The 72,089-nt window shown below is 39.3% G+C and overlaps 1 protein-coding gene across 1 annotated transcript; it reads right to left on the bottom strand.

Annotated features, from left to right (window-relative positions):
* Window positions 1–16,219: 16,219 nt before the first annotated feature.
* TEKT4 (tektin 4) lies at window positions 16,220–57,259 on the bottom strand. Its single transcript, XM_072600774.1, has 6 exons — window positions 56,434–57,259; window positions 38,131–38,201; window positions 33,929–34,072; window positions 28,078–28,300; window positions 24,380–24,534; window positions 16,220–16,575 (listed from the first exon to the last, which is right to left on the bottom strand). The coding sequence occupies exons 1-6, from the start codon at window positions 56,965–56,967 to the stop codon at window positions 16,359–16,361; spliced, it is 1,344 nt and encodes a 447-aa protein (XP_072456875.1). The 5' UTR covers window positions 56,968–57,259; the 3' UTR covers window positions 16,220–16,358.
* Window positions 57,260–72,089: the final 14,830 nt, after the last annotated feature.

Raw genomic sequence — 72,089 nt, 5'->3', positions numbered from 1 at the left:
TGTTTGTGTTTTCTCTGTAAAGGAAAATGACCTTTGGACTGGAAAATACAGAATAAAAATGACTACTTGGGAGCTGATACTGAAGACAAGTAAGGAAATAGTAATTGAGAACCCAGTTGCCCTTCATGAATTCACGTTTCCAGACTCAAATGAACTCCATCCTTGGATAATGAAAGAATTAGTGGGTGTACAATTTCTGAGTCACTGTTAGTGATATTTGAAAGATCATGGAGAATGGAAGAAGTACCATTGAACTGGAGCAGGGTAAACATACCCTAATCTTTATGAAAAAAGGAAAGAGAATAACATCTGCAGATTACAGGGCATCAAGTTTTGACACATCCTTGGCAAAAATCTAGAATTGATTAAAGATATTGTAAGTATTTATGAAACAAAACAGTCATCCAAAGAGACCACACAACTTCATCAAGAATAAATAGAATGTCAGAAATGTAAGTGCATAAAAAAGGTTTAGCACATGTGAGGCACTGTCATTTTATTTCTTCCCTTTATCTAGACATTTGGATTGCTGAAAAGGGAAGGAAATAAGAAAGAATATTGATTTCAGAAGTTTGAGAAGAAACGATTCATTAGATTAAAATGCTTGAAGAGAGTTGTGTACTGTTCTGAAGGAATTTACTCAGAGGTAAAAAACCTGAAAAGAGGTGGGAATATCTACGAAGTAATTTTCTTCTTCAGTGCATTTCCAGATAACTTGTTTTCAGATTGTGTCCAAGAATATATAACTACAGAATTGTAAGTCAAACAGCTGTCTGGGCATCATGGGAAAATTATAGAGGCAATTGCTGGGGTCATTTCACACAGGTGGATTTTTTTTGGAGCTTCACATCATAAAGTAAAGAAGAGCCACTAAACACAAGGAGGCATTAGTAGCTTTAGGTGACAGAGAAAGAAGCTGAGTACAGAAGGAGTTTGAAGGATGCAGAGATAGAAGAAAAAGAACATGAAGAGAGATTTACAGAAGACAGAATCCTGAATCTGAGACAAGCCAAGTCTGGCTGACAGGCTGGCTTTGAGGACATCAGGAAGCTGGTTGATTTGACAAAGGCATTATAAGTGCTAGAGAGAAGTAGCATCCTCTGTTATGTGAAGAGGTATCCAGGTTTATAGCCCTTTGGCACTATCTATCCCCTATGAGAGAGGAAACTGCTTGTGGCTGCCAGTGTTGCCCCTTGATTGTATTATTGTAGCCCCTAGAGTATAGACCTGATTAGCTTGGCATATTCTTAAATGAACTGATTTTCATTGAAAATGCAATGCTAGGAGCCAAAGCCAAGATGGCAGAGTAGAAAGATGAACCTGCTGTAGCTCTCCCTCAATAGTCCATTAAACACCTTTAAAATGACTCTAAACAAATTCTAGAGCAGCAGAAGCCACAAAACGACAAAGTGAAAGAGATTTCCAGTCCAAGACAGCCTGGAAGGCCTACAGGAAAGGTTTATCACACTGAGCTTAAAGCGGAGCGCAGCCCAGCCTTGGCCATGATGCATGGCGTGGAGAAGACTGGAGCAGGCTTCAGGGTGTGGAATTATTGGTAGCAACTGCTGTTCCCAGATTTCTAAACCCACAAATGCCAAAGACAGCTTCAAAGGTCAGTGAGAAAGCTCCTTCACCTGGGTGAGAGGGGAGTGAGGTCAGGCCCCAGCCCCAGATTTTTGGAGATCTCTACTTAAAGATCCTGGGGTAATTGAGCTGTCAATCTGGGTTTCAGTCCTTAGTGGCCGATCCTGAGGTGAGGAGGAGCACTGGTGTGGAGGAGCTGGTGGAGACCCTGAAGAGAGAACCCTACTCACAGATCCTGGGCAGGAAACAGTGCTTTTATTTGCTCCCAGACTAGAACACAGGCCAGAAGAGGAGTAAAATCCTCTCCCCTGATTGTGCCATCTTGGAGGACTGAGAACTTACAGGTCCCTAGAGTACACCATCCATTTGACAAAGGACTCAAAAGCCAAGTAATTGACTGGGAAAATGCCCAAAAAAGGGAAAAAATAAAAAATAAGACTATAGAAGGTTACTTTCTTGATGAATAGGTATTTTCTTCCATCCTTTCCTTACCTGAAAACCATGATCAAAAAAAGAGCTTAGACATCATCTTCCAAGAAATCATCAAGGAAAACCAAAATAGAAATGGAAACAATTCACCAATCACCTCCTGAAAGAGACTCCAAAAGGAAAACTCCTAGGAATAGTGTAATTAAATTCCAGAGTTTCCAGGTCAAGGAGAAAATATTACAAGCAGCCAGAAAGAAACAATTCAAATATTGTGGAAATACAATCAGTATAACACAGGATTTAACAGCTTCTACGTAAAGGGATCAAAAGTCTTGGAATATTATATTCCAGAGGTCAAAGGAGATAGGATTAAAACCAAGAACCACCTACCCAGCAAAACTGAGTATAATACTTCAGGGGAAAAAAAGGGAATTTCAATGAAGTGCAAGAATCAAGAGAAACATGAAAATGTAAACAGGAAAATGAAGCCCCAAGGAACTCATTAAAGCTGAACTGTTTACATTCCTATATTGAGAAATGTTATTTGTAACTCATAAGACCTTTTTCAGTATTAGGGTAGTTAGAGGGAATATACGTGTGTTTGTGTGTATACATATATATGTATACATACATATATATGTATATATATGTAGGCATGTATGGGTATGTGTGTATGTATATCTATATATACATGTGGAATATATATATATGTATATATATGTATACATACTTAGACAGAGGGCACATGGTGAACTGAATATGAAGGGAGAATACTTAAAAAAAATAAAATTTACTATTAAATGGAATGTATTAAGAGTAAGAGAAAAGGGGAGGTCTAATGTAGTAAATCATCTCACATACAAGAGGGAAGAAAGAGCTTCTACAATGGAGGTGAGGAGGGGGGAAGATGAAAGGAAATAATTGAGCCTTACTCTCATGGGATTTGGTTTAAGGAGGGAATAACACACACTCAGTTGGATATGGAAATCTATTTTACCCTGGAGGAAGGCAAGAAGGAAGGGGATAGGAGAGGGAAGATAATAGAAGGGAGAGCAAACTGGGGAAAGAGATAGGCAGAAGCAAACACTATTGTGAGAGGACAGGTCAAGGGAGAGAATGGAATAAATGATGGGCAGGATAGACCAGAGGGAAATGTGGTTAGTCTTTTACAACATAAATATTATGGAAGTGCTTTGCATTGTTGCACATGTATGACCTATATTGAATTGCTTGTTTTCTCTTAATGAGAGTGGGTGGGGAGACAGGGAGAGAATATGAATCTCAAAGCTTTAAGAATGAATGTTAAAAATAGTTTTGGCACGCAACTGGAAATTAAGCTATACAAGCGATGGAGTATATAAATCTATTTTGGAAAATAAGAGGGGAAGGAGGATGAAAGAAGGGTGAGTAATAGAAGGGAGGAAAGACTGGAGGAAGGGGTGGATGGGGTGCATGCTGTCCCGGGGTGGGGGTTGGGGAGAGATGGGGAAAAATTTTTGAATTCAAATTCTTGTGGAAGTGAATGTTAAGAACTGAAAAATAAATAAATTACTTATTGAAAAAGAAAATGTAGTGCTATATGTGTATATAATATTATATATATATATATTCCAAAATAGTAACACATTTTTCAGAGTACTGTCATTGAATGACCATTTATCCCTTTATGTTTACTTTTTATGGGTAACTGATTCTTGGTTGTATTCCTAGCTCCTCTGCCTTCTGGAATATCATGTTCTCTGACCTCCAATCCTTTAATGTTGCAGCTGCCAGGTCCTGTGTAATCCTGATTGTGACTTCATAATATTTGAATTGTTTCTTTCCTGGCAACTTGTAATATTTTTTCCTTGACCTGATAGTTCTGAAATTTGGCTTTGGTTTTCCTTGGAATTGTTGTTTTTAGATCTCTTTTCTGAGATGATCAGTGGATTCTTTAGATGCCTATTTTGTTCTCTGGTTCTAAGACACCAGGGCAGTTTTCCTTGATAATTTCTTGAAAGATGCTGTCCAGGTCCTCCTTTTGATTATGGCTTTTAGGCAGTCCAATGATCTGATATTATCTCTTCTGTACCTATTTTCCAGGTCAGTTGTTTTTCCTAAGAGTTATTTTACATTTTCTTCTATTTCTTCATTCTTTGAATTTGTTTGATTGATTCTTGGTGTCTCATAGAGTCATTAGCTTCCACTTCATCAATTATAACTTCAAAGTGTTGTTTTCCTCAATTAGTTTTTGTACTTTCTTTTCCATTTGGCTAATTCTACTTTTTAAGCTGTTTTCCAAGCTGTTGACTCTCTTGCATCATTCTTGTTTCCTTTCCCATTTTTTTCTTCTACCTCTCTTATAGGATTTTTTAAGCTTCTTTTTGAAGTCTTCCATGAGTTCTTTCTGGATTTGAGACTACTTTCTGTATTTCTCTGGGGTTTTGCTCACATGTGTTTTGATATTGTTGTCCTCTTCTAAGTTTGTGTCTTGGTCTTCTTTGTCACCCTTTCTATGATCAGATAATTTTTTGATTGTTTTTTTTACTCATTTTTTTCCTTTCTTTTAAATTTGAGCTCTGCTCCCAGTGGGAAAGGTGCTTGCTCTGTCTCCAGTTTTGGTGCTAGTGGCTAAAGACCCTGGATGTTTACCTAGTACTGTGCTGATACTGCCCTGAGGCTCCCAGGAGAAGCCTTGTTTGTACCTGGTGCTGTGATGAGGGAGGGGGGGTAAAGGGTGACTGGTACTGTTGGAGGCTGTAGGAGTCTAGAAGCTTACCTGGTTCTGAGCTTGGGTCCTACTGCTTGTGCCTGTTGTGTGCTGAGGCTGGTGGGGTGTTTCTGTGTTTTGTTTAGATCTACACTGAAGCACATGGAGGTCTGACCACTGGAGGATGCCTGTTTGCCTAGGAGCTGCACTGAAGCATTTTAGGTTCTGGTCTACTTTTTGTCATGCTGGAGGATTCCTGGTTGGCCTGGGCTATGCTAAAGCACGTAGGAGCTCCTAAGGTCAGTGTTTGCCTGTTCCACCACACTGAGGCTCAGGATCTTTCACAGCTTGCTGAGGTAGGGCTTGTTGTTTGCTGGGATGCTTCCTGTCCTGAAATGTATTCCTCTTTTACCTGAGTGAGATGGACCTTTCTTGCCAATCTTCTTGGGCTAAAAGATTGTTTCACCCTGTCTTTTTGCTGGTTGTGTTGTTCCAGGATTTGTTTTGGGGTGCCATTTTATGGTTGTTTGGAAGTGAATATGGGAAAATTACAGTGATTTACTGCTTATCATCTTGGCTCCCAGAACTAGAAAGGTTTCAGAATCCTGTCAAAGGTACAGTAAAAGAGCATGACACTGCTTCAAAGACCCAATTGAAACTCAGAATGAGCTTTTCCTAGGAGGAGATTTTTGAGAACAGGAAGGGGAGAAGAAAACAGAGAACTGGTTTTACCTAGCAGGTGCCACATGGTGTGGATTGTTTCCTACAGAGATTATGGACCTGCCAATGCTTCAGGGATTCCAGCTGTGAGTTGCCCTGAGCATATGGTTTTCCTTACTCATATGTTTCCCTATTAAGTTTCTGCGAACATATGTTCACTCCTTCTCTACACTGCTCCTCCCTACAATGGACAATGCATAGTTACCCAAAACTGTGGGCAACTGACTTTATTGAAGGAGTGTTGCTTTTTGATCTTACTTTTTTTTTTTTACCTTTTATTGAGTAAATGTTATGACCTGAGTATATTAGTTTTTACCTTCTAATGAATAAATATCATCATTCCTTTTGTCTTATAATTTAGTATGACTTTAATGTTTCAAATCAATAATGTCATTGTGACTGATTTTGTGAAAATACGAAACACGATATTGGGGGTTCAATGGTAAGTAGTAGGAGTATATCCTCTACAAGAAGATTTTCTGGTGGACTCTGAGAATTTTAATTATATTAGGGTATGACAGCTATGATCACCACCACCAAACCATGGTAGCCTATTCCTCTCCCTGTGACGTGCCAGTAAGAGTAAAGGGAGCCATCCTAGAGAAAAAGAGGAGGGATACTGGTACCAATTGATATCGGGTCTCTGGACTACACAGAAATAAAATAAATGGACATCAACTAAGAAAATAAACTGTGATATAGGAAAATAATTTGCACTAAATATAATGAATAAAAAGAATCTGTGAAGGATAGGAATAGATTTTGCAATAAAATTGATGTAAGGAACTACCAGATGAGGAAGCTCTTTCTGCCAAGTATATATATATATATATATATATATATATATATATATATATATATATATATATATATATGCACACACACATATGTATACATAATGTTTGTGTTGACTCCCTATATAAACCCAAGTGCTACTTCCAAACTGACAAACTATCAAAGGATATGAACAAATAATTTTCCCCATTTTGAAAGATGTACAAATTCTCCAATTAAGTGGTTTGAAGATATAAAAAGTTTTTAAAATAAGAATTTCAAACTACATGAGATTATTTGAAAACAAGCTCCAAATCCACTTTCTCCCCCAAATAAGTGCAAATTAAAGTGATTCTGAGGCTTATCTCACATCCTGAAAATTGCCAAAAGTTGCTGGAAAATAGAAAGTCAATGTTGGAGTGGCTTTCAGAAGACAGGCAAATTAAAGCCTTGCTAGTAGAGATTTAAATGGTTCCAACTCTTCTGGATCTCAGTGTGGAATTATGTAAGAAAACTGTCTAAACTGCTCATACTTTGGAGCCAGTGATTCCACTACTGGACATTTACCCCAAAGAGCTCGATGGTAGAAATAAACCTAATCTATTTTCATAAAATACACAGTGTCAACTGAAAATAATGTGGGTACCCATAGATTGGTAAATGGGTAGGAAAATAAGTATCTATGGTATGTGAATGAAGTAGAATATTACTATACAGTAAGAAATAAGGAACAATGAAGGACTCAGAGAAACATGGGAAGATTCATATGAACTGATGCAGAGTGTAATTAGCTAAGCCAAAAGACTAATTTACACAATGACTACAGGTTGATTGTGATTGTGTTTGTCCTTTGTTCTCAAAGAGGACCATGACATCCAGATGATGACATGACTTGTAGTTGACTTTGATTTGAGGGAGAAGAGAAGAGGAGAGGGAAGGGGAGGGGAGGAGAGGAGAGGAGAGGAGTTGCTACTCATTCATAGGTTGTATTTGTCCTTTATTTTCAAAGAGGACCATGACATCAAGAAGATGACATGACTTGCAGGTGACTTGGATTTGAGGGAGAAGAGGAGAGGGAAGGGGAGGGGAGGAGAAGAGAGGAGAGGAGAGGAGTTGCTACTCACTTATAGGTTGTATTTGTCCTTCATTCTCAAAGAGGACCATGACATCAAGAAGATGACATGACTTGCAGGTGACTTGGATTTGAGTGAGGGAGGGCTGTGCAAGGTCACTAACCTCACTTTCTTCACTTGAGCCATCTGGGTCCAGTGGCCTGATATTCATCCTGAGGACTGGAGATGGTACAGGATGCAATGGGAGACCCCAGCCCTTTCAGGTTAAGGTATTATCACATTCTCACTTTGAGTGAAATTCTCTCATTCAATGAATAGTTTTCTTTAAGTATTTACTCAAGGAATAACCCCTTTAATAAAAAATAGATCAAACTGAGTGGGGAAGACCGCCAGGGTTCCTGGCTAAAATAAAAACAATTGCTATTTAGTAATTACATTCATTCTGTGCTAGGTGGATGGGGACTGGTTGTCCAGTTCATGAGCTCCAGAGTGAATTGGGTTTAATTCTTGACCTTTGAACAAGAAATGTAGCCAGTAAACCAAAAAGAAAAAAGGCAGCTTTTGACCATGGAGTGTACCTTCCCCTGACTAGAACACCAGGAAAAATGAGAGGAGAGGAGAGGAGAGGAGAGGAGAGGTGAGGAAAGGAGAGGAGGGAAGGGCATATATTTACTTTTTTGCATGTTTTGTTTCATTGATTTTATTACAATGAAAGATTAAATTTGAGTTGTGGGAAGTGGTGACATTGGAAGTGTTTTTATGGGAGATGTATCTCTAGAAGTGGTTATGCTATAAAAATAAAAGCTGTCAATATATAACATCTTTAAAAACAAAGATGGCAAGTCACATACACCTTAGTCCTTTATGGACATGGTTGCTAAACTAGAAGATGAGGAGAATGTTGAAGTTCAGCCTTAATTAAATCTTAGCAAAGCATTTTAAAAAATATCTCTTGAGAAAAAGATTGAGAGACAAACTATACAATAGTATGATTAAATGCATTCAGAATGTGTACTCGTTAATGTTCTTTGTAAACTTGGAAGCAGATGTCCTCTGGGAGTGGCCCAGCACCAACTCTTAGTCCTCTGTGATATAAGGTTTTGTTTTCTGTTTATTGTTTTGTTGTTATTGCCATAACTTGGATAAAGAAAGATGGTACACTTAGCAAATTCCCACATGACACAAAATTTAAATGAATAGCTGACATGAAAGTGGCAATCAGGACCCAGAAGTATCCTAACATGCTAATACATTAGCCCAGATCTGCCAAGATGAAGATAATGAATTATTAACAATATCTACTAGCAAATCAAATAAAATTAATGTTAATAAATAGTTGTAGTCACATTAATGAATTATTAATAAATTGTCAGCAAATGATCCATATAAGTAAATAAATGGCATATATTTTGCTTTAAGGTTTGAGAAATACTTTAAATATATTATCTCAGATGACCTTCACAAGAGCCCTGTGGAGCAGGTGCTATAATTAGCACCATTTTCTAGGTGAGGAAACTAAGGTTGAGAGAAATTGTGACTTGCCCAAAGTTATACAATGTCTAAGCCTAGATTCAAGCTTGGGTCTTTCTGACTTGAAGTCCAACACTATTCTCTATGTCACTTAAATGGCAACCAGATATGATAACAGCAATATCCTAACACACACACCCCAGCAAGTTAGTCTAGTTCTCTCCCCCTTCTTTGAAAATTATTGAGATATTCTTCAACTTGGTTGCCATGAAGAGCACCAAGGAACTCAAATGCTTAGCTGGTAGATCATGACAGGAGCTTATCACCTCTGATGGGATAATCTTTGAGCCTATGTTTCTGCTATGCCCAATTAAATCTCTTTTTGTTCAGTGTTGAAGGACCTACAAATGTCATTTTCTTCCAACATTGAACCTAAACTACCAGTGGACTGGCCTGAGTCTAGTCCAACCCAGAACACTAGTGGTTCAAAAAAATCTATAGATACAAGATGGGGGAGGCATGGTTGGACCATGGTTTGTCTGAAAGAGATCTGAGTGCTTTAGTGGATGACTACAGACTTATATTGAGCTCATAGTGTAATATGGAAGCCCTGCAAAAACTAATATGATCTTGGACTGTATTAAGCAAGGCATAACCTTCAGCAGTGAAGAGGCAATAATCCCACTGAAATCTGCTCTGCTCAGACAATAGCTGGAGTTTGGGGATCATACATTAGAAAATACATTAAGTCAGAGTTTGGGGACCATATATTAGAAAATACATTGTTAAGCCAGAGAAGGAAACGCCACATGAGGATAAGTAGAAGGAATTAGTGATATCTACTTACCTGGGGAGGTACAAGGGAACTTAATAGTTATCTTCAAATATTTAAATGACTGTCCTATGGAGAAGGGATAAGATTTGTTCTATAGACCACAGAAGTTAGAACTAGATGCAATAGATAGGACCTGAAGCAAATTTAGGTTTATGGTCAGGAAAAAGAAATTGATTAGATATTAATTAGACTGTATGACAGTTAAATAGGGTGTCTTGAGAGTCTTTGCCTTGAGCCAGCTGAGTGCTTCAGTGGAGAGAAGTCTGAACCTGAAAATGGGAAGATTTGATTTCAGATATAGTCCCAGATACTTACTATTTGTGTGACCTTAAGCAAGTCCCTTAATTACTCTCTGCCTCAGTTTCCTCATCTATAAAATGGAGGTTATCGTAATAAACCTAGTTACTAATATTGTTGTGCAGATCAAATGAGAAATTTATAATGCATTTTATGAACATTAAATCACGATGTAAGCTCTAGCTGTTACTATTGTTAGCTATGGGGTCTTCTTTACTGAAAGTCTTTAAGAAGACACTAGATGATGACTGGTCCAGGATATTGTAACAAGAAACCATGTTTTGGGAGGAGGTTGAGGCTTAAGATATCTTGAGGTCCCTTCCAGCTCTGGGATTCTGTGATTTAGATTTCTGTCATGCTGGTCCAAACCATAGTCATTCCCAGCTTCTTTATTATTCCTTCTCCTCCCTTTTCTTCTCTAATTATTGTTTCTTCATATGCCCAGCCACTAGATGAGGGCTGTGTTGCTTCTATAAACCCACAGAAAAGCTGCCTACTTGCAGGTCAGCGAATGGAGCTGAGTGGTTCCTAGTGCCCAGCTCAACGGTAAGAAGCTTTGAGTGATTCTAGTAAGGACCAGCAATCTTTGCACTACACAGTAGTACCTGTCACTAAATTAAGTATACTATGTTTCTAGTGATTTTCTGCCCTATACAACACCCTCTTCTCTCTAGGTACCTCACTTTTTCAAGCCACCCAATTGCCAACATTAGAGTATTTCCAAATCTCCAAACTTTTTTCCCTTTGCCTAACCTTTGTCCAATTTAATCCCCTTAGCATCTTGTTCTTTGAACCCTTCCTAATATGAGAAACTGATGCCAAGGTGTCAATGGCTAAAAATAGTTGAAACTGTTGCCCAACCAGAGAGCTCATTTTAATTTTTGACAGACTTTAATACTCTACAGAGGCTCACCAAATATCAGAGTTAAGGTAGAGCCAAAATGGCAGAATAGAAAGATGCACATACTCCAGCTCTTCCCCCACAGCCCATAAAATACCTGTAAAAAAATGACTCTCAACAAATTCTAGAGCAACAGAAGCCAAATAATGACAGAAGTAAAGAGATTTCCAGCCCAAGGTAACCTGGAAGCCCGACAGGAAAGTTCTATTGCACTGGATGCAGAGTGGAGCGCAGCCCAGCCATGGCCGCAGGGCACTGGGAGGAACAGGACCAGAACAGGCCTTGGGGACAGAATCTCCAGCAGCAGCAGTGGTTCTAAGATCCCTCAACCCACAAATGCCAAAGACAGCTTCAAAGGTCAGTGAGAGGGCTTTTCCGACTAGACTAGAAGGGAGGAGGGTCCACCCCTAGCCCCATTTCCAGACAGCAGCTGTGGCAGCAGAGACAGCAGCAGCAGCATGAATGGTCATTCAATGAAATAGAGCAGTTTCAAGCATTCTTGATGAAAAGATCAGAGCTGAAAAGAAAATTTGACTTTCAAACACAAGAATCAGGAGAAGTATGAAAAGGTAAACAGGAAAGAGAAATCATAAGGGACTTACTAAAGTTGAGCTGTTTATATTCCTACATGGAAAGATAATATTTGTAAGTCCTGAAACTTTTCTCAGTATTTGGGTAGTTGGAGGGATTACACATACACACATGTGTATATATCTATATCTATATGTATATATGCATATTTATACACATACATACATACATATATATGAGCACAGGGTGAGTTGAATAGGAAGGGAACATATCTAGAAAAATAAAATTAAAGGGTAAGAGAGGAATATATTGGGAGGAGAAAGGGAGAAATGGAATGGGGCAAATTATTTCTCATAAAAAAAGCAAGAAAAATCTTTTTCAATGGAGGGGAGAAGGGGAGAGGTGAGAGGGAAAAAGTGAAGCTTACTCTCATCACATTTAGCTCAAGGAAGTAATAACATGCACACTCAATTTGGTATGAAAACCTATCTTATACTACAGGCAAGTAGGGGAGAAGGGGATAAGCAGGGTGGAGGGATGATGGAAGGGAGGGCAAATGGGAGGAGGGAGCAATTAGAGAAGGACAAGGTCCAAAGAGAGAATAGAAGAAATGGGAGATAAGATAGGATGGAGGGAAATATAGTTAGTCTTACCTAATACGACTGTTATGGAAGTCATTTGCAAAACTACACCTATATAGCCTATATTGAATTGCTTGACTTCTCAGTGGGGAAGGGTGGGGAGGGAGGGAGGAAGAGAAGTTGGAACTCAAAGTTTTAGGAACAAATGTTGAGAACTGTTTTTTCATACAACTGGGAAATAAAAAAATACAGGTAATGGAGTATAGAAATTTATGCCCTAGAAGACAAGAGAGAAGATGGGGATAAAGGAATGGAGGGATGTTAGAAGGGAGGGCAGATTGGTGGAAGGGGCAATCAGAATGCATGGCATTTTGGGGTGGGGGAGGGAGAGATGGGGAGAAAATGTGGAACTCAAAATTTTGTGGAAATGAATGTTGAAAACTAAAAATAAATAAGCATTAAAGAAAAAAATATCAGAGCTAGAAGGTACCTTGGAAGATCGTTTCATCTTGTTTACTCATTTAAAGTAGGAAAAAAACTGAAGGAGGTCTGAGAGAGGGGAAGGTCCTCAAGGTTTTAGGAAGCTGGAGGTAGAGATAGAACCAGAATCCAAGTCTTTCTGATTTCTACCTTGTCACAGCAATCACAGGAGTTACTCATGCTGGAAACTGCAAGTCATCTGATAGGCTCAGGAGGCCCATATTTTTACAATGAGGGTCCCTCAACCTCTCTCAAATACATTCACACACACGCAAAGACTTACCTATATCTGAGCTAAGTCGTAAAGGAAACGTTATGGGTAGGAAGGACTCCCCTAAGGGATAACTGGACATTTGTCGGGGTGTTTGGGGTTAACCTCCACTTCTAGGATGAGAGAGAGTGGAGAGAAAACACCCAATGAGACTAGGCAACACTATCCATTTTCTTAGTAGTCTAAAATCAGATGAATTTGATGGCTGACTTTGAGAAGGACATCCCACTCTAGATACATTCTCCCCAAAGCCAGGTGTCCTCTCTTTGGGCTGCCTGGCATTGTATGATGGAAAAATAAACAAATAACAAACAAGACAAAACTCTGGTCAAAAGATCAAGGAAAGAGGAAAACAAGCATTTTTTAAGTTCCTCCTATTTGTCAGGCACTGTGTTAAGCACTTTAAAAATAATTTGATCCTAGAAACAACCTTGGGAGGTAGGTGCTATTATTATCCTCATTTTATGGTTGAGGAAACTGAGGCAAGCAGTGAAGTGATTTGCCTAGAGTGACTTAGGTAGTAAGAGTCTAAGGCTAGATTTGAACTCAGATCTTCCTGACTCCAGGCCTAGGGCTCTATCCATGGACCCACCTAGCTGCCTGAGTACTCAAGATACTTGTATGACGCTGGAATGTTAAATCACTCCATCTCTCTGAACCTCAATTTCCTCATGCATAAAATATGACTAAAACTTCCTCTTCTTCAGTTCCTCATGTTACGGTTTTTGGGAAAATAAAAGCTTCAAAAACTTGAAACATGGTAGGTGTAGCCCCCCTGCAGCCACTGTGGGAGAAGGGGAAATCAGATTCATTGTCTCCACGCTTCTGTAATTATTTTCTGGAAATATTTTCTTCGGTCTCAAGCATCCTTTCCTGTCTATCTAATTGGAACCCAATGAATCAGAATGCCTGGTGTTATCAGCTGAGCCCTGAGCCTCTTAACACAGCTCAGAAATATTTGAGTGGAAAATGATTTATAATTAAGGAAATCTTAATCACTTATTCTAAGTACAAATTGTAATTAGGTTTGTAATTTCTCTTTTGTTTTGGTTAGTTAGCTTGGGGGCGATGGGAATGGGAACAGGACCCATACCATTTCTTGCATGAATACAAAAATATCACCAGTAGAGTGGAGGGAGATTTCTTTCTGCAATGCTATTACATCACAAGAAAGGGAAGACCAGTGTGACCTGTGGCACGGTGGACAAAAGATCTTGCTCATCTTTGGTGCCATCTTGGGAAGGAGAAAGGTCTAACCTGGTAACTTATTTCATCTTCCTTTTTGAATTATGTGGGCTCACGCAGCGCCTGAGCTCTTTAGCTTTGATCTTGTATCAGAGAGTATTTCCTGCCCTGAGCAGGACTGGCTGAATATGCTTGACTGATGTCAATTATTGAAGAGCAAAGGTTTGGGCTTTTAATTTTTCAGCTCGGAATGGTTAGCAGCCAAGGCTGGCATGCTCTGGGGATAATGGGCTTCAGAGTGAAATTAGCTGTGACGAAGGACAATGCTCCCCCTAATGTAGTTCCCTGCATCATTTCAATTAAAGTACAGTAATTTCAGACTTAGTTTTAATAAAGCAACCAACTCTCAGCTCTCTGTGTTAATGGGAGAGCATAGATAAAGGGAATCTGTGGATCAGCTAGCTTTAAATGCCATCTGTACTACATTGTCCGAGCAACTGAACAGACCAGATGGATCTGAGACTGGTTAAAACAGTCAGGCTAAATGTGCGGTGCTGCACTTGTAGTCATAGATCTCAGTCTTCTTCTCCTTATGAAATGAAAGCATCTCAAGGTTGGGGAGGGAGTTCAGAGTTCATCTCATCCAACCTCCATTTGTATCCCTTTACTGCACCAACTAGCATCCCCTCCGATCTTTGCTAGCTGTCCTGTAGGTGGCCAAGAACTTTCTGGTCATGGAGCAGAGGGATGGAGTAGCAGAGAAGAGTATGGGTCTTATTGTCAAGAAGGTCTGGTTTTAATTCCTGCATCAAACATATTAGCGATGTGACCCAGACTGGGCAAAACGCTTAACCTTTCAATGTTTCCTTGGTGGAGGAAATTTACTTACTGAGAATTCTTTATGCTAATAAAACTATAGGTCCTTATCTTGCACTACCAAAAACACACCCCAAATCTATAAGAAAAGGATCAAAGTGCCTGGCACATGGTAGGTGCTTAATAAATATTGATTAAAAGGGTGCTTGTATAACTTGGACAATTCAGTTTTTTCCCCCATATCATGGGTTTCAAAGGAAGCCTTTATATAGGAGTGAGTATCATCATTCTATAGTGGTCCCAGGGTGGGTGCAGGTATGGGAGGGCAAAAAAGTTCTCATATATCTCCCACAGAAGGGTATTCAAAGCAGCTTTCTTCAAAGAAACGTAACTGTGTGCCTATGGTGCCAGCCCCAACTGTTTTTACTTTAAAGTAACACATCTTCAATATAGAACCCCTTCACAGTCTCCAGCCCTACCATAACCCTGGTCTTACAACTGCCATACTCTGTTTCCATGTTTGGGGGAGGGGAAAGTATGGGGGAAGAGGAAAAGGAAATGGAAGGGAGAAATAAGAGGATGGAGGAATATGATGCCAAGAAAAGGTCTTTGCAGGGAGAAATGATAATAGCAAGGGGCCTTTGAAGGATGTAATATGCTGCTGGGAAGGAATCTCTGTAGGATGGAGTATGATGCTACAGGAGTTATTGATGTGGGTAAATGGGGTGGTCAGGAAAGTGTGTGGAAGAGGGCGGTTGAGAGGGTGCTCGGGTGATATCTGAGCATGATATAAATGGAAATAGACTTGGATGTAGTATTAAGAGATCCGAGTCCACATCGTGGCCCTCTCTTCCCCTGTGTAACCTTGATTCAGTTTTCCAGTGAGTAAAAATAAGGAATTGGGCAAAGGTCCTGCAACATTCTTTGATTCTATAACCTGCTCCCCGGTGACTTTTAAGAAAAGCTTATTGACTGGTTAATTAGGGGGATTAGACTTAAGAAACATGGACAGATGCTCTGTAGTGTCTTGAAAACCAACCTGTTATGAGGAAAAGGATACTATATACTTGACTTTGATTCATGGCTTTGCTACTTAGAGCCTGTTTGACTTTGGGCAAGAATTTTCCCTTTTCTAGGCTTTAGTTTCTTAAACTGTGAAACCAGTTGATTGGATTAGGTGCTTTTAAGTACCTTTCTGCTTATTCCCAATATCCTATACCTATGATTTACTTAATTTGTGTTATCATATAGTAATAACGATGAACCTTTTGTTTCTTCCCGAAGCCCCATAACCTATGACTAATTTAATTTGTGTCCATCGTTTCATAATGATGACCCTTTCTGCTTTTTCCCAGAGTCCTGTAATTTATGATTTACTTAGTGTGTGTCCATCATAAAATGATGAAGATGATGATAACCAGCATTTACATGGTAGTTAAAGGTTTGTTTCATCTTCATAGCAACACTGGGAGGTAAATTCTTTTATTATCCCTATTTTACAGATGAGTAAACTGAGGCAGGGTAAGTGACTTATCCAGGGTCATTGAGTCTAAGGTTAGCTTTAATATACCAGGAGGAAGATATGCATAAGTAAAAGCACTTTATTTAGCATAGCTAGAATTTTCTATTACACTATGGGACTAGTCTTTTTTTATTAAGACTAACAAGTGTCTATGAGCCTTCCTTCGGAATAAGATGGTCTCGGAAAGAGGGGTTTAGACCCTATTGGTAGCCTGCCAGTTTGAGGACAGTGGGGTAACGTGAGCGAGGTGCCATACACTTCTGTTTGTCGATGCACAGACTATTAGACTTGATAGAAATTTCCTTTTCCAGGTTCATCCGAGTATCCTCCAGATTCCTCAGGGCCTGTTCTGATTCTAGCAGCTTCTGTTTCAGGGCCTGGATGGAATTGTTTAGTTCTTCAACCTCACTGGTCAGCCTAAATCACAAAGATATATGGGAATAGAAAACAGAAGAATTATAATGAGTCCTTTCACCAGAACCACTGATGAGTGCAGCAGGGGAAAAAATATTCTTGGATGCTATCATCCTCTGGTTCAATAAATTCAAACTGAATAGGATAGCAAAGATAATCAGGTACATGCATGTGTCCCCATTTTACAGATGAGGATACTGAGGTCAAGGGAAGGAGTTTCAATGATTTGGTCACAGTCACCATAGGCAGTAAGTAGCAGAACCAGGGTTAGAGCCCAAGCCCTCAGAAGTCCAGTCTAGTGCTGTTTCCATTATACCATTCTGCTTGTCCAAGTAGAATGGTGGCAGCAATGAGCTTTGAAACCCAACCTCTGGTTGTGGTGTCTCTTTTAATGGCCTTGGGTGACTACGTAGGAAGGTGTAGAGTAGAAAATGGTTGGCTATGTGGGTGTCATCCATTCCATTAGACATATCTATTCTCATCAAATATATAGTTTTCTTCTTTTAATAAAAGGCTACTTAACTAAATTCAACATTTTTTGGTTGAATTCCATCAAAATAGAATATATGTGTGTGCGTGTGTGTGTGTGTGTGTGTGTGTGTGTGTGTGTGTGTGTGTACAGAAGTAGCCTGGCAAGAAGAAAATAATCCGGGACCAGGAATCAGGGAAACTGAATTCAGTAGTGTGCTGGAGGAAGTTCTTATAGCTTCACTAGAGCTGATTGTTAAATACTCAGTGTGAGAAGTAAACATTTCAGAAATTGGTAAATGCTACGCACATCAGGGCTTGCTTTGTTGTTTGGCTGATCATTTAGACTTTGAAAAAGTGACAGAGAAAATGTTAACAATGCAAATTAAATTTAAAAGTGCGTGGGGTGTATTCCACTCCTACCCCCAATCCCTACCCCAGAGCTGATTGTTAAACATTTACTAGGCTGTCTCTACAACTGATTTGTGTGACTAAGTCTCTTTCCCTTTCTGGGCTTGTTTGGTTGTCTGTAAAATGAACATGAAAGAACCCTGCTCTTTTGGAAGTTCTAAATGAGATAATGTATGCAAATGAACTTTGAAAACTATCAGTGCCAAAGGTTCAGCTAACACAAATAATGATACAATCTTAGACTAAGATCTCCTCTGAAGCCTCCTTATGGTAGAGAGATGATCCTGGATTCCCAGAGACTGGAAGAGATGGCGATACCATAGTAGGAGCTACCCAACTTTTTGTTGAATCATTTCAGTCCTGTCTAAGAACCCACTGGGGTTTCCTTGACAGATACTGGAATAGTTTGTCATTTCCTTCTTCAGCTCATTTTACAAATGAGGAAAATGCAGCACATAGGGTTAAGTGACTTGCCCAGGGTCACACTGCTGCTAAGTGTCTGAAGCCTGATTTGAACTTAGGAGGATGAGTCCAGACCTAGCATTCTATCCAGGACATCCTAACTGCCCCACTTATATGTCTTTAATAATCCATGAAAATCCAAGTGATATTAAATGTTGCTTTAACATTTAAAATTTTTTGGCCCTAGGAATTAATGAACCTGTCTGCTGAGTCATAGAAGATATCTGTTCTGTCAGTGGGTAAAGAACCTACACTGACAAGATCATGAATCTTTTAAAGCATCAAAGTCAGGATGATGCTATGTGATGGAATGGGGAGCCTTAATCACTGGTTCTGATCAGAGTGTAGCCTACTTGATCAGTCACTCAATGTGATAGGTGAGTGAGGCCAATCTGTCTCTGAAGAGATGATAGGAAGGCCTTAGGCAGAAAACATCTAATTTGACTTCTTAGTTTGGGTTTATGGACAGCAGAGGGGGAAGAGTGCAGGATAAGTTACAATATGCTGGACAAAATTGGGTGCAGTCTATCCATTTGTCCTATCTGGACATGCCTCAGGCATTGTCAGTACTGTGCAGGCTATTGACTTGCCCCATGGCAAGCTAAGGTCCTATTATGTGTCAGGCACAATGCTAGGTGCTGGTGATGCAAGTAAAGGTAAAAAGCACAGTTCCTCCCCTCAAGGATATCACAGGGGAATGGGGGTGAGGAGAGAGAATAATATGCAAATCAGGTACAAACAAGATATAGACAGATTGCTTGTCTATTAAATGGAGGCACAGCGAATGGAGTGCCAGGTCTGGAGTCAGGAAAACCTGAGTTCAAATTTAACCTCAGGTACTCACTGTGTGACCCTGGGCAAGTCACTTAAATTTGTTTGCCTCAGTTTCCTCATCTGTATAATGAGCGGGAGAAGGAAATGGTAAAATACCTCCGTATCTCTGCCAAGAAAACCCCAAATGGGGTCATGAAGAAAGTTGGGCATGGCTGAGATGACTCAATAGCAAAAATGACAATAATAACACTATGGGTTATTCATGACAAACCTCATGAGTTTGTCATGAATAAAATGTTTGATAAATTTGAACATACTATAGAAATATTGGCAATTAACTAGACCAGGGGTGAGGAACCTACAGCCTCAAGGCCACATGTGATCCTCTAGGTCCTCAAATGCAACCCTTTGACTGAATCCAAACTTCACAGAACAAATTCCTTCAATAAAAAGATTTGTTCACTCAAAAGGCTGCACCCAAAGACCTGGAGGGCCACATGTGGCCTCAAAGCCACGGGTTCCCCACCCCAGATCCTCGATATAGCAACCACATTATCTGGGTTCTATCCAGATAAGTAAATAAAATCATATCAGCTGGAAATATATGGAAGGAATTGCGAGATGGGTGTACACTGGTTCTTTGGACTGGGTATTAGCATCTAGATTTGGATTCACATCTGTGTAGACGCTCTTTCAATTCCAGTGGGTCAGATAACCTTTCATCTTTGACACACTTGAGGACCTATAGGGAATCCCAATATAGAGACATCATTTACATGAGTCTGGCTCAAAATTATGTTGGTTCCATGATCAGTGTAGACACACTCTATGGTCCTCGAGATTGTATCCCTCCTCTGAATGAACAGTAGAATTAGTTACATATTCCCAGATGTGTATTTTTAAATAGCTTCAAAAGGCCTTGATGCTTCTAAGGTATTATGAGATAATAAAATGGTTCTAGAAAAGTACTCTCTAAACCAACTTCATAGGAACTAGCTTCATGAAAAATCACTGAAGTCCCAAAAGTTTGATGCATTTTATTGATATTTGAAGCCCATGAATGGGAAAATTTCTAGCATAGTGATACTCATTTTCAATATTTGAAGAGATATCATGTACATATTAGTATATATATGTGTATGTATAAACATACATAGGCAAATATAAATGAGGAAACTAGCTGTGCCTTGAGTCAGGAAGCTGGTGTTGGTCATTTCAGTCATGTCTGACTGTGACCCCATTTGGGGATTTTCTTGGCAGAGGTACTGGAGTGGTTGGCCATTTCCTTCTCTGACTCATTTTACACACAGGGAACTAAGGCAAATAAAGTTGAGTTATTTGTCCAGGGTCACACACCTAGTAAGTGTCTAAGGCTAGATTTGAAGTCATGAAGATGAGTCTTCCTGATTTCAAGTCCAGTGTTCTAGTCACTGGACCGTCTCACTGCCCCAGAGTCAGAAAGACCCAAGTTCAAATCCAGCCTCAGACACTTAGTAGCTGTGTGACCCTGGGCAATTCACTTAACCTCTGTTTGCCTTAAAATACAAGAAAAGAAAATAGCAAACCACTCCAGAGTCTTTGCCGAGAAAACTTCATGGACTGTACTGGAATGTGAGAATCCAGGGGGCCATGAAGAGTCAGACAAGACTGAACAACGGCAGAGAAATATGCATGGAAGCAAATAAGTTAATCTGTTAAAAGTGCTTTGCAAACCTTGACGCATTCTCTAAATGTTGGCCGTTGTTGTTATTACAAAAGCCTGTCATCATTGAGAGGGAACCAAGCTCAGTCGGAAAGACCCAGGTTCCAGTGCTGCTTCAGACACACTGGCTCGGAGACTCTGGGCAGTTCATCTAAACTTTGAATGTCCTCGGTGACTTGCTAAGATCTGAAGCTGTACTAGTCCTTTACCTCAAAGAAAGAGGAAACAAACTCACATATACAAAAAAGAAATATTTGTAACAGCTCTTTCTGGAGCATCAGAAACCAAACTGGAAACTAAGGGGGTGCCCATTAATTGGAAAATAGCTAAACGAAGTGTGGTATATGAATATCATGGAATGGGTAGCTTCTGCAAAACTCATTTTATATGACCAAAGTTACTTTCTAAGAATAATCAGCACTGTGGTATAGTGGATCAGGCAATGGTCTTGGAATTGAAAGACCTGGATTCAAATCCTGTCGGTTACTAATGATAGGACTTGAGACAGCCTATTTCTAGGGTCTTCATTTTCCTTATCTGTAAAATGAGAATAATAGTGCTCGCATTGCCCATCTCATAGAGCTATTGTAAGCCTTATGAGTGTGTTTGTCCTTCGTTGCCAAAGAAGACCATGCCATCAGAGAAATGATGGCATGACTTGCACTTAACTTTGTTTTGAGTGAGGGAGGGCTGTGCAGGTCACCAGCCTCACTTCTCCTCCAGAGCCATCTGAATCCAGTGAGCAGATATTCATCAGGATGACTGGAGATGACCCAGGATGAGGCAGTTGGGATTAAGTGACTTGCCCAAGGTCACTCAGCTAGTGAGTGTCGTGTCTGAGGTGAGATTTGAACTCAGGTCCTCCTGATTCCTGCACTGGTGCTCTATCCACTGCACCACCTAACTGCCACTTAAAGTGCTATGTAAAGACAGATTATGATAGTTATTTTTATTAAAAATATTATTCACCATCCACTTTGTGCACAGGTAACCGTTACTACACGTGAAGACTGGGTCTACACAGCACACAGTGAACATTGAGGAGACAGGAGATATTTCCAGAGCACTGAGTGATAGGCCAGTAAATCTGGGTTCAAATCTCTGTCCTAAACTCAGAATGATGGAATATGAGAGATGGAAGGGATGTTGGAGGTAATTTGGTCTGTTACCTTGCAAATTGAAGAAACCAAAATCCAGAGGGAAGAAATAACTTGACCAGCAGCAGTGGCAGACCTGGACTTGATGCTAAATCTTTTGCTACCAAATCCAGTTCCTTTTTCATCACACAACTACAGTCTCACTCTATGACCTCAACCAAGTCACTTTTCTCTGAGCCTCAGTTTCTTTCTCTGCCTCTTTCTTGCATACAAGGTTCAGTAAGTATGTATTTAGTGGATCCTTGTCTGCGCTGAATTCCTCATCATTCAAGTCCTTTTAGAAGTCAAGCCTTTCTACCTCCCTCAGAGGACTGACCTAGTGCCCCTGCCTTCACTCCTCAGGAAATCTCATTGACATTTCTAACCAGACCCTCTACGCTTTAGGACTGTGATCTTCAGCTCTAGTTTTGTTGTTGTTTGTATTTGTTACTTATTTTTAACATTTTAAAAAAAAATTTTGAGTTTTGAATTCTCTCCCTCCTTCCAGCCCCTTCCCCACTCATTGAGAAGGCAAATAATGTGAAATCAATTATACATGTGAAATCATGAAAAACACATTTCCATGTTAGCTATGTTACCAAAAATAAAGTGAAAAAAATAGGCCTCAATCTGCACTCAGAATTTATCAATTTGCTCTCTCTAGGCGGATAGAATTTTTCATCACGAGTCCTTTTGTCTTGAATCATTGTTGATCAGACACAGCTAATTATTATTTCAATATTATTGTTATTGTAATCACGATTTCTTCCTGGTTCTGTTCTCTTAATTTGCCTAAGTTCATAGAAAATTTCCCAGATTTTTCCAAAACCCTCCTGCTCCACAATTCTTACAGCATAATGGTATTCCCTTACAATCGCATACCACAACTTGTTTATTCATTCCCCTGTTGATGGGCATCCCCTTAATTTCAAATTCTTTGCCACCACAAAAAGAGATGCTATAAATATTTTTGTATATTTTTAGATTTATACTTTTGGATATATAGTGCATGCATGGGTATGTATGTATGTGTATCTATGTATCTATATCTATCTCCATATATGTATGTGTATCTATCTATATACACATATATGTATGTATGTGCATATATATATACATATATGTGTGTATATAAATGTATATATATTCTTTTCCTTCTCTTTCATCTCTTTGAGACATCAGACTAGTAAGTAGATCTGTAGATGTGCTAGGTCAAAGGGTATGTGTAGTTTTATAGTCCTTTGCACATAGTTCAAATTGTGATTGAATGATTGAACTAGTTCACAACTCAACATCCTCTCCAGCATTTTTAATTTTCTTTTTCTATCATGCTAGCCAATCTGATAGGTGTGAGATGGTATCTCAGAGCTGTTTTAATTTGCATTTTCCTTAATCAATAGTGATTTAGATTCAGGTCTAGTTTGAAAGAGACTCTGCTGGAAGTTTCCTTGTGGGATACATTAAAGGAGGAAATCATCCTTACGTTGGAATGAGTGCTCTCATGGAGCTAATAGATTTTCTTGTATTCTTTGAATAGCAAACATCAGTGTTCCGCCATAGTTGGATGTTGTACATGAAGATCCCTTGTACAGAATGGTAGGGTGGGGAAGTGCCCAGACAGAGCTAGAATCTGGGTTACGTTGATCTTTTCATGGAGCTCTGCATTACTTACCCCATGCTACCCCTAATTTTACATATATGGAAACCGATGTCAAGAAAGGAGGAACAACCTATCCTTGATCATTTGGCAAGGAAATGGCAAAGTTTGGGCTTCCCTTTTCTCTGGTCACTTTCTGTTTCAACCAGGACAGTTTATTTTTTCCCCCAATAAAATTGTGTAATGATAACAGCAACCTATTTTATTGATACAGAGCTATATACTTGCCAAAGCATATTCATCTCACGATCTCCCTTAACATAGGCTATTTTCCCTATTTAAACAGTTGAGGAGAGCAGCATAAGATGTGTGTTCTAGTCCTGCCTCTGACACATACTGGCTGCCTTTATGACCCTGAACAAATCACTCTACCACTCAATTCCCCCATGCAACCCTTTATGACTATAAATTAGCCAATTTGTATGAGTAGAGGAAATTTTCTCACTGAGAGTTCTCTAGACCAATGAAATCTGAGTCCCAGATGCACACTAAGGTTTAAAAAAAACACTTATACTCCACAATATTCCTACAAAGTAGGCAGTATGAAGATTTTTTAAAGAATCATAATTTTATAGATGAAGAAAACGAGATTTGGAGAGAAGAAAGGTAGCATTAGATTTTGGATATGAGCCCAAATCAGCTGACTCCAAGTTCCTTGTTTTTTCTTGTAACCACACTGTTTCTTGGAGAGCAAGCACCATGTAGAGTTGCATGACTATGCCATCCCCAATCCCTAAACCTTTATGTGGATGACTTCAGGGCCAAGGTAAGAAACTTCAGCTATTCTCCAATCTCTCCTGAAGGAACCTTAGGAAAAATACTCCAGCTCAGAGAATATGAACTCTAAATATAGAATTATGGGACTAGAAATCTTGTCTGTGTCCATTCAATATGTTGGGTATAAGAAGAATTAAAGGGAAATTAGATTATAATGCCTCTTGAAGTGTAGGATATTATGTGTATGGGCACAGAGCATATTAAATTATTTAATTTCCTTTTTAATATCTTAATTAAATATTTTTGCTAATGGACCAATGCATCTCTAGAATGACCTAGGAATAAAATAATAAAATAGATAGAGATTCAAGCTGGAATCTGAATTATTCCAAAGCAACTCCAATGATCTTCTGATTAGCTAAAGAAATGCTATATATGTATTAAAACATAAACTATGTGAAACAAAGCCTTTGTCATTACCTGAATTGTGCTGCATCCCTGCAGAGATCCACATTGGGTCTGTGAGATCGTTGATAAAGCCTTGTCTGAGCAACTTTCAGCGGGGCTTCCATGTCTTTGATGGCTTGTTTGAGGGATTTAATGTTGTTTTCCTGGTCAGTAATTTCTCTGAGTATCTATGGAAGAAGCAAAGTGTTTACACATGAAATTGAGCATCTATGGTTATCTCCACCTGTATGGATAGCCAGGAAGCTTAGGGAAAAGGCAGAAGGGTAAAAAGACTTGGTCTGTGCCTTCTGCAAGTGCCCAAGATAGCAAAGCTGAACAAGACCATCAGATGGTAGAGAACCAGGGATATATGCATATACCTAAACCCAGAGACCCAAGTCTGCAATGGCATTTCTTTCTTTCCTGCACAAGATTGGGAGATATGACTCTCTAAAGCATCTACTCTGAGTTCTATCTTTCAACACGTTCTCTGTGCTTGACCAGAATGAACCCTCTAACTTTCCAACTCAGACATTTGAATGGCCCATCACACAAATTTAGGGCCCAGGATTTTTCCCCCTTCTACTCTGTTTCCTCTTTGTAGGATTAAACATTATATTGCTTTTGATTGTATGGGTCTATTATTTTAATGACAAAAGTAGATTTGACCCTCAAGGCCAGGAGAAGCTTGGAGGCAGTGCTGATAGGCCAAATTAGTGACTTGGTCCCAGAGCTCCATGAGCCAAAATAACCAGGGAAATGAGGAAAGAGGTCACAAAGTATATGTAGGACTGAGTTTGGAGACTGCAGGATGTTTTCTATGTTCTGTACCTCCCCTTTACTAGTGGAACCCTAGCCCGAATTTGTTTTATGAAAAACATGACAAGTCATGGCCGAATTAGAAGTGATCAAAGCTCTCATGAGCTGCTTGAGTCAAAATGGCTAAGTTTCCTTTTCCCTTACTACCCTGAAAGGACTCTGCTAGGGTATCGGGGAGGTTATGGAAAGAAAAAGTATAACAGAATCATGTATCTGAGCTTCTTAGACATCAATGAGTCTAACTGTCATTTTAGAGATGAGGAAAACCAAGGCACAGCAAATGTAATTGGGGGACTGCTCTTACTCAACTGAAAAGAAGTGTGAGAGAGTAGGAGGGGCCTAGGACCCAAGTTCTGGCTGTATCACTCATTAGCATGGCACATACCATCGTTCTTCAAGCCTCACTTTGCCCATCTGTAAAATGAAGGTGATCTAAGATGAGCTACAAGGGACTTCAGAGGCCTCTTTGTCCAGAAATTTTCACTTCACTGATGACGAAATTGAGCCATAAGAAGTGCGCAAAGCTAAGACCAAAAAGGGAAACAACTAAGAGATTTATTTCAGTTTATTGTAAAGGGAAACTTCCCAGGTGAATAGTGATGAATGCCACCTCCCTGGAGGCCTTCCAGCAGAAGACAGAAGGTTGCATGTCCAGGATGTTGTACAGGGCATTCCTGCCCTAGCAAAAGTGGGACCAGATGCCTCTGAGCAAAACATAGGCGTTGATTACATTCATTCCCATCAAAACTCTCTTAGAATGTGACCTTCCTACAATGAGTCACTCCCACTTTGTAACTGTAGCAAATTATCCCAAATGTCAAATTATTTTGAAGAAGCTGAGTGGGATCTGCTTTTAGAACAACCAGTTTGGGGCTTGCTGGGGAAGTGAGAACTTGGGGGGGCGGGACACGTCCCCACTGTTCAACTTTTATATCTGTAAGTCCTGGCAGAGGAGAGCTGTGGCTGCTGGTCTCCAGGGACTAGTGGCTAACTGCCTGTCTGGGTTTGGAGTAAGGAACATTAGGGTGATTCATGTACTTCTCCTAAAAGGAGCCTGCGGGTTCAGACTAAGCTATGTTTCTGAGTTGGAGGGGCCATAGAACTGACTTGGGAGGGAACTACAAACGGGTCTTCCTGGGTGCAGGCCTAACCCTCAGCTCTTGTTCCTGGCTAAAAAGAAAAAGTTCACAGAACTAGGATCAGTGATGGGAAGGCATAGAAAGAGTTATGGTCTTAGACACAGAAGATCTGCATGAGAGGGCCAGCTTGGTTACCTCCCAACTACAGGACTATGGATGAAACATTTCATCTCTGTGAATGCCTTGGTTTTGTAAAACGTGGATTTTGAGCCAAATGAGCTAGTTCTTCTAGCTCAGACATTACATGGTTCAACATAATAGGGAAGTAGTTTTTGGCTCAATTCAAGGAAAAGTTTCCTAGCAATCAGAGCTATCTGACAGTGGAACAAGCTATTTTAGGCTATAATCAGTGGTTACTGGAAAGCTCTAAGCAGGGACTAAATGATAACCCATCAGGGTTACACAGAAGGAATTTCTGCACTGGGTAAATGGACCAGATGACCTGTAAGGCTCTATCTAGCTCTAAAGGGAAGTTCTGTGTGACTGAACATGTCTCATATATCCACTTCTTTCCCTCCTTTTACATTTGCCACTGCTCTGGTATGGAACCTCATAATGCCTAGACTATCATAAAAACCTGCTGTTTTCTTCCCTACCACAAGTTTCTCTCCACACCAATCCATGCTCCACTCAGCCATCAAACTGATCCTCCTAAAGTGGAGATACGATTACGGTCATTTAGTCCTTTTTCAGTCACGTCCCCATTTAGAGTTTTCTTGGCAAATGTACCGGAGTGGTTTGCCATTTCCTTCTGCAGCCCATTTTGAAGATGAGGAACTGAGGCAAACAGGGTTAAGTGATTTCCCCAGGGTCACACAACTGGTAAATGTCTTGAACTCAGGAGGATGAGTTTTCCTGGCATTAGGCCCATTGCTCTATCCACTGAGTCACCTACCTATTTATTCTGTACTCTATTTAATAAATCCAGTGCCTCCCTATCACCTCCGAGATCAAAAATAAACTGCTTGGAGTTCAAAGTCCTTCATTATCTGCCTCATTCCCTTCTTTCCTGGCTCCTTACAGCATACTCCCTTTACTTACTCTGTGAATCAATGACACTGGCTTCTTTCATGTTCCTCACATAAGATAATCCATCTCCTGACTCCAGGCTATCCTCCAGGCCTGGAATATTCTCCCTCCTTATTTCTGCTTTCTGACTTGCCTGGCTTCCTTCACATCTCAGCACACTTTATGCAAGAAGCTTTTCCTGATTCACTTTAACCTAGTGCTTTTCCTCTGCCATTTATCTCTAATTTATCAGAGAAGAAGGCTAAAGATAGTATTGTGGAGCCCTTAGAGCTTGGTCAGACATTGAAGATGCCCAAGTCATCCACAGCCTTCCAGACTATAGCCAGTTATCCTGACTTTTTTCAGGCCCTTGGTCTTGAATGACTCTGGAAGAGAGAATGAGGCTGATGGCTTTGTACAACTCTGCTTCACTTAAATCCAATTCACTCACTAGTCAAGACTTCAACCCATGATGTCCTCTTCAAAAGCAAAGGAGAAACAGCCAACAGCATCTCTAATTTCTCCTGTGTGAAGCTTATTTGAATGTAGCTGATTGAGTGTTGTCTCCCTCATCAGACCTGTAAACTCCTTGAGAGCAAGAACTATATTTTTCCTTTCTTAAAATCCCCAGTACTTAGCATCATGCCTGACTTATGGTAGGTGCTTTTAAAGTGCTTGCTGATTGACTAACTGGACTTTGAAAGCATGGCTCTGGTACTCCAGAGAGCTCTGAGGCAGGGAGAGATGAGATAGGGAGGAACTCACTTTATTCAGATGGTCCTGCAGCTTACGTTTCGCATTCTCCATCTCCTCGGAGCACTTGGAAAAGGCCACGTTTACCGTATCACACTGTAGACGGAGATCCTCAGCAGTGTCACTCAGGATATTGTCAATCAGGGCTCTCAGGTTGGTAGATGCAATCTTCTCCTGATCTGCCCGGTAGATGGTGTCATGGCTGAACTTGCCCCATGTTTCTGGAGTAGTGGCACTAAAGGAGTGAGAGAATGGTAAAGAAGTCAGTATTTCCTGCCCCTAGGATTTGAGGAGATGTGCCTCACTGAAGACCCTTTGACTAAAAACAACAACAAAAAACACAAACACAAAAAAATACAACTTGTGGCTACAGTGTAGCCAGAGAAGATCCTAGAGTCTGCCTAAGGTACACAACACAGATTAGGCCTTTTAATGGACCCACTGTGCTTATGTAGCTGAGGAAGAAAGGTTTCGGGAAGAATACTTACTTTTCCCTTTCTATAGCCCTGGGTGGGTTTGGCTACCAGTTGTGATCCCCAGGACCAGAAGCTAACATCTGGCTTCAGTCTCTTGATTTTGGCTTAGACTTCACTGCCTTAGATTTCTGTCACTTTGGTTTACAAGACCTTTGAAGGCAGTATCATTCTTTCTTCTTTTGTGGAAGAAGAGTACTTACCATTATATCTATTGGGTTCTCAACAGAAAAATCAAGTTTCCTTAATCAGAATGAATTTGACACCCCTCCTAAACCTCATTTAGTCTTCTGCTTAGGCCTAACCGTTAACCAAGACCAAAGCTCCCAATCCCCTTCCACGAAATATTCTTTCTCGCTACTCCCCAGATAGGGTCAATTTAATTTTTTCAGAGGCAGATGTCAAAAACTTATCAACCTCTATATTAGGGGTTCTGAACCTTTTTGTCAAATGGACCCCTTTAGCAATCTGGTAAAACCTATGGACAACTGAGAATAATGTTTTATTTAATTAAGGACAAATTAACTTTCAGTTAGAGGGAAAATAAGGATGTAAATGTTGCTTTCATCCAAGTGCTCAGCCCCCCATCATCTCTCCAAATTCAGTGAACTCCTGCCCTATCTAATGCCTGATGAAGTTCAGAACACCAGGTTCACAGTTTCTTCTGCCCCATCCTTTCTATATAAAAACATGCATTGAGGGATAGGCAGCCTCGGAGACTCTTTGGGACCCCTGCTAGCTAGATGAGTATTGAAGAGTCCTACACAGTCAGCAAGACCTGAGTTTGAGTTCACCTACAGACACTTACTGGATATATGTCTCTGGGCAAGTCACTTGACCTTTCTCTGCCTCAGTTCCCTCAGGAGTAAAATAATGGGGTTGGAAATAATGACCTCTACAATCTTATCTATCTCTAAATCTATGACCCTATGAATCTGCCTCCTCCCCTCCACCCCATTTCACTTTTATCCAAAAGACTGGCTTAACTTCTGGTTTAACAGTATCCCTTGAACATTTGTCACCTTTAGCAATTCAATCAAGGGAGAGAGGAAAAACACACACTACAGACAATTTATTTTTTTCACTTACCCCAAGACCTCTGGGGTGACTTAGAGAAGGCCTCACATAAACCAGCTTCTCTCTGGGATAAACTAGGGTGATGGAAGTAAGAAGCCCATGTAGTAGTGGTGGTTTGCCACCTGTTGGTCACTGGAAGAAATTACACAGCATGCCAACCCAAAAGGATGGGAATACACTAGAGAGTGGGAGAGTAGATTCTCTTGGGAGTCACTAAACAATATCATCTGTGAATCATGGGAGTTCATCCAAGGAGACCAAGGGCAAGAGTGACAGCTAAGTAGCAATGACCCAGGAAGGCATCAGGAGACCTTTGTTCTAGACATTTGCCAGCTAGAGAGACAGGGCAAGTTACGTTCTTTCTCCAACCTAATTTCCTTCCCTTATAGTCAGTCATTTAATCAAGTAGCACTTATTAAACATCTACTATATGCCAGGCCCTGTGCTAAATGCTGGAAACACAAAGGAAGGCAGAAGATAGTTCCTGCACTCATGGAAATCACAGCCTAAGAAGGGAGAGAAAAACATGTAAACAGTTATGCATAAGCAAGATCTATCCAGGATAAATTAGAGATAAAGGAGGATTGGGAAAGGCTGCTCAGGAGAGATGGGATTTTAGAGGAGACTTGAATGGAAGCTAGGAGGCCGGGGTGAGGAAGGAGAGCATTCCAGGCATGGGGAATGAAATGTCCAGAGCTGGGAAATATAATGTCTTATGTTAGGAAGCCAGTGGCCCTGGAGAGCAGAGTATAATGATAGGGAACAAGGTATAAGAAGATGGAAAGGTAGGAAAGGGTCAGGTTGTAGAAGGCTTTGGATTCAATTCAACAAACATTTATAAAGCCCAGACTATTTTTAGGTGTCTTTCAAGGTTGTGGAGATACAAATATGCAAATAGCCCGTATTTTCAAGAGGCTTAGAAATGAGGGGGGTGGATTTTTTTAAGTTCCTTCTCAGCATCTCTCAGAAACCTCTCTGAGTTCAACCTTTATTAGCTGTTAAGAGCCTGGCAAAAACCTCTATCTCAAAAAAACTCAATTTGTTCATCTGTAAGAAATTCTTGTGGTCCATACCTCCCAAAGTTTTTGAGAAGAAAGAAATTTGTAAACCTTTGTGCTCCACGGAAATGTGAGTTTTGATGATGATGGTCTATAATGGGTGAAAATATCCCTTTTGCGGGCCTTTCTTTGAAGTCCCTGGGTTGTTACCAAGTTGATTTCTCTCTGCCCAATCCACACTCTACCTATTCAATAGATACTCACTGACATCCCATTTAAAGAGACTCTTGTGCTTGGCACCAGAGGGTTGAGGGTAAGATAAAGTACAAAAGTGGAGAGGAGCCGGGATCTCTTTCTTCAGGGATCTCATGAATTCTAGTAGGAGCTAAGGCACAGACTTGCATAACTACAATAAAATTGCCTTGTACAGTACAATTAAGATTAGTACAATTTTAAGAAGCTAAGTACAATTCTAAAAATAATAGACATGAAGACATGAGATCTTTTGGTTTTAGTCTTTTATATCCCCATACCTACCTTGTTGTCATACCTGTGGTGGGCCCTTAACAAAAAGATTGTTGAATTGAGTTACAGCATAAGACACAGGGAAAAAATGCCAAAGGAGAAGTTACCAAAAAAAAACATGGCCAAAGAATTCGCAATTAGGAGAGGGTACTTTTGGCTGTGGAGATCTGGGAAAGTTTTCTGGAGGAGGCAGCACCTCAGCTGGGCCTTGAAAGAAGGGTTGGCCTTAGAGAATGGGAAATTGAGGCAATGCTCATCAGTTGGGGAATGGCTGAACAAGTCGTGGTACATGAAAAAATGATGAACAGGCAGATTTCAGAAAAACCTGGAAAGACTTACATGAACTGATGCTGATTGAAGAGAATAGAACCAAGAGAACATTATACAGTATTGTGTGATGATCAACTATGATAGATTTAGCTTTTCTCAGCAACACAATGATCCAAGACAATTCCAAAAGACTCATGATGGAAAATGCTATCTGCATCCAGAGAAAGAACTATGGAGTCTGAATGCAGATCGAAGTATACTATATTCACTTTTTTTAACTTTTTGTTTTTTTGTTTTCCCCTTTTGTTCTGTTTCTTTTTTCACGACGTGACTAATATGGAAATATGTTTAATATGATCACACATGTATAATCTATATCAGATTACTTGCCTTCTTGGGGAAGGAAGGTGAGAGGGAGAAAAATTTAGAACTTAATCTTATAAAAATGAATGTTAAAAACTATCTTTACATAGGATAGGGAAATAATACTATTTATAAAAAATAAAAGGTTGGCCTTCAATAGATTGAGATGTGAAAGGAAGTATATTCCAGACCCAGGGGAAAACATGAGCAAGGGCACTTGGGGAGGAAAGCATGTGATGTGAACCATGAACTAGTGAATGAATTTGGCTAGAAGTAGAAGGAAGTAGCGTGTGATGATTCTGGGAAGCTAAACTTGGGGCCAGAATGTTGAGGACCTTGGATCCAGACTTGAGAGCTTAGCCTTTTTTTTTTTTTTTTGGTAAATTTCTCTTATATTTCAAGTAAAATAAAACCTTTAGCAGCATTAATTTTTACAAGATTTCGATTTCCAAAGTTCTCCCCTTCTGAGAATGGTAGGCAGTGTGATAGTTTATACATAGGCAATCATGTAAAAATAATTTCCATATTAGCCATAGTTGTGAGAGAAGAAACAGATTTAAAAACACCTAAGAAAGGCTAAAATAAGTGGGAAAAAAGCATGCTTCAGTCTGCATTCAGAGTCCACCAGTTCTTTACCTGGATATGGATAGCATTTTCCTTCATGAGTCCTTTGTATTGGTCTTGGATCACTGCGTTGCTGGGAAGAACTGAATTGAGGTCCTCCACTAGTATCGTTTTGTTCTCTATTTCTTCCTGTCATTTGCTTAATTTCTCCTTCAAGAATTTGGATGCTATACCACTTAGTGCATATATGTTTAGTATTGTTATCTCTTCCCTGTCTGTTATCTTTCAGCAAGATTTAGTTTCCTTCCTTATCCCTTGTAATTATATCTATTTTTGCTTGCAATCTGTTTGAGATGAGGATTGTTACCCCTGTTTGTTTGTTTTTACTTCAGCTGAAGCATAATAGATTCTGCTCCAGTCCCTCACCTTTATTTTGTGTGCATCTCTTTGCTTCAAATGTGTTTCTTGTGAAAAACATACTATAGAATTCTGGTTTTTGATCTACTCTGCTATCTGCTTCCATTTTATGGGAGAATTCATCCCATTTACATGAACAGTTATGATTACTGTGTCTTTCCCTCCATCCTATTCTTCCTCCTGTTTGTTCTTTCCTTAAACTCTACCCCTCCTCACCAATGTTTTGCTTCTGTCCACCACCTCCCCTCATCTGCTCTCTTCATCTTTTGTCAGTCCCCATCTCTGCCCCCCTTCTTGAGTTCCTCCCCACCCCCACGTTCCCTTGTCAGGTAAGATAGTTTTCTATATTCGACTGATTATGTGTATCATTTCCTCTTTGAGCCAATACTCATGAGAGTTAAGTTTCAAGTGATGCTCACTGCCCACCCTCCCATTTTCCTCTCCATTGTAATAGGTCTTTAGCAACTCTTTATGTGCCAGGATTTGTTCTGGATTATTCAGCTTTTGGGTTATTTGGAGGTGAGCATGGGAAAGCTGCAGCAATTAACTGCTTACTCCACCATCTTGGCTACCAGAAGTCTGAAAGCTTAACCATTATATAGTAGACACATAGTAAGTCCTTCATAAATGCTTTTTTCATTTACTTGAGGTTTGTGAATATGTATTGAGAGGAGTATTGTGATAAAAGCTGTGGTTTAGGAAGATTACTTTGACCATGGAATGATGTGATAGGAGGGAATGAAGACATGGAAATCAGATAAGAGGCATTTAAGAAATGGTATGGAGAAAGAAGATGAGTCCTTTGATTGGGTGGATGGTGGAGGGATAGTGAGGTTAGACAGAGGATGCATACTTACTCCTACTTTGTCACATATTCAATATGGATTAATCCTTCCATTTAAAACCAATGTTAATGTAAATTTCCAGAACATCAGGTGTGCTCACATTCAAACATAAGCTTAAGAATTCATTCCAGAGCTGAATGGAATTAAATGATAGGTTATACTAGGAATTTTCCCACTCTACTGGCCTAAATAAGAAATGTAGTCATCTAGGCTATTTCTCCCTTCTTTCCCAACTGGTACCACTGTGCCTGATCTATTAGCATTCACAGTAAATGATGGTCCTGAGACCTGTCCAGAAAATGATCTATCATACAAGCAAAGGGGTCCTGACCTGTCTTCAAACTTGGATGAGTGAGGGTGGAACTGAATGTTGGTGCTTCGGTTGTTGTAATGGGCACACATCTCATCGATATTGTAGGTCTCAACCTTATCTGACCAATTCATTTCACAGATTTCCTTGTGGTCTCTGTTCAGCCTAAAAGGAAAGATGGAGGAACATTGGTGGAAAGAAATTCAAATTTACCAAAATTTAAATTTATTACATGGAAGCTGAGTGGAAGATACTGAAAGAGCCCCAAAGATCCCCATCCTCGATTGCTCAAGAGAACAATAAATGGAATGCTGAACTTGACGTGTTGAACTCATGTCCAGGTTCGAGACTTGGCTCTGGAAATGACTAGCTGTGGGACCTTGAGTAACTTTCTTTTTCTCTTTTGTCATCAATTTCTACATTTATAAGATAATGAGGTTGGACTTGATATTCTTGCAAGAACCTTCCTGCTCAGACATTTCATATTCTGATACAAAGATCTCTTATAGGTCTCTTGTTTTGCCATTTTATGAATCTCAGAATGGCAGACAGAGGGCAAAGGAGAGTCCATAAGTGTTAGTACTTTACCATCCCAAGATATCCTGTGGCTTATGGATGATAGAAAACCAGAGCCCAAAGTGTCCCACCTAGCATCTGGATAACCAAATATTAGCTGCAACTGCTAATGTCTCAATGTGCAGCCTTGGGTGAGTTGCCTCACTTATCTGGGCCTCTTTCTGATTCTACATAAATAGGTTGTTACGTAAATGAGTTGGTAGCAGTGGTCAAGAAAATGATTGAACTCCAAATCAGTTAATTGGATACCTAGTATAGCTACATCTCGTATGGCTTCCTTACTGCATAACTTTCTGAATCCCTGCTGCCTGAAGCAAATATGCACCACCCACTACTCCAACTTCTAAACCCAGAGAAGACTAAAGTTTGGGTTCAGTGACATCCTATTCTCACCATCCTGGGCACTTCCATCTCCACAGTCTTCACATTCTCTATTTCTCCTTTATACCATTCAAACTTGGTTTTAGACATTTCATTTACTCATAGGTGACAGAGATCAGGGCAGTGTAAAGTTATAGGATAGCATAAGACCAATGAGCTGTAAGTCAGGAGTACTAAATATACAACATTAAATAAGACATTTTATTTGGGAACCTTAGTTTCCCCATCTGTATTTCTGTGGCTTACTTCACAGGGTGCTAGGGCTATAGAGTTGCATGGTGTTACAGTGGAAATGGATCTGGGAGACATCCTAGTCCAAAACAGCTCATTGTATGGATGAGAAAATGGAGGGCCCCCCTCCCCCAATTGAGGCATGTGGAATCGATCCAATGACATACTGAAATTATTTTCATACTCAAACCTCTTAGGTGTGATGTTATACATTTAAGTAGAATGGAGGGTTGGGTACCAACCAACAAGTTGGAAGGGTCCCCTTTTAAATACACAGGCATCTCTCCTACCACTTCCAATCTTTGATTCCTTCCCAGTTATATCATACAAATGTATGATGATTCTGCCTGAGTGTAAGGGCTTCCAGGCTTCGACCTTCTAGCCCTTAGGAAATGTACCTTCCTGGAAAGAAAGGGCAACGAAAATTCTAAAGTGTCTTGGTGTCATTTGGGCAGTGTGGGTTTTGACTTTACCTGAATTTATCATTTTTATTGTTGTTATCTCCAGGGTAGATATTCCCCCAAATAAATTAATGTACTCCTTCAATATAGAGAACCAGCACCATTTTCTGTAGCTAAATTGTTCACTACCTAGTGGCTGACCTTCTTAGTAATGAATTTCTCTGTACTTAGCCAGGATGGTCTTTGGAGAATGGGCACACAGCCTGTTATTGACTCCTACTTAAAACCTTTCTTCCCCGGTAGGAGATTGCACTATGGTGACAGGACCTTTGTGAGCCCAGGGCTATCACCATACCTGACAATGGAGGCTTTGACTGAAGATACACAATACATTAGAAAATCATTGAGGGCCAGAGTTGAAGTGCTAACCATGGGCCAAAGGCAAAATGAAGAATTCTTTCACCTGGGTCAAAATGAGTTGAGAGGGTAGCAGTGATACAGAAGCCATAGTGTCCCATGGACAGAGAAGACAGATCCTCTTTTCCTTTCCTCTGTCAACCTGTACCAGCTCATTACCCCATCCCATCACCCAGAGCTCATTGCCCCTCATGGTTTTTGGAACTAGAAGAGACCTTAAATGACACCTAATCAAAGAATCACAGAATTTGGGAGATGAAAAGGATCAACATTCGTCTATTCCAATCCTTCATTTTACATATGAGGAAACTCAGGTTTACAGAGATTAAGTGACTTTCTCAATGTCATAAAGGTTACAGTAAGTAACAGAGGTGAAATTTGAGCCAAGGTCTTCTAGATTGTAATTTCAGCGCTATACTATGAGACTTATAACCCTGTTGGAAGGCCATATGACTCAAAGCATAAGCAAAATGATCTCTGGGCCAACTCGGAAAGGAAGGATATCTTCTAGGAGAGGAAGTCGTCCTTCCCCCAAATGCCAGACCTTGACAGTTTTGCCCTAGTTACAGTTCTGAACCATGAATTCTGGAATCTTAGAGTTAGATAAAGAGACCCAATGAGGTCATCCGTTCTAGTATTCCAGTTCTGGGTATGGCAATAAATAATTATGTCCCTTTGGGAAGAATATGGTGTATAGAAAAAGAATTGGACTTGTCTAGGAATTTGGATATAGCTCTCCTATTTACTAGCTATGTGACTGTCAATTGTCAATCTCCCTGAGTCTGATTCCTCATTTATAAATATCAATAATGATATATGTATTATCTACTTGACAGGTACTGAAAAATGTCCTGTAACTTGAAAGGACTAATGTGAATTATTAACATTAATGTAATTATTCTTTCATCAGTGAATACACAGTTGAGCTCCATTCACTGGGTGTAGCCAAGCAAAAGCTGTATGGAGGCCACTTGTCTGGGACAGTATAAAAGAGATTCCTACTTAGATTTATGAGTTGGGACTAGATGACCTCTGGGGGGCGGGGGGGGGGGTCCTTCCAGCTTTGAGATCCAAGGATTCTATGAAAACATTGGTTATGTGAACCTGAAAATTCCAGAGGGAAGTCTATTTCCTATTGACCACCAGGTGTCAGGATAAACCAAGAAATGAAAAGAACATGGGCTTTCATATCTTTGTAGGACATACTGGGTTTGCTTCAAATTTCAGTGAGTGTGCATATAATGCACACATGGACATGCGTATATATGCATGGCAACATGTAGATCAGTATAATACGCACTATGTGACCACATGTGTGTTGTATATTTCATGTGATTTGCATATAAATGTGATATACGTGTGTGTGTGATACATAGGTGATTCTGTAGGTCCATGGACACTTGGGAGAAAACCATATCGGAAAGGGAAAAGCATCGGGTTTGAAATTAGTGCTGGCTGTGTTGCCAGTTACTAGCACTAAGACCTTCTTTTCTCTAGTTTTTTCATCTGTAAGATGGAAACAATAATTTGCCTAATAGGAACATTGAATTTAAATTTGAAATAGATGCTAGAAATCTAGTTAAATCATCTCGTTTTATAGATAAGGAGACAAACCTAGAGAAGATAAATGATTTTCCCAAGGTTAAATGGTAGGAAGAAGCAGTCAGGATTTGAACTCAGGTCCTCAGACAAGGTTATTATAAAATACTGGACTCAAAACTCGAACATTCTATGACTATTACAGTAGGGAGGGTAGTGATGATACACTAAGACCACCATGCCTTTTGTTCAGTCTGGCACTGTAACCACCCCAACTCTGAATTTCCTATGTGTATTCTCTAAATCATCAAAAAAGCCAAGGGAATAGTCTTTTACACCCATTCACTGATAAACAACCAGCTCCCTGTCCCCCAGATGTATAAACAACAACATTGTACATTTAATTGTACATTAAACATTTTCTCCATAACTTTCTTAAGTCTAGATATTCAACCAAACAATAAATCACTCCCTGATTTGTACCTATTTCTTAGGGGTAAAGGCATGCACTGAAAATTTAACAATCGGCTCTTGTATCTGATATCAGCTGGCTGCAACACAACACATCCTGTGTCTATTCTTTCTTTTGAAGAAAGACTAATAAAACTCTAAGTGACTCAAGGCTGCTTCTAAGGGACTGGTCAGCAACACAAGGATGTTGGAAAGATGATGCCTTACCTTATCTGATTAACAGTTTGCATTAGAGTCCTTTTCAAAAGTTCTTGAATATTTCGGATGAGTTCAGCTTCCTGAGTTTAAACAACAGCAAGAAAAGAAATGAAAACAATTAAGCATCGTACGGCAATCCTGCTTGATCCCAGGATTCTTGTTTTTATAAAGTGCAAGATTTAGATCAGACCTTAGAGGTTATCGGGGCAGCTAGGTGGCAGAATGGATACAGCATTGAGCTTTGAATCAGGAAGACTCATCTTCATGAGTTCAAATTCAGCCTTAGACACTTCCAAGCTGTGTGACCCTGGGCAAGTCACTTACCCCTATTTTCCTCAGTTTCTCCATCTGCAAAATGAGCAAGATAAGGAAATGGCAAACCTCTTCAGCATCTCTGCCAGGAAAACCCCAAATGGGGTCATGTAGAATTGGGCATGACTGATGTCCCACAAATAACTATGACCTAATCCAATCCTTTTATTTTACGCACTAGAGAGTCAAGGACTTGCCAAAGATCACACATGGAGTAAATGTAAATGGCAGAGCCAAGACTCAGAACCAGGTTCTCTGACCCCAAATCCACTGATCCTTCCACCATTCTCACTCATCACTTAGGAAAGAGGGAGGAAGGAAAGAAGGGCAAACATATATGACAGCATCCTGTGAAGTATTCCATTCCCTGCATTAGATATCATTTCCCTCCCTTTCCATAGAACGATGCCAAGAAAATCACTTCTAAGATTTGAATTTGAATATGTTGAGGCTATTGTGTGTGTGTTCATCCTTCAGTGCTGAAGAAGACCATGTCGTCAGAGAAATAATGACATGACTTGCACTTGACTTTGTTTTGACTGAGGGAGGGTTGAGATTATTAAACCATACTTAAAATGCAAAGCAATTCAATAGGTACTGATCAGCAGATTGAGCCATAAATGATCAGTTTGTTAAACATGCCAGGGGAAAAATGGAGGCTTTAAATAAGCTCATTCTGGCATTATATGAAGATCAATTGTCATTACTATTATGTTTATGATGCTATTATGTTGTACAACAGTGTCACTCATCCCTGCTCCTCTATTTAGTACTCTGATTTGTATTGTAAAAAGAGGAGAGAATCCACCCTACTAGGAATCCACATTGGTTGCTGTATGATTGTACAGTGATGTGACTCCAGAACTTGGAATCAAAATATTTGAGTTCAAGCTCCAGTGTTTCAGTTAAATTCCTGTGTGACCTTGGGCTGATCCTTTCCTTTGAGTCTCAGTTTCTCAACTGTAGAATAGGGATAATAATGTTTGCCCCACAGGAAATGAATTCTTAAACAAACTTACAAAAGAGAAAAGAAATAATTCTGGTTACATGGAATTGGAAAGCTTCTGTACAAACAAAATGAACATATCGAGTGTAATCACACATATATAGTCATATATATGTGTGTATGTGTATACACACATACATATAATATATAAATATACATATGTGTATATGTACAGACACAAATACAAGCATACATATATGTGTGCACACATGTACATATAGACACATGTCTATACATATATACATGTATGTGCATATGTATATTATGTATATACATATATATAGGAATTGCTCACCCTGGGAAAAATGCTTTGAATCAAATATCTCTGATAAGGGTTTAGTATCCAAGATATGTAGTTGTTGTTCAATCAGTTTGAGTCTTCACGACCCAATTTGGAGTTTTCTTGGCAGAAATACCAGAATGGCTTGTCATTTCCTTCTCCAGTTCATTTTACAAATGAAGAAACTGAGGCCCAGAGGCACACAGCTAGTAAGTGTCTGAGGCTAGATCTGAACTCATGAAGAGAGGTCATCCTGACTCCAGTCCCAGCACTTTATCCACTATGCCACCCAGCTGCCCAAGAGTTATAGGCAACAAACAAAATTATATAAAGTCAAAACACCAAAACAGAAGTAGTCAAAGGATATTAACAGACAGTTCTCAAAAGAAATGCAAACTATTAATAGCCATATGAGGGAACCCTCTCAATCACTAATCAGAGAAATACAAATTGGAACAACCCTGAAGTTTGCTTTATAAACTGCAAATTGGCTAAGGTTACAAAAGATAGAAATGGTCAGGGTTGGAGGGTTGTAGAAATACAGGCACAGTAGCTTATTTTTATTGAAGGTCAAAATTAGTAGAACATTCTAGAGAGTAATTTGGAACTATAAAAATAAAAGGTCAAATACTATGCTTTGATCCAGAGATTATACTGCTATGCATGGACTCGAAGGAAGTCATTCACAAAAACAAAGACTCTCCATCCACCACTTTTTGTGCTAGTAATTAATGTGAATCACAGTAGTTGCCTATCACTGAGCAAACAATGAGAATAACAAACTACAGAGCTATCTAAAATGAATGTTGAGAAATGAAAAAGAAGAAACCTGAGCCCCAAAGAAAAGACAGGAAAAGATACGTCTCCCAATTACTTTTCAGAGGTGGTGGGTCTATGGGTATGGAATGCTACCATTCAATACTAGTCTTTTGATACATCGATTGGTTTTGCTGATATCCTCTTCCTCTTTTTTTTTCTAACACATCTTTGTCATAGAGGATGACTCTTTGGAAAGGGTGATACAGGGGGAAAGTGATGAAAACAAAAGATATCAATCAAAAATATTTTAAATTTAAAAGAAAATGAACTATCTCACTGGGTGGTTGAACAGAAAGTGCTTTGTAAATGATAAAGCTTATATAAATGTGAGCTATTCTTTGCTTTTGGATATGTTTGTTATCAAAGATTGAAGGAGCTGTCCCATGTTGGGCAGCTAGGTGGTGTCACTGATAGAGCTAACATTTGTAAAGGTACTTTGTGAAAGTAACAGCATTGTATCAAAGGTTGTTACTATGATAATTATACTAAATGTTTTCTTAGACTCCATCTCATACCAATGACAGGGGGATGAACGACTGAGGATTCAGATGTACCCCAAACTTTGAACCTGGCATTCTTCTCTAAGGATGAAAAGAAAACTGATCTGATGCAATTCAGATAAGTAGGAGATTGGATCTGAGATCATGGTTTTACTGATTGGTTTCCCACACTGGTGTCTGCTGTGTTTATTGGCTCAGTAATCAAGTAAGGCTAATACCTATGAGCATCTCTCACAATGGTAATAAAAGGGGAAAAAAGACCCAAGACTGATTCCATGGATGCCCCTCATGTTATCCCATGCTATGTCCCCTCAACCAATCTCTCCCCTACAAACACTCCTCTACCTCACGCCAGTGTCTGTTGCTTCTCATCCAAATTTTCTATCACTTTTATTGGGCTCACATCAATGCCATTTCCTTCTTCTGTCACCATTCATTATTGAAAGTAGCCTAACTTCTCTGGCTTTCAGTTTTCTGCTTTGAAAAATTCAGAAGTAAAATATCACATAGTTATAGCACTCTTTGCTCTCCAAGTCCTGTGATTCTATGATCTCACTTCAATGAACCAATTAACAAGCATTTATGAGCATCTACCATGGGTCAGGCACTGTATTATGCACCAGGGATACAAATGCAAGTGTGTTCTTGCCCACGCAGCCTAAAGTTGAAGCAACAAAGGAAGGATAACCCAAAAAGGGGGATTTTTTTTAAAAAAAAAAAAAAGTTAAATTAGCAAAAAGAGGAAGATCAAAGTAAGGACAGACTAACCTCATTTCTTTTTTTTTTTGGCTGGGTAATCGTAGATAGTCAGCTCAGGTGCCAAAGAAGCAATTGAGAAAATCTCTAATACTATCTTTATGAAAAGAATGACCGGGTTGAAAGCACAGTCATTCACGGTTTGATGGCAACTTTGAAGGCAGTCTTTTAGGACTGATCTGAAGATCTGTGCTTGGTCCTGTGCTTCTTATCACCTCTTATCAGTGATTTAATGACCTAGAAGACATCCTCATCAGACTTGGTAAGAAAAAAGTTAAAGTGGTTGTGGTGGTGGTGGTGGTCCTTCTTTCTCAAAGAGGACCAAAATGATATCACTGTGCTATAGTCAAGTTTCAATGTGTCCGACTGTGGTTGTTCAAATCAATAGCTTGGAATGCTCTACCAAAGAGCGGGCACAAATAGTCCATGTGAACATTTGGGGTGGATACTCTAAATTTGCACATCCTGTATTTCCTTTGAGTTGCTTCAATTCTGCTTTGCTCATAGAGCACAGCACCTTTTTTTATGTGGGCACACCATGCTTGAGTGGTCCTGTGCTGGTGACTTCCATGTCACATAATCAGTTCCAAAGTTCTTAAGAGAGACCTTGAAAGTGTCCTTGTATTGCTTCTTCTGACCACTATGTGAGCACTTGCCCTGTGTGAGTTCTCCATAGTCTTTTTGGCAAGCATACATTTTGCATTTGAATAATGTGGCCAGCTCATCAGAGTTGCACTCTCTAAAACAGTTTGAATGTTTGGCAGTTTAGTTCCAGTAAGGACTTCAGTGTCTGGTACCTTATCCTGCCAGGTGATCTTCAGAATCTCATTTCAAACGGAAGCGATTCAGTTTCCTGGCATGGCGCTGGCATACTGTTCAGGTTTCACAGGCATACAACAATGAGGTCAGCACAATGGCTCTGTAGACCTTCAGTTTGGTAGTCTAATATCTCTTCTCTTATGTACTTTCCTTTGGAGCCTCCCAAACATGAGTTAGCTCTGGTAATGCATGTATCAACCTCATTATCAATATGTGAGTCCCTGGAAAGTACACTACCAAGGCAAGTAAACTTATCCACAGCATATAAAACTTTAAAAAAGTTAAATTGAGGAACAGCTAAGTGTAAAGTCTTACACTTGGGTGAAAAACAAACTCTGAATCCAAGATAAGGGAGGCCTGGCTTCACAGCAATTCATCTATAAAGGATCTGTGGTTGTTGCAAGTTCAATATGAGCCATCGGTTTGATATGGCAGCTAAAGAAAGGAAATGTTCTCAGACTGCGTTTAAGGGAAGCATAGTGGTTATGAGAGGGATGCATTTTACAGTTCCTCTGTGCTCTGATCAGACCACATCTGGAGACTTGGGTTTCTTTTGGCGTGTTGCATTTTTGGAGGCAATTCAGCTTGTTCTCAACTAGAGAATATCCAGAAGAAGGCCATCAGAATGATGAAAAGCTATAACATCATAAAGATCAATTGAAGGAATAAAGTATGTTTAGAGTGGAGAAGAGAAGACTTGCAGGAGAACTCCATAGGTAACTGAGCATTTATAAAGTGTTTGTTATACATCAGTCTCTGCTAAACACTGGAGATCCATATACAAGCAAATGAGGTAGTCTCTGTCCTCGAGTTCCTTATATTCTAATCCAGAAAAACAATGCTTAAAGGGGAGAAGGCCTTCCTCAGTGGCATGGGGATCTAGACCCCAGAAAGATAAGGTAAAACCATCCTGTTTGAACTTAGGGATCCCTGGGTGGAGTCCAGTTTACCAGCGAGGAGGCGATGGTTGAGGTAGAGGTAGCATGACTGGCCTGAGTCAGGACAAGTGACGCTGTAACTCTCTTCAGGTATTTGAAGGTTGATAAAGAGAGAGAGAGAGAGAGAGAGAGAGAGAGAGAGAGAGAGAGAGAGAGAGAGAGAGAGAGAGAGAGAGAGAGAGAGAGAGAGAGAGAGAGAGAGACTTGTTCTACTGGACCCAGAAGAGTAATAGGGGCATGGATTTAAGCTGGATATAAGGAAATTTTCTTATAATTAGAATGGATAGCCTCAGGAGACAAAAGGTCCCCCCTTACATGCCAAAGCTGCCTGGATACTTATCAGGCGTGTTTTGTTCAAATCCGGCTTGGATCAGGTGGCCTTGGAAGCTGCTTCCAACTAGGAAATTCTCCAATGCTGTGAAACACACAGAAGGAGCGTAGTGCAAAGAGAAGTGTATTGCATCTGTAGTCAAAGGACCTTAGCCTTCATTTTGATTCCATAGTGTGGCACAGTGGGTAGACATGCTGAATATGGGGTAAGGAAGACCTGGCTTGATTCAAACACTAGTTATAATTCTGAATCTCAGTTTCCTCATCTATAAAATGGGGATGAGAACAGTTGCCTTATAGAGTTGTGAGAATTAAATGTATATATAGCACTGTGCAAAAATTAAAGTACTAATATACGTGCCAGTTATTATTAGGGCTTTGTACTAAAGTACTAATATAAAGAACTGATGTAAGTAAAGTACTAATATAAACGTCAGTTATTATTGTCATCATCATCACTATTTCCCAGCTATACAGTCGGAAGCTTATTCAGGGCTTCGGTTTCTTTCTCAGTCTAAGCAGTGCATACCATCACATGAGGCATGACAGGTCTGTGGGTTTTTCAAGGAGATTAGGAGAGAGAAGATGGCAAAGCACTAGGAGCCATCGGATGGTATTGCCTCCACCCTGACTTCTTGGGTCATCTCCTTTGGAGGGGACACTGATAGAAAGTAGTAGTGACCATTAACTTGGAAAAAGCCCAACTGACTTTATTCAAAGATGGAAATTCAGGACTGACATGAGGGCCTTGGACTGCCCATTTGCTCAAACCATGCTTCTCCTCTGCAGTTGAGACTCTCAGAGGGCTTAAATTTTCTGATGTGCAGCAACAGATGACTTCATATTTGTCCATTGGATGGGGGGGGGTGCTTTTTTACTCAGCTTCTGCCTGGCAGCAACTGAAAACTGTATTTTAGGCTGGGACATGAGCAAAACATTGATATTGGCCTGAAAAGGCTTCTTGGAAGGAGCTGGGTATGAGGATTTAATGTAACGTATCATCTGTCTCTGTGATTATGTTGACTAATGCTTCTGCTTTGTTTCACTTTTGATATTTTTCATTTTTTTTGGAGTGGCAGAGGGCTGGGACCTGGGAGATATATATATATATATATGTGTGTGTGTGTGTGTGTGTGTGTGTGTGTTTTTTCCTTATAGCAAGCTTCTTGGTGAGAAATTCACCCTACCAGTGCACACTGTATCTCATCTGCAACTGAGTGCCCCAGGCAACCTTTGATTTATTCTGATGAAATGATGATTATAATATGTCCTAGAGTTAGAGGTGAATCAATGAAGCACATAACTGGGAATGAGAAAGGAAAATGAACTTAGGTAGAATAAGGGCTAAGCTATGAGGTGATTGGGTAAATCCACACACTAAATCCTCAAATCAAGGGCTCTTGATTGTCCTTTTTACATGTCAAAGACTCTTTTGGAAACTTATGGACCCCTTCTCAGAATAAAATTTTGAATGCATAGAATAAAATACATAGGATTACAAGGGAAAATAATTATACTGAAATAAAAATATTTTTTTTTCCATTCAAGTTGTCTGCTGACTCCAGATTAAGAACTCTGTTTTACATTAAGGAGACAAACATGGTATCACTCACAAAGGTAGAGTTAACGACAGAGAGGTAGCCACCTCTCTGAGAGTCAGAGAGGCCTTAAGACCCCTGACTTTCACTCTGATACTATATGGTTCCTTTTACAGGTTCATGTGAAATATTCTTTGATAATCCTGTGTGTCCCACAGAATAAAATCAGACACATGAAGATGAACTAGGGGTCTGCTAATAACTATTTAACAACCTACTCTCAAAAAAATTTATACATGACACATTTTCTATATCACTTTCTTAATAATCAACTAACTTTCTAGATAAACAAAAGTTAATCAAACCATGATTTGCAACATTTATTGATTTCTGATGGAAATGCTGACACTGAAAATTTAACAATCGAGTCTTGAAAGCCAGTTTGAGCTGACTCCAACACACCTGTGACTGCAGACCTAGTATTCTAGCCACAACTCTTGCCAGCCACTCTCACCAATTTTTCCTTATGCCCACTGGAGAATGTGGCATTTTTATGACCTTTTAACCTGATACAAAGGAAATTACTTCCCCTAATTTAAGGAGGATACTGTAGGACTGACCAAAAAAAAAAAAAAAAGAGAAAAACCCACAAAACTTTAATTCTTCACTTTACTAAATAAGGAAAGAAGTAACATATAATGCCCTCTAAGTTTAGGGTAATTGAAGGGAGGTCCTAACAGCCAGAGCAATCAAAACTTGGCATGTTTCATTGCAAATTTATCCCTGGAAATGTTCAAGCTGAGGATGGATGACTAACTTTGGTGGATAATTTTGCAGAGGCAGTATAATATCACACAAAGAACATTGGCTTTAGAATCAATTATAAGATGTGAATTTAAGTTCTACTTCTGATACTTACTAAAGGTTGTCCTGATCATGCCCCTCTAAGTCTCAATTTCTTTATCTATAAAATGGGAATAATTCTTGTATCACCAACCTCAAGGTTATTATGAGAAAAGTGGTCTCAACTTCAGATTACTAGAAAGTCATAGGATACAGAGAGTGAAGGGACTTTAATAAAACAAGGGAGTTACACTTGATACTATGAAATTATCACAGAGAAATCTCTGCACTGAAGCTACTCTTGACAGTTGATAGGCCACTTTTCTCTGAGTCTCAGTTTTCCCCTGGGAAAGCTAAGGTATTGGACTCTCTGAGATCCTTTCTGGCTCTAATGATCTATTGCCCAAAAGACTAGCAATCCTCCAAGTGTATGGGTTTGGGATATGATCAGAGCAGTTCATAAAGGCTCTAGGAGAACTGATTGTTACATTTTCAGGGTAGAGCATTTTCACTCAGAAATTGGAAACCTACAAATCAAGGTTTGATTTACTGCTTTCTTGATTGCCTAGACTTAAGAAAGCCATGGAGAAAATGTTAATGAGAAGATTAAACTTAAAAGTGTGTCCTGCAATTTGGAGAGCCAGTTTACAAACACTTTCCTCAGAAGGGGGTACTTGGACATTAGTGTAGGAAGAGCTGTCTGGGTCTGCACTGGTTTAAGGTTTACTACCACAGTTGCATTGCTTTCATACTGTAACCTCTGGGAGTGCCTTTAATACTCCTCCCAACCCCAGCAAGTGTACCTGTCTGTGTAAGGTGCTAAATCCAGGAGCAGATTTTTTTCTTGGTCAAGTGGTCAGTGATTTTGCTGCATCTGTACATTAGGGTTCTCAGGGCTCCTCCAGAGGTATGCAATGTCACTTCCTTTGAAGTGAGAATGATAGTAGATCTCTCCTGACTACTTTAGGGGCTACACCTACCTTGTCTATGTAAGGGTAAAGGAAACCATTATCAGCCAGTTAAGTGATTTCAGGAGGGGACTTTGCACACAGTAGGCACTCAGTAAATGAGCAGATCTTCTCAAAAAATGTTTCAGATTTCAAGGCTGAGGCTATAACTTCTTTATACTACTCTGTATAGTTTTAACACCAACTGGGCTGGCACTGCCCCGATGATCCAGTACAGGCCGTAAATCCGTCACTAGGCCAGCTTTATACAAATGAGTCTCTGCTGTGGAGGCCCAACAGAAATATCCCTTCCATATAAAAGACTGAATGTTTGTGATTCACTTAAATTTATGGGGCTTGTTTTCTTGTGAGTCTTAAAGGAGATTAAATTGCTAGGTCACTCCCAGGGTTTGCAGGCTTTAGGCTCACGGAAGGAGTAGATTCCAACTTTGCTATCTTGAGAATCAGATAGAGAGCAGATTTATAATGGCTCCTCTTCATGCTCATGCTGTGTTCTTTTGAGGTTGGTATTATCATCCCCATTTTACAGATGAGGGGACTGAGGTTCATTAAAGAAAACAACTTGCCCAAATAACATAAACATTTGGTCCTTTGGTTGAAATTAGAGTTTATGTTCTTGTAGCAAGGACCACAAATACTCTGGTCTCAAAGACAGGGAATTTAGGGATTTCATAGAATTATAGGATTTTAGATTTAGAAGGTGCCTCAGTGGCTATCTATAGTAGTCTAGCTAATTACCTCTACAAAACCCTATGGGGGATAAAGGGCATCTCAATAAAAATTACTCTCATAGGATTATAGCTTTAGAGCAGGGAGAAACTCAGAGGCCATCTAAACCCATATGGAGTCAAGCTCCACAGTTTAAGAAGCACTGAAGGGGTCGCGAGTGGAAAAAAAAGTTTAAGAACTAAACCATCTAGTCTCCTAATTTTCCAGATCATTATTGATGATGATGACGACAGTGGCTCACATTCCTACAATAATAATATTAGTTTCTTGCTGATGAATCTCTTTTCCCACAATTTTTTATGAGAATATTCAGTAAAGCATGAAGAGATCATGATTCCATAGGGTGGTGGATGTGCCCAAACCAACGGAATCTGGTTCTTGTAGTCTTGAAGTAATAATGATATAACACTATTAGGTATAATCGTGGAGTGTCAAGTTGATTGACTGGTATTATATCTTTTTTTTCCCCTCTTCCCAGATAGATTAGGCAGAGCTGAATCCTTCCCAGGCCTTGCCTATTTCTTTGGGAGGTATTCAGGGCATGATCTTTTCTCTTCCATACTCCTTTCTGGAGCCAGTTTGAACTGACTCAAGAGAATTGATTGTGAAGTTTTCAGTGTGAGTATTTACACCTTGGAAATAAGCAAACATTATAAATCAGAGATTGTTTTATTGCTTTGTGGTTTGTTGAAGTCAAATAGAAATGGTCACATATTGACTTAGAAAACCACAACTTAATACTATCTATATCGCATTTCATTAAAAAAAAATTCTCAATTACATTTTAATTGGTTAGGGCTGTTTGGGGAATTTTTGATGTGTATTTGTGAGTTTGACAACTCTGGTCTAGATTTAAGAAAGTGATAGAGAAAACAGATAACTTGTGGGTAGGAAAAGGAATACGATCATTCCTCCCTTCTAGTTTATTCTTTCCCAGGCTGCGTCTTTCTTTTAAAATTCCTGTGTTTGGCTCTAGTCTCTCTTCCCCCCTTCTATCTTAAAGATCACAATGTTCTAAATCTTTCTTAGGGTTCTCAGGAAAAGACTTATCCCTCTGAATCTCAGAATGCCAGTCAGTTCTCAAATTAAAATAACAATAACTCACTCTCATTGTGCTTTCCAGCTTACAAATTATACCTTACTTTATAGCCAAGGAAAATGAGCCTTCTTGGAAAAACTAGGTGCCTCGCTGTATTATAAAATGATTCCACAAGGAGTCATGACTACATCAGCTGTTGGACTGAGTTAAAGGAAGCATAAGGACACTGTTAGAAATATGGTTCCTGCATTATCAAGGCTCAAAACTCAAGCAACAAAGGACAATTAAAGTCCATACTGTGTATTCAGCTCTGGTTATAGGTAAGCACAGACTGTGAGCTAGAGGAAATCAAAGGCATGGTCTGGGAATTGTTATGTTGGATCTGGAAAATAATCAGGAGCATTTGGATAAGAGGAGAAGAAAGGGAAGGGCATTTTACACTAGAGAACAACGTAAAGAATGAACTCGGCATGTCTAGAAGATGGTGGGGAAATGGACTAGGTATGACCTAAGGGTACATGAAGAGGAACAACTTGATATGAAGTTAGAATGGTGAATTGAGGCTTAGTTGTAAAAATCTTTGATTTCAAGACTGAGGACTTTTTATTTTCTCCTATGAGTGATCTGGCATCATTGAAAGATCTTATACATCAGAATAATATAGGATCACTAATGTAGGAGGAACCTAAGAAGTCATCTAGCCTAGCCCCCTTCATTTTTACAGATAAGGAAACTGAGGTCCAGAATAGTTAAGTGATTTGTCTAAGGTCACACAGTGATATGGATCAGAGGAAAAATGTTTACCCAAGTCCCTCTATTGAGAGAAGAGAAAGGGAGAAAAGAATATTCATCAAGTGTCTACAATGTGCCAGGCAACTGTGCTAATTGCTTCATACATATTATCTTCTAAGGTAGGGCTCTTTGGACAGTCCCACAGAGCTGTGTGTTAATAAGTACCTCTGGCAGCCTGTGTCAAGGGGAAGCAGAATGGGTTAGAAAAACCTGGGAAGACTTAGAGGATACTCATGCAAAGTGAAGTGAGCCGAACCAGGAGAACACTATGCACATCACCAGCGGTATTGAAGGAGGATCACCTGTGAAAGACTTAGCTGTTCTGATTAAGACAATACCAAAGGACCCATGAAGAAAAATGCCATCCACCTCCAGAGGGAGAACTGATGAATTCTGAATGCAGGTTGATGCATAACATTTTTTTTTAACTTTATCTTTGTTTAATTTTGTTTGCTTTTCTTTTGCAACATGACTAACATGGAAATATGTTTTGCATGACCTGCCACACACTTTATATATCTATATACATTATATATATTATATATAGATATATATATAATGGGCCTATATATATAATATGTGTATGTATGTGTATATGTATATATATATATGTATATATAAAATAGAAATTAAATTGCTTGCCTTCTCAAGGAGGGGAGAAAGTTGAGAGGGATGAAGAGAATTTAAAACTCACAATTTTTTTAAAAAGTTAAATTTTTTCCATATAATTGGCAAATATTTAATGAAATAAATTTAAAAATAATAATAAAAATAGTCAAGATGAAAGGATGCGTACACTGGGGATGAAGAGGGGAAAGTAGACAAGAGATGTCTTTTTTTGGGGGGGGAGTGGCAATTTTCGAGTGGCTTAAGTGACTTGCCCAGGGTCACACAGCTAGTAAGTGTCAAGTGTCTGAGGCCACATTTGAATTTGGTTCTTCCTGACTCCAGGGTTGGTGCATTATTCGCTGCTCCACCTAGGTGCCCCAATTATGAGACAAGTTGAAGAAAAAAATCACTGATCTTGGGAACAGGGTAAATAGAGGGCATGAAGGAGAAAGACTCATTAAATATGACTCTGAAGACTTTAGCCTAGAAGATCATAGCACATTAGTAGTGAAATAGTAGCTGTAAAGGGGAATCCAATTTGGGGAAAAGTATTGGGTTAGGAAAAATAAGTTTGATACAGCTGCTGTAAGAATCCAATTAGATAACATATAAAGTGTTTTGCAAACTTCAATGCACTAGATCAATGGTAGCTATTGTTACTACAGACACTCAAGATTCTTCCCTAGAGAAGCTAGGACATTGCTGCATAATCATCAGCAGATTTCTGCCTCTAACGACTAGCAGCTGAAGCTTCATTTCCATGTGTAATGGTGGGGACTTTGACGGAGTGTGCAGGGAGAAAAGGAGAGAATTTAGAACTCAAAGTTTTAAAAATCGATGTTCAACATTGTTCTTACATGTCATTGGGGGAAATAAAATACTAAGAATTTTGTTTAAATGGTGGGGACTTCACAGATGTTGAAAAATTACCGGCTTCGAGTCAAGGGCTTTGCACATAGTGATTCATCCTGGAGCAGCATTAATTTGGCTGTCTTGAGGCCATATTCAAGTCAGGGGCAGTATGAGAATGAAAAAAAAAAAAAGCCCTGGAATTGGAATAATAAGATCCAGGTTCAAATTCTGGCCCAGCAGATTTAGTACCTTTGTTACCTTGGGCAAATATTTGGACTTGAGCTTTGTCATTTGTAAAATGAGAAAATGAACTAAATGATTCCTAAAGTCCCTTCTAGTCTTTAATCGTTTAATTCCTTAGCCTTTTACTCGAAGCTAAGAAGAGTGAAAACAGGAAAAGGACAGAAGAAAAGACACTGACTTACTATCACTGATTCTTAAAGATGTTTAAAACAACAGGAAAGAAAGAAATGTGAATTTACTAAGTAACTACTATGCGCCAAGCACCTTACTAATTGCTTTTACAAATATTATCTCATTCGATCCTCACAACAACCCTGGGAGGTAGATGCAACTATTATCCCCATTTGGCAGATAAGGGAGTAGAGGCAGACAGAAGTTAAGTGACTTGCTCAGGGTCATGCAGCTAGTAAGCAAATGAAGCCAGATTTGAACTCAGGAAGATGACTCAGTGTGATGGGTTACATGCAAGAAATGTTTAAAAGTTTAGAAAACATATATAGACTGAAAAGAAGATGCTCTGGTCACAGGATGAGAATTAGGGCCAACAAATAGATGGCCTTAATGGAAAATTTCCTTCCAAATATTAAAAGGACCAAGGAAATGCCACCCAGCACCTTGGGTGGACCCTCCATTGAGAATTTATGAAAAGACATGAACAAGAAACTCCTAAAATCACAAGGCAACATTTAAGGTATCCATCAATGTAGAAAATAACCCATGTTGACATAATTATGGATAGATCAATGTGACAAAGTTATCTGTGACTCTCATTAAAGCAGTCTCCAATCATGACTTGAGGAGACTGATGGCAAAGCATTATCTTACTCCTATACGCCAAAAGTGGTAAAGATCATAGGCTTCAAATGAGGAATACATTTTCAGATATGGCTAATGTGTTCATTTGTTTTGTTTGATTGTATTTAATTGTTCCGTTAAGGTGGAGGTGATAAGGAGGGAATATGAAAAAGATGTAAAAGTATGATCCCAATAGTTTTTAACAAAATTTATTTTCTTAATCCTAGGGTCTCTATAAGGAATGTAGCCATCTTTTATCTGAACTTTCTGTTTCTTCCACTGCCTAATACAGTACTTCACATATTAGGTACTTAATTACTAAATACTGAATTGGATGGATTGATTTGCTTCATTTTAGCAGAGGAAAACACTCCATGGGTTTGCTAGGAGATGAGGAAGACTGAGAGAAGCTTTGCTGTAGGAGAGATATGGAATCTTCAAGGACTGAATATGACAGGGGCATCCTTGGACACGTTCCTGACTTATGGAGAATAAGGAGTCATAAAACATCAGTGCTGGGGTGAAACTAAGAGATTATCTAAATTAACCCACTCATTTCATACATGAAGAAACTGAATTTCAAGTTCAGTAGGTGACTTGGCCAAAGTTAGAGAATGAAATTCTAGTCTAGTTCAATGCCCATGGCATTAGGATGACATTCTATGTACCAGTACCTATGACCAGGGATAGCTCTAACTGTGGAAAATATAAATGGAAATATACACTGGATGAGATGATGAAAGCTGAAACCCTTTCTCCCTCGACTTTTCACTCTTTCCAACATTTAATGAGATGATGTTGTCTCATCAAATAAGATAATATTTGTAAAGCATCTGGCATACAGTAAAAGTTTAACAAACCTTCCTTTCTCTTCCTTTTTTTTCCTTTCCCTTACTATTGTCTTGGTACCTGAAATATTACTTTTAGAGTTTCATTCCTTTGAATCTTGGAGACTTTTTGGACTTTGATGGTTCCTAAAGAAATTAGACAGCTTTGGGGGAGGGAATACCTAAAAACTTATCAACCATCAAAGACAAACTCTACCCTGTGTCATAGTTCTTATTTCAGGCACAGGCTAACCCTGTCAATTTATTTTGGGAAGCCAGAGCTAGTATCTGATGATAGACTAAGATTCCAAGTTCAGGATCCTCTACTGGAAGTGGGCCTCTTCCTGACAAGCAGATAACCCAGGAGTCTGATGGAGAGAGGGTTTCTCTTTATTTGCTACAGAACCTCAGATTGATTCTGTCCCTTACAGAGCCACAGTGGCTGAAACATTCAGATTCTCCAGCCCCAGAGACCCTTATCATTCATCTCTTAGACTAAGGATAGAAATGAAGAAACTGCCTTGATGGTGTGATGGGGCCAGGGGGAAGGGCCAAACCTAAATTACATAAACTGGAATGGGTTGCAGATAGTGGTTGTGGATTCTGTTACCCTGGAAACCATGATCCAATCAAATGTACAAGCATCCTAAATTGTACAGCGAAGAGGATTTCCAGGTAACACACTCTCTGTGGGCCAAAAACACGGTGACAAATCCTATCAGATGAATGATAGAAAAGTATAGAGCAGGAAGACATTTTAAAGACCATCTCTGTTTTTTTAACCAAAGTGACAAGAACTCTGGGCCTGGGAGTCAGGACACTAGGTTTCACAACCCTTTCAGTTGGAAATTGATTATATGAATTTGGGTGCATCACTTCCACTCAGATCTCAGTTTCTTCCATCATATGATGAAAAGGTTGGAGTAGATCACATTGAAAGTTCCTTCCAGCTCTAACAGTCTGTGAATTAAGAAGATTCAAGGTAATGCCTATTTTTTTCTTCTTTGAACATCTAGCATAAAATGTTATTTACTATCCTTGTTCTGTGGGTATAAATGCCATTTCACCCCTAACTGAGCGTTTCATGAGGATACAGATCTACCTTTAAGGTCTGTTTTTCATCTCTCAACAACGTAGCTGAGCACATGGCTAGGCACACAGGAGAGCTCCTTTGTTACTTGAATTATTGTTTACATCATGTGACAGAGGGCTTTGGAGATCATTTCATAGTACTCAGAAGGAGGTTAAACTGGTTTATCCTGAAACATACTGCATAATGAATGTTAGAACAAGGATGGAAACCCAAATCTCCAGAATTCAATTCTCTCGTTCTCTCTATTATGCCATATTTCTTTCCCCAATATTCATCTGGATTGACTAGAAAAAATGTGTTTTCCAACAAAAAAGCAGCATTTTAAAGAGGAGGGAACTGAGGAATGGAATGAGAGTGACTTGTCTAAAGTTGCAGTAGGTATTGGTCCTAATATATATTTGAGTATAGAAACTAGGTGGCACAGTAGTTAGAGTGCTGAGTCTAGAGTTAGGAAGATGTCTCTTTATGAGTTCAATTCTGGCCTCAGGCATTTACTAGCTGTGTGACCCTGGACAGATCATTTCATCCTGTTTGCCACAGTTTCCTCATCTGTAAAATGAGCTAGAGAAGGAAATGGCAAAGTGTTTCAGTATGTCTGCCAAGAAAATCCCAAATCATAAATCTTACAAATGATAAGACATGACTGAAAAAGGACTCAATCACAAAAAGGGGTAGAAGAGATCTTAGTAGTCATAAAGTCTAACAATCTTATTGAGGGAATTGAGACTGAGTAGTTAAGTGACTTACCTAAGGTCACACAGGGAGTAAGCTGAGGATCGGGAATTTAAATGCATGTCTTCTATTAAGGGGAAGTGTATTCCTTGACTTCCCAAAAGGAAATTGGGGGAATAATGGGTGGTGGTTTGGTAGCAGCATGAGGTAGCACTAGGTGAATGAGGGTCAGGACACACTAAATGAAAGAAATGAGGCATCAGAGGAAAAAAGTTGAACTTCACGTGGTATTTAAGTGACCCTGAAACAGAATCTGGATTTTTACAATATAATGAATCAAGAACTTGTCAATTGTGTCCACCTCTCCTCCTCCCCACTCCCACTACTGGGATAGACACAGATAAGGATAGCTAGAGTCAAAGCCCAGAAGCAGAGAGACCCAGAATCTCATGCAGTTTACATATGTGTAGTAGATATAGGGAAAGTTAAAAGGAACCTTGAAAATTCTTGTTTATAAAACCCCTCATGGGGAAACTGCAGCCCAGTAGTGGGAAGTCACAGGAAGACAGCAGCCAAACCGGGGACAAGAATCCTGGTATCAGATGGAAGCAATGTGTGAACAAATAAGAAAGGGAAACCAACAGACCCAAAATCTGTGATGAGAAGAGTTCTAATCTTACCTCTTATGCTAACGTATGATCATAAGTCATTTAGCTTTCTAGGTTCCTTCTTGGTGAAGTGAGTGGCTTGGACTTGCTAAACTGCCTCTTTAAAAGGTCTTACTTGACCATTTGTCAGGCCCATATTCTGACCACATTCTCATTTTCCTCCACTCCTCCCCATACATTCAGGAGAGACACAAGGAGCTATATGTATCTGAACATAACAGAATGTTCAGTATACTAATTCTGGCCCCACCTTGTATTAACAAAAAACAATGTGAAATTGAGAAAATCATGGTGTGCTGTCCAGAGAATGAAATTTGGAGGCAGAGGGCCAAGATTCAAATCATTTATCTGCTATGTGCTACCAATGTGATTTTTGGGCAATTCCCTTCTCTTTTCCAGTCCTTAATTTCTTCATCTGTTAAAAGAAAGTGTTGGACTAGATCATCTTTAGGGTTTCATCTTCTAGAAATTCTGCTTTTATGTTCTGGACTTCTCTTTTCAGGCTGTATTCCCTTCCTATTTCCTCCACCCCTGTTGCTTCTAAAATCATAAATATAAGCTTAGCCCTGGCCCTTTCTGATAGGGAGAAGCTTGTTTTGGGTAAACGGAATCCTCCTGCCAATAGGTTTGCATTTTACAAAGTGCAACGTTATTTTCAAAAGTAATGAAAGTCTAAAGGCAGATGAGAGGGCATGGGTACCCTTACACAGGCTAGTCTACAGACACATGACCTTGGGACCCCCATTCACCACCATCATTGGTGTCCCACACTGTAACAGGCTGTGGTGAGGGAAGTACTTGGCAGCTTCCTCAGAAGTGGGGAAGTATGACCCATCCCTCTATTCTCCCCCCTTCCCCCACCAAGGGCTGAGGGGACTAAGCACCTTCAACAGCTCCGTGGCCACAGCATCCTTAACCATGTCTGGGGGTTGTCTTCTCTCCCGACTTTGCAGGTTGTCGCTGGCAATGCTGAACGGTACTTCGGTGGCGTCCAGCGCCCTTTCCAGCCTCAGTTTCTGCGCAAGCAGTAAGTCCGTTTCGTTGGAGAGGTCCTCAATCTTCCTCTGCAGCTCCGACTTCCAGAAATGTATGTCTTGTAGTCTCTCCCCTGTTTTCTTGTTGGTGTCCTGCTGCGTGCGCTCGCACAGGGTCTCTGTCTCGGCGGCCAGCTGCTTGGACTCATGCCGGTTGCGCTCTGAGTGGTCACAGTCGGCCAAGGACTCGTAGTAACGGTTGTAATTGTTCTGATACCACTCGTCTTCTAGGTACTTGGCTGAGCGGAAGCCGGCTGTGGCCAGCCCTGAGGAGCTGTAGGGCCCTGTGTTGCGTTCTATCTCATAGATCTTCTGGGGAAGGTCAGACACCTGCACTGTCTGCGGGGCAGGCTCCTGCGTGACCAGGACGTCGCTCTGTGACATTATCTCTGAAACAGGTGGCTCCCCTTAAGCCCGGGACCAGAGAGAAGTCTGGACTGGGCTGCCCTGCGAGCCTTTGACCAAAGCGACTTCTATCTCCTAGGAAACGGACGCAAACTTAAGGGCAGCGTCCTGTTGCTAGGTAACAGGGTTTCCCTTCCCACACACAAGTGCTAAAGGCCACTGTTACGGACTAGAGAGAGGGAAGACCACAGGTAGACTTGCTGTTTGTTCTTAAAGGGCCAAATAGTGATTGTCACATTATGAATGCTATGGTGTCTCTGGCTCTTTAATAATAGAGGGAGGTGGCAGGCAGTAGGGAGATCTTTTAGAAACTCCCTCTTCTCCAGACTCACTGTCAAATGGATCGAGCAAATCCAGGGATCGTCAAGAATAGCCAAGCTAAACTCTGGACACCAGCTTCCCTTTAAAGCACCACTCCGGCAGGTTCACCCTGCACTTTTGGTTCTGTGACTGAGGAGTAGGTCTCAGTCCTAACAGCAAACCACTGCTAGAATGGATAATGAGATTTCCTATAAAGGCCATTTCCAAAGCCAGTATATTATGCTTTTAGAACTTGTAAATTTTACACATTCAATAACATTCAGTAGTGATTAATCCCTACGAAAAGGCCCAGGTCAGTACTCCCCCCTCCAACTCCCCAGAGCTACATGGCCCTGTGTTGTGTTCTATCTCATAGATCTTCTGGGGAAGGTCAGAGACCTGCACTTTCAGTAGGGCAGGCTCCTGGGTGACCAAGATGCCAGTTTGTGGCATCCTGGGGGAGAAAAAGGGACATGGTCCCATTGCTGAAGGTACTAAAATATACTCACCTGCCTAGAAGGGCCCTCAAATATAATATTACATCACTTATTTTTACGAAGGTGGAAACTGAGTCCCCAGACTGCCTGAGGTCTCCTGTCAGGTAAACAGCAGAGACAGATTTTGAATATAGCTCTTCTAACTCCAACAATTAAAGTAAACTTTCCTCTAGACCAGGGGTATACTTTTCTTTTGCTATAGACTCTTTTGGCAATGTCATGAAGTCTATGGGTGTTTTCTCAAAATAAGATTTTTAAATGCATAAAATATATAAGATTACAAAACAAGTCAACTAAATTAAAGAGAATGATGTAATTTTTCCCATCTTAACTAATGAACCTCCTGAAATCTATTCATGGACCCCATGGGGGGAAGTAATACCAGCTTAAGAACCCTTGCTATTAGGGAGAATTATTGTGCTCCCTTAGGATTGATGCTTTGTTCAATCTGTGATGTCGATGTAAGCACCTCCTTCTTACAGGTACAGATTTCAACACATCCGTGCCTGTCATACTTGTTAACTTTGACTATGTCCTATTTTTCCTCATGGTGAGAATACAGCCACCATGCTAGGACCTCTCTCTAGATTCCTTGACCTTAGGAGGATGCTGATAAAACACATTGGCTATCCTTGGTCATCCTTTTTCACCACATGATCAACTCTTACTATCTTTTCAAGTTCTATGTAACACAAAACATTATACATGAAGTTGGAGAATCTACCTAATGAGGGAACAGGAAGTTCCTGGTACCTAGGCAGATTGAGGAGTCTCCTTGGAAGGACTGAGTGGCAATTTGACCTAAGCTTTGAAATATAAGTAAGATTTCAACACAAAGAAGTTGGGAAGAGGCAGTCATCCCTGACATAGGGAGTGTGTGATTGCTAAATTGGTAAGACATGCTTGTTGAATCAAAGAATCATCTTACCTGAATTTCACAACACACTGGAGAGGGAAGCAACAAGAATCCGGTCTTGGATTACACACTCAAGTTACTATTACCGGAGTCACAAAGTCTATAGGATGGGCTGTTCCTTGGCTGAGATAGCCAGCAGTGTGTGTGGGGTGTGTGCGTGTGTGTGTGTGACAGTTTCGTACTTTCTGACAGACTCCTCATTATTGTAAGAAAATAGCCCAATGTCATGAAAAGACTCATGGTGAGTAATCAGGAGAAGCTGAAGTTTGAAAAAGGTTCAGTCATTTACTAATTCAAAAACCTTAGATAAGTGCCTTTACCTCTCCAAATTTCATGTTTCCATTGGCCCAGCGGGAACAATAATCCTTGCCATGCCTCCCTTACCATATCAAATGAGATTATTTATTCAATCAACAGTTAATATCAAGTAACTAATGTTCCCTAAATCATGTATGTCCTCGCCTTCTTAAATTATTTTAATTGAAATAACTACCAATCCTTCAAGACTTTGTTCAGATGCAACCTTTCCTATCTTAGATAGCATAGAATCTGTACATATTATCTCTGATTTGGGTTATATTACTGAGGTCCCAGTGTATAGCATCCAAACTTTGTCTTCTCTGTTTAGTCCCTCTTCTAGTCATCTGATAACTTTTATTGAATCAAAAAAAATCTCAGATTTGAGAGAAGGACCTTAGAATCATCAAATCTGAGGCAGCTAGGTAGCATAGTAGGTGAAGCACCAGCCCTGGAATCAAAAGAACCTGCATTTAAATCCAGACTCAGACATTTGACATTTATAAGCTATGTGATCTTGGGCAAGTCACTTAACCCTGATTGTCTCTAAAAAATAAATCATCAAATAGTACCCTCTTATTTTAAAAATAAGAAAAATGGGACCTAAAAAGCGGACATGAATAACCCAAAGTCATAGTATTAACTAATAGCAAAGCCAGATTTTGAATCCAGGCCTCCTGGGTCTAGGTCCAGAGCTCTTTTTCAGAAAACCATGCTCCCTCTCATTAGGAATGTATTCATCTTTAAAGCTTCGTCTCTCTTGAAAATGAGATTTAAATAATTTATTCTTCATTCTACTCCAGCCAATGAGGTCTTACATAAGGCAGCAATCTCCATTTTCAATCAAATTCATTTATGTTCTCATCTGACAGAGACTGCACTATTCCCAGAAAATCCCATTTTTTGGTCCTGGTGCTCTCTGCTTAAAGATTATCAAAACTCAGAGATATAAGGCTCAAAAGGTGACTTTAGGGGCACAGACAAGGTGATGGAGGGAAGAAGTACTCAGCCAAACTCTCCCCACATTCCCCTCCATACAACTTAAAAATAATGGCTCAGGTTGAATTCCGGAGTGGCAAAGCCAACAAGAGTTCATAGTGAGATATTCTTCCAGCCCAAAACAACAAAGGAGGTCAGAAATAGAGATCTGTGACATGAGGGTGAAGGCTGTCCTTGTAGCCCATGTAAATGAAATACCAGCAGTGGGACTAGGTGGTGGCAACAGAAATAGCAGCACCTTCAGAAGCTTTCAAGCCAAAGATAGTAAAGGGATTTGATAGCTTATAAGAAAGAAATTGCAGGGTACCCTTGAGCTAGTGCTAAACAAAGGACCAGACACTGCTTGACAACTCGATTAACCATGTACATACACTTCAAGGGCAGAGGGGCACACTTTTAGTGAAGAGGGAGTGGAAGCTATGCAGAGCAGTATCATGTCCAGTCCCAAGGTATCAGGGACCTTGAGGAACAGTATCAGTTCTGATCCCAGAGGAGGAGGAGCACTGTAGAGCAGTATCAATTGCAATTCCAATGGATCAGTGGCCTTTCCTGTAAGGACCAGAGTGCAGACAAGGAGAGCAGTGACCATACCTCTCTCAAGATCACATCACTTTCAAATCATTGAAAAACTCCTAGCCCCCAGAATTAGCTTTGAAGACAGCAGTGAGAAGAATATTGAGGCCTTTCTCCACTCCCCCTCCACACCACTAGGAATAGAGCCCAACATTAACATAAAATTCCAAATTAAAAAATAAAGGGGAAACAATGTGCAAACAATGACAGAGAACCAAACAATAAAAACCTACAACAGTGATCAGGAAGATCAAGACATAAAGTCAGAAGAAGACAATGAAATCAAGACAGCTACAAGCAAAGCTGCAAAGAAAAAAATGTGAATTGGACACAAGCCAGACAAGAATTTGTGGAACAGCTTAAAAAGTTATTTTCAAAATAAAAATGGTAAAAGAAAAATTAGGTGAAGAAATTAAAGCAAAGGAAGAAAATTATGAAAAGAAGACAGCTTGCTAAAAGAGGCATAAAAAATATGAAGAAAAAATACCTTAAAAACTAGAATTGGCTAAATGGAAAAAGAGTTACAAAAATTGACTGATGAAAGTAATTCCTTAAAAAGCATGAGTGGTTAAATATAAAAAGATGTCCAAAGGTCACTGAAGAAAATAATTTCTTAAAATTTAGAATTGAGTAGGTGGAAGATAATGACCACATAAGATCACAAAAAGCAAAAATACAAAGTCAAAAGAATGAAAAAAAAATAGAAAATGTAAAATATCTCATTGGAAAAACAACTGACCTGGACAATGATCAAAGAAAGAAGCTGGTTATCATATTTCAAGAAATTATTAAGGAAAATTTTCCTGATATCCTAGAATCAGTGAACAAAATAGACATTGAAAGAGTCCACTAATTACCAACTGAAAGAGATATCAAAACAAAAACTCTCAGGAATATTATAGCCAAATTCAAGAGCTCCTAAGTCAAAGAGAAAATTCTTTATCCAGTCAAAAAGAAAGCATGAAAAGACCATGGACCCACAGTCAGAATCACGTAAGATTTAGGGTCTATCACATCAAAGAAGCATAGGGCTTGGATTTTGATATTCCAGAAGGCAAAAGCACTGGGATTACAAACAAGGATAACCTACCCAGCAAAACTGCGTATAAATAAAAAAAGAAAAAAATGGATATTTAATGAAATAGAAGACTTTCAAGTATGCCTGACAAAAAGACCAGAGCCGAATAGAAAATTTGGCTCTCATATACAAGACTCAAGAGAAACATTAAAAGATAAACATGGAAAGAGAAATCACAAGGGATTAAATTGGGTTAAACTGTTTATTTTTCTGTATGGGAGGATAAGGATCTAAGATCTTTATCATTATAAGTGTTGTTAGAAGGATTCTACATAGAAAGAAGGTACAGGAATGAGTCACTTATATTGGGATGATGAAAAAATGGCTAGGTGAAAAAGAATAATACGATGTGAGAATGAGGAACAGAGAGGAAAAATGAGGAAAAATATTGCACACAAGAAAAAGCTTTTATAGTAGAGGGAAAAGTAATTGGTGAGTGTAGGAAATGCTTTAAAATCACATGTGAATTGGTTCAAAGACAGAAACATATTTCTATCTATCTATTCAATTGGTAATAGAATTGCTTCTTATTCAATAAGGAAATAAAAGAAGAAGGGGATGGGAGCTGAATAAAAGAAAGAGCAGATAAAAGAATGAATGGTGAGAAGCATAACAGACTTTAGAAGATGGGCAGGATAAAAAGAGAGAAAAAAGATAAACCAAAGAAAATAAAAATGGAGAAAAATGCACAGCTCAAAATCATAATTGTGAACATGAATGGGATGAACTCACCCATAAAATGGAAGCAAAAAGCAGAATGAATTAGAAACCAGAATCTAACAATATGTTGTTTACAAGAAATACACTTGAAACACACACACACACACACACACACACACAATTAAAATAAGGGACTGGAGCAGAATTTATTATGCTTCAGCTGAGGTTTAAAAAAAAAGCACAGGTAGCAAGCATGTTCTCAGACAAAGTAAAAAGCAAATATAGACCTAATTAAAAGTGATAAGCAGGAAAACTACATCTTGCTAAAAGGTACCATAGACAAGGAAATAATTTCAGTACTAAACAGATATACATCAAATGGCATAGCATCCAAATTTTCTAAGGAAAATTGAAATGAATTGCAAGAGGAAATAGTGAAACTACACTAGTGAAGGATCTTAACTTTCTCCTCTCAGAGCTAGATAAATCTAAATGCAAAAAAATAAGAAGTCAAGGACAGGATAAGAATTTTAGAAAAGTTACATATAACAGACTTCTGGAGAAAACTCAATGGGAATAAAATAGAATATATATTTTCCTTAGGTGTACCATGGCAACATTACAAAAACTGACAGTATATAAGAGCATAAAAACCTCAAACCAAATACAGAAAAGCAGAAATATTAAATGAACCATTTTAAACCCATAATGCAATAAAATTACATTTAATTTAAAAACCATAGAAGCATAGATTAAAAGCTAATTGGTAACAATAGTCTAATCCTAAAGAATGAGTGAGTTAAAGAAGAAATCATATAAACATTCAATAATTTCATTAAAGAGAATGACAATGAGGCAACATCCTAAATTTGTGGAATGTAGACAAATCAGTACTTAGGAGAAACATTATGTATCTAAATACATACACAAATCAAAGAGAGAAAAAGTATATCAATGAATTGAATATGCAACTAAATAAACTAGAAAAAGATCAAATTAAAAATCCCCAAATAAATACCAAACTGGAAATCCAGAAAATCAAAGGAGAGATTAATACAATTAAAGGTATATTAAAAAATAAAAACCAACAAATATTTAACTAAAACTAGGAGTTGGTTTTATGGGAAAAAAACAATAAAATAGATAAACCATTGATTAATTTGACTTTTAAAAGGAAAGAAGAAAACCAAATAGCCAGCATCAAAAGCTGAAAGGATGAGTTCACCACAAATGAAGGAGAAATTGAAGCAATAAAGCAAAGTAAAATTAAACAAAATAGGAACTATTTTATCCAATTGTATTCCAAAATATCTGACAGTCTAAGCAAAATGGATTAATATTTTTAAAAAATATGAATTGCTCAGATTAAGAGAATAGAAAAACAGAAAAGTTAATCTCATTTTAGAAACAAATTCAATTTCCTAAGAAACTGACTTTCTAAAAAAATTCTCAGGGCCTGCTGGATTCACAAATGAATCCTGTCAAACATTTAAAGAACTCTTAATCCCAACATTATATAAACTATTTGAAAAAATAGATAAAAAAGGAGTTCTACTGATGAAAAATTCTATCCATCTACAGAGAGAGAAATGAAGAACTCTGAATGTAGAATGAAGCATACTTTCTTTCACTTTGTTTTTATTGGTTTTTTGTGTGTGTTTTCTTTTGCACCATGGCTAATATGGGAATACATTGTGTGTAGCCTCACATATATAATTGAAATAAAATTGCTTGACCTTTCAAGGAGTGGGGAGAGTTAAGAATGAGAAGATTTGGAACTGAAAAAAAGAAAATTATTGTTAAATTTTTTTCAGTAATGGGGGAATATTTAACAAGATAAAATAATTTTGAAAACCTCAGAACTAGAAAGAAATTTAAGATATTCAGTCCATATGGCATAGTAGAAAATGGCTTGGATCTGGAAATCTTGGCTCTGCCTTCTACTACTTGTATGGCCTTAGGTAACTCATTTAACCTTTCTAGACCTCAGTTTCCACAACTGAAGAACGAAGTCATTAGAATAGATTGCTTTTATGTAATTCCAACTGTAGGTCTATTATCCTAATTTTATACAGAAACTGAACCCTAGAGGGGAGAAAGAACTTGCCCAAGGTCACTGAGTATGTCAGGGGCAGGGATACTACTTTATAAAATGCAGACCTCCCAGTTGAATCTTAATAACTTTTCATTCTCTAAGATTGCTACATTAAGTTGTAAATTGTCTTCAAAGGGAAATGACTTAAGTGGTTATAAAATCACATTTAACTGACGATTGGAATAGGACTGAGGGATAGAAAATAAGACCTGAAAATGAACTTTGCCTTCTTCAGTTTGGCAGGTGCTGAGGCCCCACTAATAATTACTCTTAACTTTATTACGGTTTACCTAATAATATATAGTGAGTCAAAACCATGAAAATTAATGCAGCCAAGAAGCAAATGATAAGCAGGCTTTTGGGGACACATTCAAGCACAAATTGGCTCAGAACCAACATGTTAAACTAGATTAAAAACCAATGTTTCACCACCACAGATTATCTGAAGTCTTACTCCTGTTGGGATGAGGGTGGAGTTGATCTTTTCTACGTATCTCCTTAGCTAGTCTTTCTGCATATCTGCTTATGGCTATAACACAAGAAAGGAAGACATTAGATCTCACATGGAAGATGTAGCCCCCTTAATTCCATCCATTTGTCTATCAAAGTCTTTTCTATCCAGTTCTTTTAAATTCCACAAAGATTTCTAAAGTACCTGTTGTTTGCAAATCACTGTTCCTGATGTCAAAGATAAAATGATGAAGAGAAATATAGTCATTATTCTCTAGGAAATTATATTTTTATGAAGGGATACCCACTCTGCCTCCCAGTCAGTAAAGACCTTTCTCTTCAGACCTTGTGTTAGTTTGATTTTTACCTCTTTTATGACCATATTGTTTTACAATTTTGATCTTCTCTCTCTGCCAGCCTGTAATGTATCGGAGGGCAGGGAACTGAGTCTTACCTATCAGATGACTTAGCATTTAGCTAATGATAGCATATCATTTTTTCAACACCTTATAAATCAAAAAGAGCTTATTAAAGATTCATTGTCTCATCAGCAGAAAAGGAGTGACTTTGTCCGATGAGAGAGTGGCAAGTGCTAAAAGGGGAACAACTAGGAGAGACATAGCTTCATGTGATGCATACTGTCCTCATGGAAGAACAAGGACAATAATACCTGAAACTGACCCAGATTTATGGTTTTCCCTACTCATCATGTGCCTTCTGGCTAGGTTTCTATATGTTTATGTCCATTCTCCCTCATAGACACCAGTATATACTTGTGGAAGAGAATGATCCAAATTTATGGGTGGACTAGGATGTTTTGGTTAATTTTCTTTAGTTGAGTAATTGTGCTCTTGGTTTATTCTTGCTTTTGTCTTATTACTTAGAAATTGTTTATTATGTTTAAAAATTAATGCTAGGTGTCATGATTTTCTGCATTTATACAATGAGAAACACGCTGGTGGGGGGGGTCCAGAACTACAATGGTAAGTAATAAAAAGATTACTCATCAACCCATAATGAGAGAGAGGGAGAAGGAAGGAGAGCCTCTGAGTGAGGCTATATATCCCAACTTATCCCCTTTTTGTACAAGTTCTGTTAGGAGAAATTATTGAAATAGGTTGACTTGGCCTCACTACAGATTCATGTTAACTCACTTCAACTGGACCTTCACCATGACCTGACAGTCTTTGTTATTTTAATAATTACATTCTGTGCAGCAGTTGTTCCAAACTTTCTCCCCTCTTTTCAGTCCCCAAATCCCAACCCAATATCCATCTCTTTGCTAATGACCTCGCATGAACCTATATGTTTCCAGAGAGTTGCCCTACCAGCACCTCACACTTAACAAGTGCAAAGGAGAACTCATTTTCTGCTTTGTTAATAGTGTCCTTCCTCCTAACTTCCTTATTTCTGTCAACCATCTTCTAAATTACTCATATTTGAAGCTTCATAGTCCTCCTCTATCTTCTCCCCCTTTCACCCTGTACAGCCAATCTCTTGCCATGTCCCATCATCTCTAGTTCCTTACTACTTCTCATACCCATCTATTTTTCTTTACTCACATAGTCTATGCCCTAGTTCAGTTGCTTCTCAACTTTCCTATGGAGTATTGTAATTCATTCCTTGCCTCCATTCTTTCTCCTTATAATCTACCCTTCACTTTACCTGAATAATCTTCCAGAGTGTTAAGCCTGAAATCAGGAAGACCTGAGTTCAAATCCAGACTCAGACACTTAGCTATGTGACCCAGGGCAAAATATTTAATTTCTATCTACCTCAGTTTCCTCAACTGTAAAAGAAGGTTAATAATAGTTCCAACCTCACAGAGTTGTTATAAAGATCAAATGGGGGGGGGGGCAGAGCTGAGATGGAGGAGTAGAAGAATGGACCAGCTCAAGCTCTATCCCCATAGCCCATAAAATACCTGTAGAAATGACTTGAAACAAATTCTGGAGCAACAGAAGCCACAAAACAATCCAGTGAAAGAGATTTCCAGCCCAAAGCAGCCTGGAAGGCCAAAAGGAAAGGTCTATGGCACAGGGCTCAAAGTGGAGCCCAGCCCAGCCTTGGCCTCATGGCATGGCAGGAACAGGACTGGAGCAGGATTCAGGGTGCAGAATCATGGGGAGTAGCTGCAGTTCCCAGACTTTCCAACCCACAAATGCCAAACATAGCTTCAAAGGTCAGTGAAAAAGCTCTTTCACCTGGGTGAGAAAGGAGCAGGGTTGGGAAGTGGCCCTGCTCCTGCCCCCAGAGTGACAGCAGCCACTACAGTGGCAGCTTCTATTTTTGGAGCCCTCAGCCTGGAGATCCTAGGGGAATCGAGCAACTGATCTGGGTTTCAGTCCTGAATGGCTGAAGGGACAAAGCTACCTTATAACCAACTGCATTGACTTTCAAAGTCTGTATGAAGCCCTACCTCCCCCTCCAATAGGGACTACACAGCATTGCTAAATAAAACTACCCCTTCCTTCCATCTTGTCCTTGGGGATGCACATTGGAACCAAATTTTACACCATGCTCTCTTCCCATCCCCTTACCCACCTCACCCTTACCAGTTTTCTCCTCTGAATGGTACAGTAGACATTGGAAGAGCAAGACTTTGTATCAGAAAGCCTATCTTACTTTCTTTTTGTGGGGGGAAGAGGACCACTGGTGTGGGGGAGCTGGTTGTGACAGTGGAGAGGAAACTCTACTGGCAGACCCTAGGCAGAAAAGATGATTTGTGGTTGCTTCCAGACCAGAGAGCAGGTCAGGAGAGGAAGAAACTCCTGTCCCTTGATTGTGCCACCTTGGAGGAACTGAGAACTCACAGGTCCCTAGAGTATACCCTGCACTTCACAAAGGACTCAAAAGTCAAGTAATTGGTTGGGAATATGTCCAGAAAAAGGGGAAAACTACTATAGAAGGTTACTTTCTTGGTGAATAGGTATGTTCTTCCATCCTTTCAGATGAGGAAGAACAAAGCTTACCATCAGAGGAAGATATACAAGTCAAGGCTTCTCCATCCAAAACCTCCAAAAAATGTACAATGGTATCAGGACATGGAAATTCAAAAAGGATTTTAAAAATCAAGTAAGAGAGGTAGAGGAAAAATTGGAAAAAGAAATGAGAGCAATGCAAGAAAATCATGAAAAGTGAGTCAACAGCTTGCTAAAGGAGACTCAAAAAATGCTGATGAAAATAACATCTTTAAAAATAGACTAACCCAAATTTCAAAAGAGGTCCAAAAAACCAATAAGGAGAAGAATGCCTTAAAAAACAGAATCAGTCAAATTCAAATGGAAAAGGAGCTTCAAAAGCTCACTGAAGAAAATAATTCTTTAAAAATTAGAATGGAGCAAATGGAAGCTAATGATTTAATGAAAAACCAAGAAATTACAACACAGAACCAAAAGAATGAAAAAAAAATTGAAGACAATGTAAAATATCTCTTTAGAAAAACAACTGACCTGGAGAACAGATCCAGGGGAGACAGTTTAAAAATTGTGAGACTACCTGAAAGCCATGATCAAAAAGAGCCTAGACATTATCTTTCATGAAAATATCAAGGAAAATTGCCGTGATATTCTAGACGCAGAGGGTAAAATAAATATTGAAATAATCCACCTATCATCTCCTGAAACAGATCCAAAAAGAAAAACTCCTAAGAATATTGTAGTCAAATCCCAGAGTTCCCAGATCGAGGAGAAAATATTGCAAGCATCCAGAAAGAAACAATTTGAGTATTGTGGAAATACAATTAAGATAACACAAGATCTAGCAACTTCTACATTAAGGGATCACAGAGTTTGGAATATTATATTCCAGAAATCAAAGGAACTAGTATTAAAACCAAGAATCACCTACCCAGCAAAACTGAGTATAATACTTCAGGGGAAAAATAGTCATTCAGTGAAATAGAGGCCTTTCAAGTATTCTTAATGAAAAGACCAGAGCTGAATAGAAAATTTGCAGTTCATACACAAGAATCAAGAGAAGCATGAAAAGGTAAACAGGGAAGAGAAATCATAAGGTTTAATTGTTTACATTCCTACATGGAAAAATAATATTTGTAACTCTTGAAACTTTTCTCAATATTTGAGTATTTGGAAGGGTTGTATACATTTTTATTGACAGAAGGCACATGAGGGTGAGTTGAATAGGAAGGGATATCTAAAAAAGTAAAATTAAAGGGTGAGAGACAAATCTATTAGGAGGAGAAAGGGATGGAATGGGACAAATTAACTCTCATAAAAGAGGCAAGGAAAAGCTTTCTCAGTGGAAGGAAAAGGGGAGAGGTGAGAGAGAAAAAGTGAAGCTTACTCTTACCACATTTGACTTAAGGAGAGAGTAACATGCACACTCAATTTGGTATGAAAATCTATCTTACACTACAGGAAAGCAGGGCAGAAAGGAATAAGTGGGGCATGGGGGGATAATGGAACCTGACTATTATGGAAATCTCTTGTATAACTACACATGTGTAGCCTATATTGAATTATTTACCTTCTCAGTGGGGAAGGGTGAGGAGGGAGGAAGGGAGAGAAGTTAGAACTCAAAGTTTTAAGAATGGATGTTGAGAATTGTTTTTACATGCAACTGGGAAATAAAAAATACAGGTAATGGGGTGTAGAAATCTATTCTTGCCCTACAAGAAAAGAGAGAAGATGGGGATAAGTGAAAGGAGGGATGTGATAGAAGGGAGGGCTGATTGGGTGGAAGGGGTAATCAGAAATCATGATATCTTGGGGTGGGGGAAGGGGAGAGATGGGGAGAAAATTTGAAACTCAAAATCTTGTGGAAATGAATATTGAAAACTAAAAATAAATGAAATAATTTTAAAAAGAAGTGGGATGGCCACTTTAAAAAAAATATCAAACTGGGAGGGGAACACCCTCACGGTTGCTGGCCAAAAGAGAAACAGTTACTATTTACATTCACTCCGAGCCAGGAGGGCACAAACATACCCATTAAGTGGTGCTTGAGCAGGGACCTACTGTTGTCCAATCTGTGAAGTCCAGAGTGAAATGCGATTGAGGGAAGAAGGAAAGGAAGAAAGGAAAGAAAGAAAGAAAGAAAGAAAGAAAGAAAGAAAGAAAGAAAGAAAGAAAGAAAGAAAGAAAGAAAGAAAGAAAGAAAGAAAGAAAGGAAGGAAGGAAGGAAGGAAGGAAGGAAGGAAGGAAGGAAGGAAGGAAGGAAGGAAGGAAGGAAGGAAGGAAGGAAGGAAGGAAGAAAGAAAGAAAGAAAGAAAGAAAGAAAGAAAGAAAGAAAGGAAGGAAGGAAGGAAGGAAGGAAGGAAGGAAGGAAGGAAGGAAGGAAGGAAGGAAGGAAGGAAGAAAGAGAGAGAGAGAAAGAAAGGAAGGAAGGAAGGAAGGAAGGAAGGAAGGAAGGAAGGAAGGAAGGAAGGAAGGAAGGAAGGAGGGAGGGAAGGAAGGATGGAGGGAGGGAGGGAGGGAGGGAGGAAAGGAGGGAGGGTGGAAGGAAGGAAGGAAGGAAGAAGTTATCCAATCCAACTATTTTGATTAGATTATTTTTTAACTTTTAGTAGGTTGTCCTGTCCATAGTGCTTCCATTCTTTCAACTCAAATAACTTAACTCTTATCAATGCAATAACTAATAGGAAACCACCTAGAGGTGAAGAATTAATGAAACATACATTACTAGGTATTGTCAATATACGGTATAAATTTGTCTTGAGATATTATGTTAACAAGGGAAGATTTTGGGGGGGAAGAAGAAGAAAATGGTAATAATAATAAGAGACATGAAGACGGAAGGAAAGAAAGAAGGAAAAAAGGAAGGAAAGGAGGAAGAAAGGGAGGGAGGGAAAGAGGAAGGGAAGAGAGATGGAAGAAAAGAAAGGAGACGAGAGGAAAAATAGGTTCAATGAAGCATTTAGAGTTGCAAGTGACTTTAGAAGGTCACAAAGTCCAGATGTCTAATTTCACTGATGAGACACAGACTTGTCCAAGGTCACAAAGCTAACAAGTACACAAGGCAGGATTTGAAACCCAGTCTTCCTAAGTCCAAAGCCAGTTCTCTTTTCCACTACTCTATGAAGCCTCAGAAAGCTGATAAGGAAACTCCTTCTTATTAATGTAGATCACAGTCCCTTTAAAAAGCAGGGATTTGAGAATTATTGTGACTGAAAATTTAATTACCCTGCATCCAACCTGATGATGAGCCACTCTGAATTAGGGTGATTCTCAGATGAAACATACAAGCCCAGTCTCCAAGGAGCAAACTCAAAGCCTTCATTGTACTCCCAGAACTTGTGGTCACTTCTGGAATTTAGGATCACACACACACTATGCTAAGGCATCCAAGGAGAACTTTAATCCTATTAATTTTATAATACAATTAAAAATTTTTATAGATCCAATGCTCATAAAAATTCATTTTCTTTAATAATTGAACTTCAGACTATCATGAACTTATGTATCTTGTATGTACATATATATATGTATATGTGTGTGTGTGTGTGTGTGTGTGTGTGTGGGTATGTATGCATACGTATGTGTGTGCGTATGTGTGTGTGTATTTCCTTGAGGAAAAGCATTGTTTTTTTGTCCATCTTTTCACCCTTAACCTTTAGCCTTGAGCCTGACGCAGAGTAAGTGCTTAATAAATGTTGACTGATTGAGGAAAGACCCTAAAGGGCATCTAGTTCAAACCCTCATTTTGTAGATGAGAAATATGAGATCTAGATAAGTGAAGATGCTCATACAAAATTACACTAGAAGTAAGGAAGAAGGGGTGTTTGAACTTGCGTCCTTTGACTCCAAATCCATTCTACTGGATCATGCTCCTCTGAATCAGGCTGGAATCTAGTTTCTAGATACTCACATTACTGTGACATTCAGTTTTCTAAGGTCCTTCCAGGTCTTAGATGCCATGACTATGTTTTTAATCTGTACTCTGAGGTTCAAATTCTTACATATCTTTTTAATACTCTTCTTATTAAAAGAACCAACTTGAGGAGTCAGAATGCCTGAAATCTAAGACGACTTCTGCCTAAACTCACTCTATTACTTTGGTCTGTTCTTTTTCCCTTTCTGAAGCTCCATTTTATTCCCTTTAAAAGACAGCTAAATAGAGCATTTATCATGTATTCCTATATGGCAGATACTACTATAGGTGCTGGGGATACAAATAAAAGCATGTTAGAACCTCCTGTCCTAAAGGAGCTTACATTCTAATGGGAGAAGACCACACCTAAAGAGTTGATGTAAGAGGGTTACAATTGGAGGTATG

This window comes from Notamacropus eugenii, chromosome 1 (genome assembly GCF_028372415.1).
Source record: "Notamacropus eugenii isolate mMacEug1 chromosome 1, mMacEug1.pri_v2, whole genome shotgun sequence".
Lineage (NCBI taxonomy): Eukaryota > Metazoa > Chordata > Mammalia > Diprotodontia > Macropodidae > Notamacropus > Notamacropus eugenii.
The sequence above is the reverse complement of the archived record's forward strand: the minus strand, read 5'-3'. Positions and strand labels throughout refer to the sequence as shown.

Excerpts from the sequence above, each read along its gene's own strand:
- TEKT4 (XM_072600774.1), bottom strand. The coding sequence starts at position 56,967 with ATGTCACAGAGCGACGTCCTGGTCACGCAGGAGCCTGCCCCGCAGACA. Across the intron at positions 34,073-38,130 it reads CAAACTGTTAATCAGATAAG|GCTGAACAGAGACCACAAGG; the intron begins GTAAGGCATCAT and ends CTTTCCTTTTAG. Across the intron at positions 24,535-28,077 it reads TGCAGGACCATCTGAATAAA|ATACTCAGAGAAATTACTGA; the intron begins GTGAGTTCCTCC and ends CTTCTTCCATAG.